The sequence below is a fragment of the Sturnira hondurensis genome, unplaced genomic scaffold (genome assembly GCF_014824575.4).
Source record: "Sturnira hondurensis isolate 20B ecotype Veracruz unplaced genomic scaffold, ASM1482457v3 Scaffold0013994, whole genome shotgun sequence".
In the NCBI taxonomy this organism is placed as follows: Eukaryota; Metazoa; Chordata; class Mammalia; order Chiroptera; family Phyllostomidae; genus Sturnira; species Sturnira hondurensis.
The window spans coordinates 529,870-601,958 of NW_028086625.1; the positions used below are offsets into that span (position 1 = coordinate 529,870).

Consider the following 72,089-nt stretch of genomic DNA (forward strand, 5'->3'; position numbering starts at 1 on the left):
TTCTCTCTCTCTTTCTCCCTCCTTTCACCTGTCTCTAAAAATAGATAGATAGATAGATAGATAGATAGATAGATAGATAGATAGATAAACTATAAGGGATACAAAGTGATATGTGAATGTGAAATATATTTTAATGAACGAAAAAACTAGGGGAAATGGTGAGAAGCAGATGGGAGTGGGTACGTGTTTGGACTTTGGCCCAACTCAGAGGCAACAGGGGGTTCGCTGCGCTCCACCATTTGTAGGCCTGGACCTGCACGGCCTATGCTCTCATTGATGCTCATGGAGAGACTGGAATACTCTTAGCATTGAGCCTATGAGCCAGTGAGCATTGTGCCCCACTTGGGTGTCCAGCAGTCTCATGGATACCAAATCTCAGTGAACAGGTATCAAGGACTCCAAGATCCACCAACTGAAACTCTAGGTCTTGCCTCCAGGTATTTGCAAAAGTCCTTGGCGGTTTTTGTGAATGTTGGTCACTCAAGAGAGGTATGTGTTCGTGTCTAAGAGTGAAAACTCTCATCCCCCAGGGCCCAGCATGTGAGTCACAGCTAAAAAGGTTGGCAAGGTCATGGACTTGTTGGCCTTGCAGGAGAAAGGAGGGATGCCTGGGAGACTGCGAGAGAGAGAGAGAAGAGAAAGGAACATAGAGTCTGAAGGTAGAGGGGGCAGTCTAGAGAGAGGGCTTACCCATATTTGTGTCCTGACCCTTATGTCCCTTGTATTGTCTTTTCTCTCCCCTGAGATGGCCCCTTGCTGCCTCCCCACACCCAGTTCTCTGTCCCTGTGGTACTGTGTATCTTCCTTCAGTATGTACAAAATATCTGGACAGCCTGAAAAAGGAGACCACTTCCTGTGAAAGGGTCAGGCCAGTTTTCCAGCCCTCTGGGCTGCCCATGACTCAGTTATCCTGGCTCGCTAGATAGCTCAAGGCTTAATCAAAACTCTCTCCCACCTCCCACAATAGACACCTCGTGCCAGCCACAGTGGCCAGCGGTCATACTGACATTCCTGTACCTGGGGACATCCGGCCCTTTCCCTAACCCATTGTCCCAACTCTCATCTTGAAGTCTTGAGGCACGCACCCAGAAGAAAGAGACTAATTCCTCCCTTATCTCCCCACAATCCCCTTGTTTTTCTTTGAATAACCCCATTCCTGCCTCTCCCCACTCCTCAGGGCTGCATTTGGTCTAGACTCAACCCTTGTTAGCTCAGCATTGAATAAAGGCATTTGGATCAGATCATCCTCCTCCCACCTCCATCTCTCAAGCATTTCTAACACTTCCTACCTCTCCTCCACCAATACTGCACCACAGGGTTTTCTGAGTCTGACAGCCGTCAGACACAAGGACAGGAGACATGGACTTGGATCTCTTGGAAGCCTTGAGACAAAGTTACTGAGCAGTGGGCAAAGGGCCAGCAGGAAGCAGTCAGAACAGATTCTTTTGTGTCATGCTGCCCTACTCTCCACATCAGAATAGTGCCAGGTGTCCACATGGAGACACAGACAGGGTTGAGAGTGCCAGGCTGAGACTAATTTTTACCACTTAAGGAAAGGGTGGGTCTGAGAATGGAATCATATTCTTTGCAGAAGAATGAAATAAATAAATGCAGCAAGTTAAAATATCAATACTTTGCAACTCCTAATGAAGTAAAAGATCTAAATAGTTATTATCAGATGTGTTCAAACTATGGGAAAAAGCTGATGAGCAATTTTAATGGTTGGATCAGGCTGCCACCACTTAAATTCACTGATCAATCTTAGCATAACAAAAAGTAAGACAATCAGACATTATGTACTTCCCAATGTAATGTAATAAGAAATGCATGGCACAACTTATTAAATTCTCTTACCAAACAACTCAAAACTGAATCTTATCAAGCCTTTACATCCAACTATGGTACTAGTTTAAAGCAAATGTAGAAATCAGAGAAGATTGGTGATAACACTATGGTGATACAATCAGAAAATCCAGAACTGAAGACATTTAAGGTAAAACAATCTGGATTCTTCAACAAATGAATTGCCAGGGAAAAAAAGAGGAAAGAGAACTTAGAGATTCAGAGTTTTAAGAATCAGCCCTGTCTGGTGTGGCTCAGTGGTTGAGTGCTGGCCTACGAACCAAAGGTTGCTGGTTCAATTCCCAGTCAGGGCATAAATAAATAAAATATTTTTAAAAAGAGTCTTAAGAGTCATATTAACCACATGAAATTTGTGGATCTTGTTTGGATCTCAATTTGAACAAACTAAATGTAAGAATAAAACTGGGAGACACTGGGAGAAACCTGAGAACCGAAATGAATATGTGATGATATTAAGTAAGTATTCCTAATTTTTCAGGTGTGCTATGGTGTTTTGTTTTTATTCAAGTCCTTATTTTTCAAATATTTAAAAATGTTTGACATCACATATAACTTCCCCTGTATTATTTTTTAAAATACGATGCTTTTTTAAATTCCTAAACTTATAATTTCTTCCAAGAGTAAAATCTCTGATGTTTAGTACATCTAGAGCCACAGTTAAGAGCATTCCCACTTGCAGGACATATATAAGAGTTCTATAGTATATGATGAGATATTACTTTGTGCTAAAAAACTTTTCCACATTCAATACATACATAAGGTTTCTTCTCTGTGTGAATTCTGGAGTGTACAATTAGTTATGACTTCCAGAAGAGGGCTTTACCATATTCAGTTATTCAGTACATTCATAGTGTTTCTGCCCAGTGTGAGTTCTTTGGTGGTTAATAAAGGATGCTTTACGGAAAAACTTTTCCTTGCATTCATTACATTCATAGGGCTTCTCACATGCGTGAATCCTCTGATGAAGGATGAGTTCTGATTTCCTGCATTCATTATATTTATGGGGTTTCTTCCAAGTATGGTTTATGTAATGCCTAATGAGGTATAATTTCTGAGATAAGTCCTTCCAATATTTAGTGAATTCATAGAGTCTCTCTCCAGTCTGAGAGTTCTGATGTCAAATAAGATATGATACTGTTTGAAGGCCTTTCCATATTTTGTGCATGCGTAGAGCTTTTCTCCAGTATGTATTATCTGATATCTAGTAAGGTGTTTTTCTGTTGAAGTTTTACCCCCATTCACTGCATTCATAGGACTTTTGTCCTATGTGAATTCTCTGATGATTAATGATGTCTGACTTCAGAGAAAACGCTTTTCCACACTGAGTATAATCATGGGGTTTCTCTCCAGTGTGACTTACATGATGCCTAATGAGGTAGGATCTCTGGGAGAAGACTTTCCAACATTCAGGGCACTTTTAGGGCTTCTCTTCTCTTTGGTGTGAATTCTTTTATTTCTAATGAGTTGTGATGTAATAAAGAAGGGTTTCCAACATTTACTACACTTATAGCATTTCTCTCTAGTATGTGTTATCTCAAGCTTAATGAGGTCTGAATTCCAGGAAAAAGCTTTATCACACTCAGGGCAAGCATAAGGTTTTGACTTCATATGAATTCTCTGATGCTTTTTTGAGATATGACTTCAGGAGGAGGTTTCCCCATATTCAAAGGGTGTTGCCCCAGTGTTGTTCCCCAGGCAAGCTACCCCCACCTTTAGATGTGTTTCAAAAGTCACCTCATTAACAACTCAAGAGAACTTATTGCTCTTACCACTTAAGAACTCTTAAGGGTTTTAGGAGCTCTGTGACAGAGAGTGGGATAAGGACCAAATATATATTTCTTTTTAAAAAAAAATATCTTTTATTTATTTATTTTTAGAGAGAGGGGAAGGGAAGGAGAATGAGTGGGAGAGAAACATCAATGTGTGGTTGCCTCTCATGTGTCCCCTACTGGGGACCTGGCTTGCAACCCAGGCATGTGCCCTGACTGGGAATCGAACAACAACCCTCTACTTCACAAGCCCGTGCTCAATCCACTGAGCTACACCAGCCAGGGCTATATTTCTTTTTTAAATTTTATTTATTTAATTGTTGTTCAAGTACAGTTTTCTGTCTTTTACTCCCACCCCAGCCCCCCCTGGTGCTTCCCACCTCCCTCCCATTTCCACCCCCTTAGTTTTTGTCCATGTGTATTTGTTATTGTAAATCACAATATCACAGTCCACCCCCTGGCCTTGTAACACTGATCCTTAATAGCAAAACAATCACAAAAGTCAAAGGATACTCGCACATTACTAGAATCTCATTCAGTCATTAATAAGTACCCAGTCCAGCTTCATCTCATATAAAAAATATTTCCCAGGGTGAGGCCACCCAGGTTTGCAGGTTTCTGTTTGATCTTGTCAGGTTCCAAAAGCAGGAGTGGTCTCCACAATGTATGGCTTAACCTTTTCAGGCATCTGGTATAATCCAGTTATGAGACAATATTATCTCCTGCTCTGAATCTCTTTTAAGATGTTAATATAATATTGGATTTCTCCCATTACATACCCCATTTATTCATCCCCTACCCTCAGCTACTATTTTTCCCCCTCTCCACTTATGCCCAAGCTTTTCCACCTCTGGAAGGGACATTAGGTTTGGCCACTCTACTGGCCTAGATTGCAGGCTGCAATACTAGTCTAGCAAGTGCTTCCTCCTTAGTGCACTCCTGTTCATATTAGAGTAAGGTCACACAGGTGCAAAATCAATGAGTGGGCTGTCTTTACCACCAGGCAATAGAGCTGCATTCACTGTTAGCCCCAATTTATCTAGATGAGGTAAGGCACATCCTTCCTGCCCCATCAGACCCTCGGAATTCTGACATAAAGGTTAAAAACACAGTTACAGTGTATCTTCCTTAGAAATCATCACTGTTTCCGGCCCTTGCAGTCACAGCTCTGGTCCTGCTACTATTGCATCAAGTAAAGGGGAAAAGTTGATGTGGATAAGAAAGAATACCAGCACCTTTCCTACCCTCACTTCCCCAGATCCACCAAATAAAAGAAAAATGTATCCAGTACAAACATTCCTTTAGCCTCAACTCATGTTCATGTTGAGTGTGAACACACACTCATGAAGGTGTGTAAGCCAGGCCTTCATGCTTTTATCTCCTAGTTTTAGACAACCACTGTTTTGTATGTGTGTGTGTGTGTAATTCAAATTTTATTGCTTATAATATGTCCTTCTACTCAATTTTAAGTAAGCAGAGTTTGAGAAAATATATTTGGGGGTGTTAAATGGTGATGGCAATATTAATGAGAGAATATTTCAGTGTTTTACTGAAAGTAGCAAGAGGCACCACTGCTACATCACCCCCTGGAATTTGTACATTTCACACAAAAAGAGTAAAAATAGTTCATTGTCATTTTATTAGCATTATTCTTTGTAATCTATGAATCATGATAAGCTTGAACAATTTTGGAATCTTCAGAGCAAAACGAAGTATTTTCTTCCACTAGCAGATGTAGCAGTTTGTTTCTTTAAAAAACAAGCAAATCAATGTAACAAAACATACACATACAACCCCAAACCAAAAGTCAACATATTTCAGTGGCCCTGAATTTTAATGTTTCTCTCTGTCATATTATTTCAAGAAATAAAGTGCCACTTGGCTTTTAAAAATGAGATTAAACTTCTTGCCATAATTACTTTATAATTCCAATGATTCAATTGAAGCCAATATTAACCCAGTAAAAATCATGAGTACAACCCAAACTGCTCTTATGCTGAGAAAACCTCTTGAAAATTTAATTGTTCTTTGAAAAGTCAGACCCAAGCTTTACAGGTAGAACTGAGGAACCAACAACCTCCCCTTCCAGATACCACTGCAGTAGTCCTAAGTATTTTAAAGCTGGGGAGCAGGTACAGAATCACTGTAAATCTCACAAAGACATCAATAACTTCATGATAAAACTGCACTAATGGTTTCTTCCATTAATGATTTGTTTTAAAAAATCAAGTGTGTAGTACAGTTTAGCATTTCAAATACTTCTTTCTAATTATAAAGATGCTTGGGTTTAGAAACACATTTGAATACTTGAAAAGAAACAAACCTTGAAATGTGGTTTTACATGAAATCATTTAGAAGACCTCAGCCCTGGCTGGTGTAGCTCAGTGGATTCACCCTTTGCTTCACAGGCCTGCGCTCAATCCACTGAGCTACACCAGCCAGGGCTAAACAAATATTTTCTTGTTAAAGAGAAGTAGTTCACCCTTGAAAAATAAAAAGGCACTACAAAGAATATTATGTGTAAAGCTCAAATGCCAGTATTTAAATGTCTCTGAAGCAATTCATGCTTCAGTAATTAAGAGAAAGAAGAAATGAAAATTTTATTAAGACAGGAAGCCTGTTAATATGGATCATGCTGCTGAATAATTGTTTATGCATGTTCTGTTCTACTGGGACAAGAGTTTTTGAAAAGGGCTTCATGCTGCTTTAAAAGTTTATCACAAAACTCATCTAGTTATCTCTAGAATAAGATCATACAAATTAGCATTGGTTATTTATTATCTTCTGTATTTGTCCATTGACAAAGCATAAAAAGCTTTGAAAGTACACTAAACAGCAATATTTTCACCTTTTATTAAGGCAAGTTTCTGAAAATAATTTAATACAACCAAATCTGTTTATGAACTTTCACCCTAAAACACTTTTATGTAAAAAAACATACAAAAATTGTTTTATGAAAACCCACTTCAAGACCAAAAAAGAGTAATAAAATACTTTGAACCCAGTTTATTTTTTAACATTTATTTATTTACTTACTTATATTTGAGAGAGAGAGAGAGGAAGAGACAGAGAAAGAAACATCAATTTGTTGTTCCACTTATTTATGCATTCGCTGGTTGGTTCTTGTATGTTCCCTGCAACCTTGGTATATCAGGATGATACTCTAACCAATTGAGCTATGTGGCCAGGGCCCCAGTTTATTTTTTATTATTTTTAAGCAGTTTAAAAAGATTTTTGTATTTATTTTTAGAGTAAGGGGAAGGGAGGGAGAAAGAGAGGGAGAAATAGAGGGAGAAAAACATCAATGTGTGGTTGCCTCTTGCATGCCCCCAGCTGGGGACCTGGCCCACAACCCAGGCATGTGCCCTGACTGGGAAATGAATGAGTGACCCTTTGGTTTGTGGGCTGGTACTCAATCTACTGAGTCACACCAGCCCGGGCCCCAGTATATTTTTAAAGGATGCTCTTCCCTTGCTTCAAATGCTGAAAGCCACTCATCACCTTTAGAGCCAGTTTTGCTTAAATACTTTACCACCTCAACCCAGTTCCAACCTTGAGGAAGTTCCTCTTTGTAATCTGTTTTATCTTCCAGTTCACATTTTTGAACTTTTTTTTTTTAAAGAAAGGCACATATTTTTCTTTTTTAGATTTTATTTATTTATCTTTAGAGGGGAAGGGAAGGAGAGAAGGAGAGAAATATCAATGTATGGTTGCCTCTTGTGAGTCCGCTCATGGGAACTGGCCTGCAATCCAGGCATGTGCCCTGACTGGGAATCGAACTGCAATCGTGTGGTTCGCAGGCCCGCGCTCAATCCACTGAGCTAAACCAGCCAGGGCACATTTCTGAACTTTTGAAAGTTGTTCTCCTTGGCTTTTTTCTTTTTCTTTTCTAAGTATAATGATTCTTTCACTGCAGCTTCTGTACTAAGACTAATGTAAAAATTGATATAAGTAGATGTAACCTTCAATTTTTTACCTTTAATTTCCTGCAAAGTAAGTAAATATTTACACTACTGTGTCCTAAGACATCTGAAAATTTTCTTAAACCACATAAATAAGATGAAATAGTCCAAAAAGTTAAATGGCTTTCCCTTTGTCATTCTCCTTACTTCTAGCATTTGTAAGTTCAATTTTAAAAATTCTCCCCACTAGTGTTTTTACAATAATTTTTGTCCACCTATCATATTCATTGTCAACAATTAAAACTTAATGCAAGTTCTTTCTCAATTACTAAAGTAATTCTTCCAAAGCATTTTTCAAGATTTTATTTATTTATTTTTAGGGAGAGGGGAAGAGAGGGAAAAAGAGGAAGGGAAACATCAATGTGTGGTTGCCTCTCACATAACCTCTACTGGGACCTGGCCCACAATGCAGGCATGTGCCGTGAGTGGGAATTGAACCGGCAACCCTTTGGTTCACAGGTCAGCGCTCAATCCACTGAGCCACACCAGCCAGGGCCAAAGCATTTATATAGAAACTTTCATTTGTTAAAAATTAATAACTGTAATCAATGATTCAGTCACTTACCAGTTATTACCTGCATAGTGTGTGTACCAGACATGATCTAGTTGCTGGAGATAGGAGATGCAGCAATGAACAAGAATAAGTCCCAGATCTTGGGAATCTTGATTTTAGTACTTTTATTACCTGAGCTATTTGACATAAATCAACATTCCTAGGCCATAAAGTTAAAAAATAATAAAAATAGCCCTGGCCAGGTAGCTCTGATAGTTAGAGCATTATCTTGCTACACCAGAGTTGCAGGTTCAATCCCCAGTCAGGGCACATACAAGAGTCAACCAATGAATGGATAAATAAGTAGAACAACAAATTGATGTTTCTTTCACCCTTCCTCTCTCTCTAAAAATCAATAAGATAAAAAATTAAAAAGTAATAAAAACAAACAATCCAATTAAAAAATCAGCCAAGGGCACTGACTGGTTTAGCTCAGTGGATTGAGTACCAACCTGTGAGCCAAAAGGTCCCCAGTTGGGGGGTGTGAGAGGCAACAGATCAACGTATCTCAAACATCCATGTTTTTCTCCCTCCCCCTCTCTCTAAAGACAAATAAAAAATAAAATAAATACCTCTTTCTTTAAAAAATTTTTAGTCCTGGCTGGTGTGGCTCAGTGGATTGAGCACCGGACTGCAAACCAAAGGGTTGCCAGTTTGATTCCCAGTCAGGACACATGCCTGGGTTGTGGGCCAGGTCCCCAGCATGGGGTGTGCAAGAGGCAACCACACATTAATGTTTCTCTCCCTCTTTCTCCTTCCTTTCCCCCTTCTCTCTAAAAATAAATTTTAAAAAAATTGTGATTTTTTAAAAAGATTTTATTTATTTATCTTTAGAGGGGAGGGGAAGGAGAGAGGGAGAGAAATATCAATGTATGGTTGCCTCTTATGTGTCCCCTGTTGGGAACTGGCCTGCAACCCAGGCATGTGCCCTGACTGGGAATCGAACCGTGATCGTCCGGTTCGCATGCCCATGCTCAATCCACTGAGCTACACCAGCCGGGGCAAATTTTTTTTTAATTTAAAAATATCAGCAAAGGATCTGAGTAGACATTTTTCCAAAAACAAACAAACAATCATACAGATTACTAACAAGTAGTTGAAAAGGTGCTCAACACCACTAATTATCAGAGAAATGCAAATCAAAACCACAATGAGATATCGCCTTACTCCTGCTAGAATGGCTATCATAAAAAAGATAAGACCTAACAAGTGCTGGTGAAGATGTATAGAAAAGGGAATCTTTCTTTGAATTTTTGACAGTATGTTTATTAAAGCTGTGAACAGTAAAACAAAGGAAAGGCTTAGTGTAGAACAAGCAACAGGAGAGAGCATAGGCAGTGCTCTGCTTTGGCTCTCTAGAATCATTATAGGAAATAGTGAGCCACGGTGGAACTGCTGTTAGTTTCACTGGAAAGCCAGAGAAAAGGGGGCCTTGGAGACAGGATCTGGGGGAAGCCCAAACAACTGCAGCTGTACAAACCTGGGGAAGAAAGGTGTGGGCATGCTCCAAAAGAGACCCCTTGTCCTTTTTTTTAATGTTTAAAAAATCCTCACCCTAGACATGTTTATTAATTTTACACTGACAAGAAGGAAGAGAGAGAAAGGGAGAAAAGAAGAGAAACATTGATGTTAGATAAAAACAGCAATCAGTTGCCCCATTGATGTGCGCCCCAACTGACTGGGGATCAAACTCACAACCTAGTTATGTGCTTGGACTAAGAATTGAACCTGTAACCTTTTGGTGTACAGAATGACACTACAACCAACTAAACCACCTGGCCAGGGCTGTCTTTTTCTTTACTTGATGGGGCTATTTAGGAGCCTCAACTGAGATGATATTGCTTATATATATTGTAGAATTAACAGGATAATTTTCCATAAAATGTTCTTTATTGTTCTCAGTATATTCGAACAAGGTACAGGTCGTAGCAGTGTCAAGATTAACTTCCACTGCTTCCTGTAATATACTTGGGTAAAATACTCTGCTTTACAGCTCAGGATATGGCATTTTTAAAGCCTTCGTGATGTAATTGGAGGTGTCTGAGTATATTTTCAGTCAGGACATTTCTATTAAGAAAGCTTTGGGATTACCATTTTCATGTATGCTATATTGAAATGAAATTGGGCTTAATTCCCAGAAAGTGTCATCTCCTTCTATATACAATGTAATGCTTCCAGTTCCACCTCTGGTCTTCGTTGGCCCCATGAGTGTGGGTCATGGGGCACCTCCTGGGCTGAGGGCATTCAAATCTATGAAGAGAAAATGAGAACAGTGTCCTCAAGGCTGGGGGAGTCCCTGTTCCATGCCCTTGGCTACAGAAGGCATACCCTTCATACCACAGACAACAGTCACACTGACCCCTGGCCCTTGGGCAGTAGAAAGTCCCTGGCTGAAGAGGTGTGGACCTCAGCAGGTAGGGTCCAGTAAGACAAACACTGTTTTAACTGCATGTTCTAATTCTCTATGAAAATAATACTCTGCAGATGATATCTCTGCCCATTGTTGGACATTATCAGCTATAAAGTGTGTTCCTTGGTTTGAAGAGATGATGCTCAGGTATCCAAATTGATGCACCATCTCCTGTCCTGGTTCTTTTATATTGTAATACTCTGAATATTTGCATTTATCACTCGGGTAAACCAAGCCCAGTCTAGAGTCAGTGTCTATTGTTAGGGTGGTTGGTGACATAGGCTGTGAAAGAATTCACAAAGAGAAGAAAGTGCAGATAGTAAGGTCTTTATATCCTCAAGGGAGGGAAGAGCTTTGTATAGAGAAATGTACCAGCCCGGAGGGCTTAGGGCTTTGGACTATTATCAGGTAATAGGGTAGTTATAGGGCAGGATGTTTCAGTTGGGCTATAACTTGTTTCAATGTTATCTTTGGGTGCAGGCTCCAGTCAGGATTTTTGTGGTCTGGTACATGCTGTTCTGTAAGTTCTCTAGGTGCTCTGAGCCTTCAGGGTGCTTTCAGTAATTTTCTAGTCCTCAGGATTAAGGCTCACAAAACAATTAGGGTCAGTCATGCTTTATGGGGTCCAGCTACCTTTGGGAAAGAGGGCCCAAGAAAGTGGCTTTTGTCCTATTATCTATTCCTGTCAGGATCCATTTGTACCCCCCAGGGGTACTGGCATCAGTTTGACTTGCCAGCTATATTCTGGGCCTTCTCCTCAGGGAGTGTACCACATAGCAGCCTGTACTGTCTTCTTCTCTTCTTGGCAGACAGAACAGTTGTTATTGGCATTTTGTGCCTCAGAGAGTGTAAGAGGACTATGTCTATACTCAACCAATCTCTGCATTGCTGCAGACTCCCATGTCTACACACCTTATGGACCCAAGGTGGCCACCTTAAATGAGTACATGGGGATACCTGCTTGTTAGTTCCAGCTACCTTCCAAACCTGGAAAGGTGTTCATCTGATGAGCATCGACATGTCCTACTTTAATGCGCCCCTCAAATTTCCATAGGATCATGCCTTGCACAGGCATCCCTTTAATAGGCCAGGTTTCCATTGTCATTCTGCTTGACCATAGGGCCAGACCACTGGCTACAGTCCAAGACTCGGTAAAATCATAAACATGTGGGCTTTTACCACTATCCAGGTATTCCATAACTGCTGGGCAAACAACATGCACTGCAAACCACTGGGCTGATTTGTTTTTATCTTCAATCAGAGTGGTGGCCATCCAAACAGAATGTTGTCCATTTACCGTGGAACAGCTATCCAATCAGTCACTTGAGAGCTGTTTATAGGGCACTGACCAAATGAAAACAGAATTTTCACTCTGACAGTTTCAGAGTCAGTCCTAGGGGAAAAGAGGCTCCCTGCTTGCGAGTACCTCCTCCTTGCATTCCCCAAGCAGCACCATCCTGTATAAACCATTTCCACATCATGATGGCGCTCTTCTGGGCACTGCCATTCACTTCTCCAACGTCATCCTAGACATTATGGCTATTTCAGGTTTTAAGATCACATTATGTCCTTCAGTTACAGAGATAGCTTCAATTAATAATTCCCAATAGCACACTGCCTAGCTAGGTCAGTTGGTTACAACATTGTTTTGATGTGCCTAGGTTGCAGGTTCGACCCTTGATCAGGGCACAGACAAAAATCATCAATAAGTAAAACAACAAATCAATGTTTCTCTCTCTACCCCTTCTTCTCTTTCTCTCTGTCTCTCTAACTCAATAGATAAATATTTAAAAATCACAAGATTGCTTTTTAAAAAACATAAATTCCAGTAAATGCCATTCAAATGGCCATTCTAAAAAATTAAGGGTTTGGTCCCACAAGGCTGCCTCTCCCCTACCACTTCAGATACCAGTTGTAACTCCTGATCAACTGGCTATCAACCGGAGGTTCTCATGACTCCCTCCTTGGTTTTGATTAATTTAGATAAATTAGAGTTACTCACAGAACTCAGAGAAACATTTTACATATTAGATTACTGGTTTAATATAAAAGGATATAACCTAGGAACAGCCAGGTGGAAGAGATGCACAGGTCAAGGTATGTAGGAGAGAGTTTGGAGCTTTCTTGTCCTCTCCAGGTGAGCCATTCTTCACAAATCTCCATGTGTTCACCAACCCAGAAGCTTTTTATTTCTTCTTCTTACACACGCATAGTTTCACCAGATATAGAATCTGCATTTGAAAATTATTTTCTCCCAGCACTTTGGAAAATGTTAAGCCACTTCCTTCTGGCATCCAGATGACAGATCTGCTATCATTTTTTAAAAGTCTATTTTACAAATTATTTTGCATTTAAAAAATTGGGATATAGTTGACATATAACATTGTGTAAGTTTAAGGTGTGCAATATGTTGATTTGATGCACTTATTTATTGCAAGATGATTACCATTATAGCATTAGCTACTACCTCCTTCTTGTCACATAGTTATTTCTTTTCTGCAGTGAGAAAATTTAAGGTCTACTTTTCAGGCAATATGGTGGTTCAGAATGAGCCACCTGAAGATGTGCCTCAGTGGTATGTGAATTATTTTGAGCTAAGGCGATTTCAGCTTTAGGATCAAGAGAAACTTCTGGCCCTTCCTTTAACTATAGAAGAACTTGAATTAGGGGCCTTGCCCATAGTAAAAGATTATCTCTCTTTAACCCACCTATATGGCAGGGCAAATCCTTGTTTACCAAACATCTACTGTTTTTGTCATTCTGCAATGACCCTTTGAAGTCCCCAAGGCACCTTACCTCTCATCGCTTGCTCAGAATGTCTTATATACCCCATGTTTCCTTTCTGTGAACCTCTTGTGCATGTGGAGGTCTCTGACTTTCTTATGTATGAGAAGTTACCATACATATGTATACAGGGTGAGGCAAAAAGTAGGTTTACAGTTGTAGATATATGAAACACAGGGTTTATTCTTATATTACTTATTAATTATTGTATTATTTTCTGTATGAAAAACCACAAATGTACTTTTGCCCCATTCTGTGTATTAAATTTGGTTATTTTCCCTTTCTGATTTGTCTCTTACTTATTTGATTATTAAATCAGTCAAAAGAACCTTCAGGATAGAGAAGATTCTTCCTTCTCCACAACAACAGTCAAGTATATAATACATTATCATTAACTATATTCACCATGCTGTGCATTAGATCTGCAAGACTTACATATGTAGCATTTGCAAATTTGTACCCTTTAATACCATTTCCCCAATTCCCCCATCCAATCTGCTGTCATTAAAATTACTGTTCCCCTAAAAGTAATGCTTCGTTTCCATCTAACTGCTTTCAAATTATTTTCATTATCTTTAGTTTTCAAAAGTTTATGATATATCTTGACATGAATTTCTTTGGATATACCACGTTGAGATTCCCTCAGCTTCTTGGATCTATAGGTTTGTGTCTTTTGCCAAATTTGGGACATTAATTACTTATTCTGTCAAAGTATTTTAACTTTCGCAGCTTAAGGTCTTTTTAAAGAAAAGAGTTTATTAGGCCATTGCTAGCAAACAAAACAAAACAAAACAAAATAAAATAAAACAAAACAAAACAAAAACAACCAACCAACCAAAAAAAATATCCTGTCTTGGGGCATGGGGTCTAAACTACATGCAAGCTGCATGCTAGGTAGAAAAAACAAATATGGCCTTGATTCCAGAGTTTTGCAAGAGTTTTCTTGTGTCAAGCAGGGGGGTGAGGATGTAAATTATTTTGAAACAGTTTGAAACGATTTACCTTAGCTATAGGCAAAGGGGGTGGGGGGAGGTGAAGCGGCTAGTTCTGGGACAGAAGCAGCAGAATCCCTGAGTCCATAAAGCTCCTGTGTAAACAAGAAGCAGAGGCTCCTGGGGTTCCATGGCCCTGAGTTTTCTCTTTTTAGATAATCTCAGAAATATCCACTGAGTTAAGCAGTATTTTGTTGGTTTTGCACTGCAGTTGTTAACTATTAACCCCTTTTTGTCTCTTCCTTCCACCCTTTGGCCTGCTGTAATTGTTTTAGGAAATCAGATTTTTCTTCCTGTCAATTCAGTCTTTGACCTCACTGCTTTTCAAGAGACTTCTGGGCTTCCATCATATGAACGCTGGACCTTTTGTTAGTGTCTCTCAGATCTATGAATCTCTGTTCAATAGTTTCAGTCAACTTTCTCTCTGTTGTGCAGATTGGATGAATTCTACCAATCTGTCTTTCATCTGCTGCCATCTCCACTCTTACTGAGCCCATACAGTGAAGTTTATATTCGTTTTACTGTATGTTTAAGTTGTATAATTTCCAGTTGTTTAAAAAAATTCTATTTTTTGCTGAGATTTTTCTTCTTTTTCATTTGTCCCATGATAATTTGTAGAACTTGTAATTGATTGTTGGAACATTTTTATGATGGCTGCTTTAAAATCCTTGTCAGATAATTTGAATATCCGAGTCATCTTAGTGTTGGCATCAGTTAATTATCTTTTTTCATTCAAGCTGTGACTTTTTCCTGGTTCTTGGAATAATGGATAATTTTCTATTGTATCCTAGGGATTTCTATTGTATCTTAGGGATGTTAGGAGACTCTGGGTCCCATTAAAATCTTTTATTGCAGCAGCCAGTCACCCTATTTAGGTTTAGCATGCAGATTTTGGCCTAGTTTTCATGATGTTACAATAACAGTTGAATTTTCAAAGCCTTTGTGGTGTTATTTTTCATCTGCTTGGTCTAAATGGTTCCTCTGGGCTCCCACTTGTCTTTGCCGGTGTTGCCTTACAGTTTGGGACCGATTTCTACAAGACAGGCCTTCAGTGTTTCTCAGTGGTAGAGGGATGTAACGGGCTGCCCTGTCTAGTGACTTCTGGTTGCCCAGATGTCTCTGTGCGGGGAATGAGTATCTCAGACTTACAAGGGCAAAGTAGGCATGCTGGGCCAGGATGTTTGCTGTGGCTGGTACCTGTTGCTGATTCTCCCTGCCTGCCACAGTGCCTTTGGGCAGAGGATGGGTATTACAAGTATGGCCATTTTGCTGGGTCCTTACTGCAACTTTTTCACCCACCAGTCCCAGACATCTAATTGGGAGAAGGGAATCTTAGATCTTTGGGATGAAGAGACAAAACCTTTCCCACCCTGTAGCTGTCTTTTGGGGATAGTGATTTTCAGCTGTTTATTAAGAAACCTTTGACCCTCCCCTCTTTCCTGCTCAGGAAATTCAGACAAAGAAACCTGCTTTACAGAGGGAGCCTTGGCTTAATCACTTTAAGAATCTTACCCTAGCATTAGCTGGGAAGACTCCAAGCCCTTTAGATAGTTACTCACTGTGTCCCATAGTTTCTGAGTTGCCTAGAAAAAATGTCCTTCTTTAAAACAAATATATACATTTTAGTGATTATGCTACTACAGTTGTCTCATTTTTTTCTCCTCTTTGTTCATCTCCACCCTGTACCCCCTCCCACCTGCATTCTCCCCCTTAGTTCATATTCATGGGTTGTACATATAAGTTCTTTGACTTCTCCATTCCCTATACTATTCTTAACCTCCCCTTGTCTATTTTGCACCTACCATTTATGCTTCTTATTCCCTGTACCTTTTCTCCCTCTCTCTCCTTCCCACTCCTCTGCTGATAACCCTCCATGTGATCTCCACTTCTATGGTTCTATTCCTGTTCTAGTTGTTTGCTTAATTTGTTTTTGTTTTTTAGGTTCAGTTGTTCATAGCTGTGAGTTTGTTGTCCTTTTACTGTACATGGTTTTTATCTTCTTTTTCTGAGATAAGTCCCTTTAACATTTCATATAATAAGGGCTTGGTGATGATGACCTCCTTGAACTTGACCTTATCTGAGAAGCACTTTGTCTTCCCTTCCATTCTAAATGAAAGCTTTGCTGGATAGAGCAATCTTGGCTGTAGGTCTTTGGATTTCATGACTTGGAATACTTCTTTCTGGCTTCTTCCTGCCTGCAAGGTTTCTTTTGAGAAATCAGCTGATAGTCTTATGGGCACTCCTGTGTAGCTAACTCTCTCATTTTCTCTTGCTGCTTTTAGGATTCCCTCATTATCTTAAGGTTGGGTAATGTAATTATGATGTGCCTTAGTGTGTGCGTCTTTGGGTTTGACTTCTTGGGGACTCCCTGAGCTTCCTGGACTTGCCTAGGAAGAATTTTTCTGCCATGTATGTTCTGGTCTTCCACAACTACCTATAAATTGCCCATTCTTACTCCTGAAATCTAATACCCTACTAAAACTTTGATTTTTCTCCTGTTAACCTGTTTCTATTAATTTGATTATTGGCCACAGTAGAAGAATTTAGAAGGTAGAAGAAAAAGTATATATTTTTGTACCCCCACAGGGAACTTCAAGGTAAGAGAATTTTCCAGGCCTGGCCTCTTGCTGTGGCTGCATCCCTCCTACAGGTTCCTGCTGCCTGCTCCAGGGGTGCTCATGGGGGAGAGTAGTCTCAGGCCCAGTGGAGAAGTGGTCTTCTCATGACCACTTATTACAAGTGAACTTCCTTCCCTTGCGGAGTGAGGCTTGTCTTATGTTCTTAGAGGGACTTCCATTGATCCAGGGAGGCTACTTGAGCTGCATTATGTTGCTAGGTTGGGCATTGGTAAACGCTGGGCCTGAGTTGCCTTTTTCTGTTGGGTAGGGGGACATAAGATGCCCTACAGTTGTGCTGTACCTACAGTCCTGGGATCCTAAATGAGCTCACCTTCTCTTGACCACCTTTCATAGTTTTCCTTTGTCTTTGTTTTATTTCCAGGGTTGATGGTTGTGCATAGCAGGAATGAACGGGGAGAAATGTGTCTATGCTATCTTTTTGGACTGGGAACCTCTATTTCAAACTATTATAGGGGAGCAGAACTTTCCACCCCAAAAGGTCTCTTTGGCATAAGTATTATTTTAGGCTGGTTGTTTTTAAGAAAAAGCATTCAGGGGAGGAGCTCAGAAAACCAATAAGTTATCCTTTGTAAGGAGACATTTACATTTGTAAGGGAAATCTCCATTTGTCAGGGTGTCTGCAGGAAGGGGGGAGTGACTCAATCTTTAGAAACCCCTATCAATGGAAAAAGCTATGACTTAAATCTGCATAACAGCCTTACACTTGTTTACTGTGCTTTTCCTGAGAGCCTCCCATAACTGGCTCCCCCACCCCAACACCTTTTGTTTTCAGCTGAAGATCTTATTTAAGGTGATGGTTTCCACCGTTTCTGAGAGTTTCTGTTTTCCTGGGTCTTTTTCGTGTTTACAGGAGGTATACAGTGACAAGGAGAAAATTCTGAAGTCCCAAATTAAATTACTTCAGAGCAGAGGGTGGAAGGGAAAGACAAAAAGGGGTTAATCAATTAACAACTGCAGTGCAAAACCAACAAAAGACTGCTTAAGCTTGGTGGCTATTTCCAAGATTATCTAAAAAAAAAAAAAGAAAAGAAAAGAAAAAGAAAAAGAAAATAGCCAGGCGCCATGGAACCCCAGGAGCCTCCGCTTCTTGTTTACACAGGAGCTTTATGGACTCTACAGTGGATTCTGCTGCTTCTCTCCCAGAACTAGCCGCTTCACCTTCCCCCACCCCTTTTGTCTGTAGCTAAGGTAAATCCTTTCAGAATGGCTTACATTTTCACTGCACTGCTTGACGTATGAAAACTCACAAAACTCTGGGATGAAGGCCATGCTTGTTTTTTGTACCTACCATGCAGCTGGCAGGTGGTTTAGACTCCGTGCCCCAAGACTGGGTTTTTTTTCTTTCTTTCTCTCTTTTTCTTTTTTTTTTTTTTTTTTTGGTTAGCAATGACCAAATAAGCTCTTTTAATTTTTTATATTAAAATTTTGCTTAATATGTTATTGAGCTTTTTTTGGCCTTGTTAACTTGTCTTATGTTAATTTAACTATTACACCAAAGGTCCTAGAGGGTAGAAGGCAAATTTTTCCAACCCTACAGTATCAATGCCTCTGGACCCTGACCTCAAACCCAAATGTCTGTTAACTCTTCCATGGCCAGTGCAATCCTGGTCTGGCCTTGCATGTAGGCTTCTGTCAACAATTCACCACCAGTGCCTATTAATAGGATAAAAGCCACTTTCTCAGGCCCTTTTTCCCAGAGCTAGCTGGACTCCATAAAGCACGACTCACCCTAATTGTTTTATGAGCCCTTATCCTCAGGACTAGAAAATTACTGGAAGCACCCTGAAGGCACTGAGGCTCCTGGAACTTACAGGACAGGACATACCAGACCACAATGACCACCAGACCCTGCACCCAAAGATAACATCGAAACAAGTTGCAGCCCAAGTGAAACATCCTGCTCTGCAACTGCTTCATTATCTGGCAAATTCTCAAAGCCCCCACCCCTCAGGGCTGGTGCTGGTGTACATCTCTGCACATAGCCCTTTCCCTCCTTTGGGAAACTAAAATAAAAACTTTACTCTCTGCACTTTCTTCTCTTTGTGAATTTCTCCTCTTTCACAGCCTGTAACACCAACCACCCAAACACCTGTCTCATATATCTTTATCCTTGGTCTCTATGAACTCTTCTTCCACCCATGCTACTCTGGTTTACAACTCAAAACCATGGCTCTTTCAACTGTATCCATCAATGACATGTTGTCTAGTACTGTGACCTATGACATGACAGAAACTAACCACATGTTGCTACTGAGCACTTGGAATGAGGCTTTTGAAGCTGAGAATTAAATTTTTAATTGTATTTATTTTAACTAATAACACTTAAAATAGATACTCAGTTTAGTTACTGGAAAACTTCTGAAGTATGTTTGGAATGACTTGTGAATATTAATCTATTTTCAACTAAATTTTATGAACTCTGACTACAAATCAAATATTTTAATGAGTATTTAGCATTCCAATTGAGATGTAAGTGTAAAATATATATCTGATTTCACAGACTTATTACAACAAAAACAATGCCAAATATCTTTTTTTAAACATATTGCTTTTTTTAAATTTTTTTCCCTAGATTTTATTTATTTATCTTTAGAGGGGAAAGGAAGGAGAGAGAGAGAGAGAAATATCAATGTATGGTTGCCTCTGGTGTGTCCCCTGCTGGGAACTGGCCCGCAACCCAGGCATGTGCCCTGACTGGGAATCAACCGCAATTGTGTGGTTCGCAGGCCCGCGCTCAATCCACTGAGCTACGCCAGCCAGGGCACCAAATATCTTATTGATAACTTAAAAAAATTGACTACATGTTGAAATGACAATGTTTTATACATGTAGTTTATATAAAATGTATTATTATATTTAATTTGTTTTTTTCTTTTTAATGTGTCATCTGTCTGGAGACCCTCATGCTAAGTTCCCCTCTCCTTTTCCACCTGCATGGGAAATTGAGGCTGCTTTTCTGAGTCAAAGTGATTCAGATTCTCCAGGAAAGAGTGAGAGGTTTCATTCTTACTCATATAATTTGGAACAGTAAAGGTATTGTTGCATAGCAACAGGGATGTTCGCATTTCAGTAGCCATGGAGAGTAAAACCTGTCTCCCACACAGAGCCATTGGTCAGCTGTACCATGTGAAAGCAACCTCAGGCCTTGCCCTACCCATTTCCACTTTCTGCACAGAGCTGTGTCATCTGTCTGTACTCCCTCAGTCTATGCCCTGCCCTCTACCTGCAGTGGACAATGGGGACCTCTGCTGATTTACAGACCCCTGCTGGAGCCTGATTCTTACTCTCAGCCATTTGCTAACTGTGCCTCTCCAGAGCCACTTTGGCTGCTTCATTTCATGTGGCAGTGGGGGTTACTACCTGGTAACATTTTACCATAGGCTGAAAAGACTAAAGCCAACTTCTCCTTCAGGCATTGGGTAATTATATTTCTGTAGCAACTCTGGCTAGACTCTGTCTCTCTCACTGAGCAAATAGCAACAGAGGCTTCTTCCTAGTAACAGGCTGCTGTTTCATCCTATTGGCCACCAGAAGCCAGATTCCATCTCTCATACACAGCTACTGGCTGGCTGTACCATGTATCTACATCCCTCAGACTTGGTCTAGACCAGAGAGCTCAAATTGTTGTCATCTATTAACTCTTCCACCACCATGGCCTATCTGGCCGGCTCTTGAATTTGGTCATTTGTTATCCAATTTACCATCAATGGCTCTCTCATCAAAATTTAAAATCCAGGCCCTTATTAACATTTTCACCAACTCTGGACCAATTTTTAATGTTATTAGTAAAGGTCTAGTATGACCTCTAATCTAGAGCTCTGATAACTCTTCTACTGTCAATGCTTATCTGGTATGGTTTGGCATTAAGCCTTCAACTAAGTGTTACTCCATCAATATCCCTCTGATCAGGACCTTGAGCCCAAGCCTGTTGATTTTTCCACCATCAAGGTATAATAGGACTGACCTCAAAGTCAATCTCTGTGAGACTTCAACATTAATGACCTTGATAAAGCCTATCTAATAAAGACCACCAGGGTCACATCCATAGTCCCAAAGAAATGGGTTCAATAACTTGCTGCAGCAGGGGAAACCACAGACCATAAGAACCATGGGGGAATCTTATCTACAGTAGCCAACTTGCCCCAGTTTTCCCAGGACTTCCCTAATTTTAGCAGTGAATGTCCATTGCTTCAGTAAAACCTTTAGTCCTGAGTAAACAGAGATGGTTGATCACCCAAATCTCACCAAACAGAGAAAAAAATAGAATTACTATAGGGTTTTGGGGAAGCACTGAGCTTAGTTAAAATTTAAATGAAGTGTTTTGATTAACCCAAAGTAAAGCATATTGGTATGTAAAAGAGTCAATGTTACCTCTGGACTGTGAATTAGATCCAAGGATATTTTTATTTGGAAACACTGAAGCAAAAATAGATGTGACATGTTTGCTCCAGATGCTCCTTATTTGAAGCTCAGAGCCTGGCTTAGAAATGGAGGCTGCTTCTCTGTGTGGCTTGGATACGCCAAACAAGAGTGGTATGTTTTATTCTTACTGATACAATTTCAAATGGCAAAATTTCTGATTGTCTATGAGTTTAGAGAACAAGGTTTCTCAGCAGGGCTCAGACTAAGGTGAGGCAGGTAAGGCACTCACCTCAAAGTGCAAAATTTAGGAGGAGGACAAAAAACTCAGTAATAAAGATAAATAATGATTTAGTACAATATTTCCAAAAGTCAAAATTAATGTAAAAATCCATGATGAATGAAATACCAAGCCTTTAAATGCCCGCATTAGTTATCTATTTCTATGTAACAAATTACTCTTAAACATAGAAGCTTAAAACAACAAACATTTATTATCTCACAGTGTCTGTAGGATCGAGACTTGGGAGTGGCTTGGCTGAGTGGTTTTATCGCAGTGGTTTTATCCTAACATTGCAGTTAAATTATTAACTTGGATTGCAGTCAGCTGGGGCTGAAGGTTTTACTTTCAAGATGGCTCATTTACATGGGTACAGACTGGAGGCCTCAGTTCCTTACCGGCTATTGGCAAGAGTCCTTGGAATGTGGGCTTCTCCAAAGTCTGACCGAGTGCCATTGTGACATAGCAGGTAGCTTCTCCCAGAGTGAGACATAAGAGGAATGGAGGGATGGAGGGAGGGAGGGATGGAGAGGGAGAAAGAATGCACACACAAAATGGCAGCCAAGGTCTTTTATAATCTAATCTCTGAAATGACAAACCATCGCTTCTGACCTTGAACCCTCCATTAACTATTCCATGTCTATATCCTAGAAAAATATTAATGTATCCATTATCATTCTCCTTGGTTTGATCTAAAAATGTCAGTTAATGATTTTGCCAGAAATCAGCATCTCGTTTTTATAGGCCATAAGCCCAGGCCTATAAGCAGACTTTTTCTATGAATAAATGTCTACCTTCAATGGTCTTTAAGTCCAGTTCTTGAACTTGGGTCTCTGTTACTTTACGAACATCATTACTTCTTTGGTTTGAACTTGAAACCAGACATCTATAACAGAGGACTGTTTTGGAGGAATCTAAAAGACACTGATAGTTGAAAAGTTAACCAGGGTCTGACAGTTGAGATCTAGGCCTGAGAGACATTGATAGTGGAAAATTAACATATGCCTAGTCTCTCAAGCTATAAAGGGCATATATTGTGGAAGGGTTAGCAGCAGTTTAAATTCAGGGTCCAAATAAAGGAAAATTGATAATGGAATCACTAATATAGGACATGAATCCAGATCAGAAGAGTATAATATAGGTGTTGGTAGAGTTTTTTTTAAAAGGCCATATAGAGTACACATGATGTGTTTTGGAGTTGTGAACCTGTAACTTGTATTAATATTGTTAACCAATGCCACCCAATAAATTCAATAAAATGGGGGCCAAGATGGAGGTGTAGGTGGAAACCCTGTGCCTCCTCGCACAACCAAAATTAAGGACAACAAAGATTTAGAAACAAAAACACAACCAGAACAGACAGAAAATTGAACTGTATGGAAGTCCAACAACCATTCAACCAGACAGGTAAGAGGGGCAGTCGGAGGCCAGCAGAGACGGGTTGCAGAAGGAAAAGGCAGTGGCTGCCCGACTGGGGAATGCAGGTGGTGCAGGACTGACCATGGTCACACAACCACGCGCAGATAAACTAGGCAAAAAGGGGCAGTGAGACAGACCACACAACCCAGGGCTCCAGCACCAGGAAATAAAGCCTAAAACCACCGATGGAAAAGGTGCCAGGAGAGAATCCCAGCCTCACAGGAGAATTCATTGGAGAGACCCACAGGGTCCTAGAATATACACAAGACCACCCACCCAGGGAACCAGCATCAGAAGGGCCCAATTTGCTTGTGGGAAGTGGTAGAGCAGACTGAAATCCGACAGAGAGCGGAAAAAACGCCATTGTTCCCTCTCTAACCCTGCCCCGACATGCAGTATCACAACCAAGCCACTGGGTTGCCCCACCCTAGTGAACACCTAAGGCTCTGCCCCTCATATATAACAGGCGCACCCTGACCAAAAATTTTTGGCTCAAACAGAAGAACAAATCAAAGCCCCAGAGACAATACTTTTAAGCGACCAAGAGATAGCTAACCTATCAGATGCACAGTTCAAAATACTGATGATCAGGATGCTCACAGAATTGGTTGATTTTGGCCTCAAATTAGATGAAGAAATGAAGGCTACACAAAGTGAAATGAAGGAAAATGCACAGGGAACCAATAGTGATAGGAAGGAAACTGGGACTCAAACCAATGGAGTGGACCAGAAGGAAGAAACAAACAACCAAACAGAAAAGAATGAAGAAACAAGAATTCAAAAAAAAATGAGGAGAGGCTTACGAACCTCCAGGACATCTTTAAATGTTCCAACATCTGAATTATAGGGGTACCAGAAGAGGAAGAGCAACAAGTGGAAAAGTTATTTGAACAAATAATAAAGAAGAACTTCCCCAATCTGGCAAAGGAAATAGACTTCCAGGAAGTCCACAAAGCTCAGAGAGCCCCAAAGAAGGTGGACCCAAGGAGGAACACACCAAGGCACATCATAATTACATTGGCCAAGATGAAAATGAAGGAGAGAATTCTAGAAGCAGCAAGAGATAAGGGTACAGTCCCCTACAAAGGACTTCCCATCAGACTGTCAGCTGATTTCTCAAGAGATCTTACAGGCAAGAAGGGGCTGGAAAGAAGTATTCCAAGTCTTGAAATGCAAGGACCTACATCCAAGATTGCTCTATCCATCAAAGCTTTCATTTAGGATGGAAGGGCAGACAAAGTGCTTCTCAGATAAGGTCAAGTTCAAGGAGTTCATCATCACCAAGCCTTTATTATATGAAATGTAAAAGAGACGTACCTAAGAAAAAGGTGTTAAAAAATATGAACAGTGAAAGGACAGCAAACTCACAGTTATTAACAGCCACACCTAAAACAAAAGCAAACTAAGTGGACAGCTATATCAGGAGTGGAACCATAGAAATGGAGATCACGTGGAGGGTTAGCAACAGGGGAGTGGGAGGAGGAGAGGGGGAGAAGGTACGGAGAATAAGTAGCATAGATGGTAGGCAGAAAATAGGGGGAGGGCAAGAATAGTATGGGAAATGTAAAAGCTAAAGAACTTAAGACATATGGATATGAACTAAAGGAGGGGAATGTGGGTGGGAGGGGGGTGCAGGGTGGAGGGGAATTAAGAGGGGGAAAGGGGACAACTGTAATGGCATAATCAATAAAATACGTTATTTTAAAAAATTCAATAAAAAGTCCCAAGTTTGAGATCAGCCAAGGAGGCATTGATGATGGAAGTTAACGGAGTCCAGGATTTGAAATGTTGAGAAGTCATGACAATAATAAGTTTTGATAATTTCTGTAGAAGCGTGTGTGTTACAGCAATATTCTCACATTTGCCATTCTATCTCCTATTCAATTCACAATACTGTAGGAGAGACAAAAAAATGGAATACTCTGTGAGGCTGACAATCTAACGCTCTTGATTTTTGAGCTGAGGCCCAGAGAGATCTGAATATCATTAGGGTACCCAGCAATCCATACTCAAGTTTAGCCAGGGCCTAAACTTGAAATGTGTTGGGTTCAAAATGCATTCAGCAGGGAAGGAGCCCTCTACCTCTTGTCAGAGAAGGCTTTCTGCAGGAGGATATACTGAAAAACATTATTTGTCCATATTGAAGATTAGTATTATAATTATTATTCCCAGCTACTATTTTAGTGGGAAAATGCAGGAAATCGATATTGAGGGGAATTCAAGTCTCTTCCATACTAATCCCCCCCCCCCCCGCCCCCCGCCATCAAGAGAAGATTGCACCACCCTGACACCTCACTCCTCTCCTCCACCATTATACTCCAGGAGGGGACCTTCATTACTCTTTTGCCCAGTTTCCTGGCGTCACCTCCATCCCTCTCTTGCCCAATAGTATTGGCCTGAAGGGAGGACTGTACCATCCTAACTTCTTTCCTCCTAGTGACATCTCCTAGGAAGAAACTAATCCTTTCCCCCTCTCCCCAGTAGTATCTCCACCGAATATCTGGAAACTTCTCCTCTCTCCTCAGGGATGGGAGTTTGCCACCTCTGCTTCTGTAAACTTTGCACAGACCATTAGAATCCAGTTCCAAAGACTAGGTGCTGCCAAAGCTCGCACTCACAAGGTTTCTATCCATGAATAACGGCACCCCCGCCCCCACCTTCTGTGGAACAGCCCATTGTACGGAATAGGTCCTAAGATGGCGCCCCTTATGTAGGGACGCCTGGGAGTAGCCATGTTCCTTGCCCGATGACGTCACCCACAGATAATGTCTGGGCGGATTCATAACTGCACTTGATTCAGAGTGAGTAGGTCACAGCCTCACAGCCTTTACGATCATGTGCGAAACTAATAGCCCTGAAAGGGGCAGTGGTAGGGGTGATGGCAGGAAATGATAGTGCCCTCAGAGGCCGTTTAAGTCTTGGTGGCGCGCAGCGCTAAAGCGAATGCACGAAGGTTTCTTGACAGCCACTGTGGTGATTTTTGAGGTGATGGCTTTGTTGGCTTTTGGGAAAGATACACTATCAGTGAGTTCAACTGATGGGAAATTAAAGAATCTAGTGAATATCCAGGAGCAACTACAAAGGACAAATGGACAAAACCAAAGGGGATGGAATCAGGGGAGGGAGGTGGGCATGGACGGGGTGGGGGGAGTAGTGGAGGGTAAATGCAGACAACTGTACTTGAACAACAATAAAATAATTCTTAAAAAGAATCTAGTGAATGGGAGTCTATGCAGGAGTCTCCAGGGATGGAAGTTTCTCTGGCTGTTAGGTTTTAGACTCCCTGCTGTGTCTTGTTGTCAAGTTTTTTAAAAAATATATATTCTATTGATTATACCATTACAGTTGTTCTATTACCCCCTTCATTCCCCTGCACCCGCACACTCCTTCCCCCACCATTCTCCCCCCCTTAGTTTATAACCACGTGTCTCAAGTTCTTTAGATTCTATATTTCCCCCACTATTCTCGCCCTCCCCATATCTATTTTCTACCTACCATCTATGCTATTTTCTGTGCCTTCTCCCCCCTTCTCCTCCTCCCACTCCCGTTGCTAACCCTCCATGTGTTCTTCATTTCTATGGTTCCACTCCTGATCTAGCTGTCCTCTTGCTTTGCTTTTGTTTTAGGTGTGGTTGTTAATAACTGTGTATTTGCTGTCCTTTCACTGTTCATATTTTCATCTTCTTTTTCTTAGATAAGTCCCTTTAGCATTTCATGTAATAAAGGCTTAGTGATGATGAACTCCTTGAACTTGACCTTATCTGAGAAGCACTTTATCTGTCCTTCCATCCTAAATGAAAGTTTTGCTGGATAAAGCAATCTTGGCTGTAGGTCTTTGGGTTTCATGACTTGGAATACTTCTTTCCAGCCCCTTCTTGCCTGTAAGGTCTCTTTTGAGAAATCCGCTGACAGTCTGATGGGTACTCCTTTATAGGTGACTGTCCCCTTATCTCTTGCTGCTTCTAGGAGTCTCTCCTTCATTTTAGTCTTGGCCAATGTAATTATGATGTGCCTTGGTGTGTTCCTTCTTGGGTCCAACTTCTTCGGGACTCTCTGAGCGTCCTGGACTTCCTGGAAGTCTATGTCCTTTGCCAGACTGGGGAAGTTCTCCTTTATTATTTGTTCAAATAAGTTTTCCACTCGTGGCTGTTTCTTTCCCCCTTCTGGTACCCCTATAATCCGGATGTTGGAATGTTTCAAGATGTCCTGGAGGTTCCTAAGCCTCTTCTCACTTTTTTGAATTCTCATTTCTTCATTCCTTTCTGGTCAGATGTTTTGTTCTTCCTTCTGGTCCATTCCATTGATCTGAGTCCCAGTCTCCTTTCCATCGCTATTGGTTTCCTGTGTATCTCCCTTCATTTCAATTAGTTTAGCCTTCATATGTTCCTCTAATTTGTGATTATAATCAACCAGTTCTGGTAGCATCCTGATAAACAGTGTTTTGAATTGTGCTTCTGAGAGGCTGGCAATTTGTTGGTCGCTGAGAGTTATTGGCTCTGGGACTTTGAGTTCTTCTTGCGCCATCTTTCGGGCAGTTCGTGCCTGTTCCTTAGCAGGATCGGAGCCCTAAGGTGTTCACTAGAGCAGGGCAACTAAGTCGCTGGGTTGTGACGTTGTATGTGGGGGCGGGGTCAACAAGGAATTATGGCATCCCGTCTGCCGTCTCCTGCCACAGCCCCCACAGGTGCGGCAGCTGCCACCGTCACCAGGCCCACACGTTTTGTCCCACTGCACGCAAGTGTGCCACCGCCATCAGCCCTCGCCCCCTGGGGCCTGCGTGGTCCGTCTCACTGTGTGCAAATGTGTGACCACAGTCAGTCTGCCCCACACCCCGACTGGTTCCGGGCTGCCTGTGTGCCTAGGTCTGGGGATCTTTCCTGCCTGACCCTGCTCCGCTGCTGGCTCCGCCCCTCTTACCGTCCCGTTGAAGGATTAGTGGTTGTCGGACTTCCGTATAACTCAATTTTCTGTTTTTTGGCTGTATCTTTTTTCTCCAAACCTTTGTTGTATTCAAACTTGGTTGTGGGAGAAGGCATAGTGTTTCCACCTATGCCTCCATCTTGGCGGAAGTTTGTTGTCAAGTCTTAATAATTAATAGTATGTATGTTTAGATTTGTCATTTGTCCTTCATCAGTCCCCCCAGAGGTTTGATAATTTTATTAGTCTTTCCAAAGAACCAACGTTTGGCCTTGTTGATCCTCTCTAGTATATCTTTGTTTTCTATTTCCTCTAACCTGTACTATTTTCTCTTTATCTAACTTCTGAAATTACATGTTAATTCATTAATATTCAGCCTTCCTTTGTGAAAAATCATTTAAGAACATGAACATCCTCCTAAGAGGCTCATTAGCTAAAATTTTCTATGCATGATCTTATTATTGAGCATTGTGTTTATGTTTTTTCTGTAATTTATTCTTTACGTTACCTTAATATAGTGCTATTAAATCTACTAAATCTTCTTATCCAGGGATATGGTATGTCTGTGTGACTGTTTTATATTTGTCAATTTTTAAAATTTAATTGTATAGGTCCAGTTTTTTAAACAAGTTTGTTATGTATATTTCTTTTTATCATTACTAATGGGTCTTTTTTCCATTTTCCCTTCATCACTGCTGTTATAGAGGAACTACTATCTGCTTTTATAAATTTATCTTGTGTCTAGCCCCTTATGAAATTATCCAGTGAATTATATTTTTTACATATGACATCATATCTGTGGCAAAGAGTTACATTTTTATTTCTTTGCAATATTTATTCTGATTGTTTCATCTTCTGTTGTGTGAGCCAAAGCCAGGAAAACAATTTTCAATTGTGTCAGACATCCCTATCTTCTTGCTAATTTTAACAGCAATAGCTTCATCATTTGACTTTTTAAAGTATATTATATTGATTATGCTATTATAGTTTTCCCAACTTTTCTCTCTTTATCCACCCTCTGCCCTACATCCCTCAATCCTCCAGCATCCCCCCCCTTAGTTCATGTCCATGGATTATACATATAAATTCTTTGCCTTCTCCATTTCCTATAGTATTTGTAACCTCCCCCTGTTTTGTACCTACCAATTGTGCTTCTTCCCTGCACCTTTTCCTCCATTTTCCCCCCTCCCCACTGAAATCCCTCCATGTGATCTCCATTTCTGTGATTCTATTCCTGTTCTAGTTGTTTGCTTAGTTTTTTTAAAGTTTTTTTATTTATCTTTAGAGGGGAAGGGAAAGAGAAAGAGAGAGAAATATCAATGTATGGTTGCCACTCGTGTGTCCCCTGCTTGGAACTGGCCTGCAACCCAGGCATGTGCCCTGACTGGGAATCGAACCATGATCGTGTGGTTCACAGGCCCGCACTCAATCCACTGAGCTACACCAGCCAGGGCTGTTTGCTTAGTTTTTGTTTTCATTTTTAAGTTTCTATTCTACTGTGTTCTATTTCACTGATTCTTTCCTCTCTGTTCTGTTGTTGAGGCCATCCATTGAATTTTTTATTTTCGTTATTGTATTTTTCAGGTCTAAAATTTCCATCTTCTATGTTTTTTTGCTGAGACCTGCTTGTTGAAGCATTTTTGTTTTTTTAAATTATATTTTATTGATTACTCTATTATAGTTATCCCAATTTTTCTCCTTTGTCCCCCTCCACCCAGCACTCCCTCGGTCAATCCCCACACCACTGTTCATGTCCATGGGTCATACATATAAGTTTTCTGGCTACTCTATTTACTATACTGTACTTTACATCCCCATGGCTATTCTGTAACTACCAACTTGTATGTCGAAGCATTTTTGTCATGGTTGATTAGAAATCTTTGTTAGATAATTATCTCTGTTATCTCATTCTTGGTACTTCCTTTTTTATTCAGTTTGAGATTTTTGTGGTCCTTGTTATGAGTGATTCTGAACTGAAACCTAGACTCTTTTGGTATTATGTTATTAGAATTTGATTCTTAAGTTTTTAAAATTTTTTAAATTTATTTTTAGATAGAGGGGAAGGGAGGGAGAGAGGGAGAGAAACGTCAGTGTGTGGTTGCGCGTCTTGTGTGCCTCCTACTAGGGACCTGGCCTGCAACCCAGGCATGTGCCCTGACTGGGAATCAAATTGGCGACCCTTTGGTTCCCAGGCTGGTGCTCAATCCATTGAGCCACACCAGCCAAGGCTGATTCTTCAGGAGTTTTTTAAAATTATATTTATTTAGGACTTCTGCCAAGATGGAGGCATAGGTGGAAACACTGTGCCTTCTCCCACAACCAAGTTTGAATACAACAAAGGTTTGGAGAAAAAAGACACAGCCAAAAAACAGAAAATTGAGTTATACGGAAGTCCAACAGCCACTAATCCTTCAACAGGACGGTAAGAGGGGCGGAGCCAGCAGTGGAGCAGGGTCGGGCAGGAAAGATCCCCAGACCTAGGCGCGCAAGTGGCCCTGACCCAGTCAGGGTGTGGGGCAGACTGACTGTGGTCACACATTTGCACACAGTGAGACGGACCACGCAGGCCCCAGGGGGCAAGGGCTGACGGCGGTGGCACACTTGCGTGCAGTGGGACAAAACGTGTGGGCCTGGTGACGGTGGCAGCTGCCACACCTGTGGGGGCTGTGGCAGGAGACGGCAGACGGGATGCCATTGCTTCTCTTTGATCCCGCCCCCACATACAACGTCACAACCCAGCGACTTAGTTGCCCTGCTCTAGTGAACACCTTAGGGCTCCGATCCTGCTAAGGAACAGGCACGAACTGCCCGAAAGATGGCGCAAGAAGAACTCAAAGTCCCAGAGCCAATAACTCTCAGCGACCAACAAATTGCCAGCCTCTCAGAAGCACAATTCAAAACACTGTTTATCAGGATGCTAACAGAACTGGTTGATTATAATCACAAATTAGAGGAACATATGAAGGCTAAACTAATTGAAATGAAGGGAGATACACAGGAAACCAATAGCGATGGAAAGGAAACTGGGACTCAAATCAATGGAATGGACCAGAAGGAAGAACAAAACATCTGACCAGAAAGGAATGAAGAAATGAGAATTCAAAAAAATGAGTAGAGGCTTAGGAACCTCCAGGACATCTTGAAACATTCCAACATCCGGATTATAGGGGTACCAGAAGGGGGAAAGAAACAGCCACGAGTGGAAAACTTATTTGAACAAATAATAAAGGAGAACTTCCCCAGTCTGGCAAAGGACATAGACTTCCAGGAAGTCCAGGACGCTCAGAGAGTCCCGAAGAAGTTGGACCCAAGAAGGAANGCTGGAAAGAAGTATTCCAACTCATGAAATGCAAGGACCTACATCCAAGATTGCTCTATCCAGCAAAGCTTTCATTTAGAATGGAAGGGCAGATAAAGTGCTTCTCAGATAAGGTCAAGTTCAAGGAGTTCATCATCAGCAAGCCCTTACTATATGAAATGCTAAAGGGACTTATCTAAGAAAGAGATGATGAAAAATATGAACAGTGAAAGGACAGCAAACCCACAGTTATTAACAACCACACCTAAAACAAAAGCAAAGCAAGAGGACAGCTATATCAGGAGTGGAACCATAGAAATGAAGAACACATGGAGGGTTAGCAACAGGGGAGTGGGAGGAGGAGAAGGGGGGAGAAGGCACAGAAAATAGCATAGATGGTAGGTAGAAAATAGATAAGGGGGAGGGCAAGAATAGTGGGGGAAATATAGAATCTAAAGAACTTGAGACATGGTTATAAACTAAGGGGGGGAGAATGGTGGGGGAGGGAGTGTGCGGGTGGAGGGAAATGAAGGGGGGTAATAGAACAACTGTAATGGTATAATCAATAGAATATATTTTTAAAAAAACAAAAAAATAAAAATATATTTAGCCCTGGCTGGTGTAATTCAGTGGATTGAGCACGGGCCTGTGAACCAAAGAACAGTGGTTTGATTTCCAGTCAGGGCACGTGTCTGGGTTGCAGGCCAGATCCCAGCAGGGGATGCACAAGAGGCAAACATACATTGATATTTCTCTCCCTCTCTCCTTCCCTTCCCCTCTAAAGATAAATAAATACAATCTTTAAAAATATATATTTATTTATTTTTACAGATAGGGGGAGGGAGAAAGAGAGGGAGAGAAACACCAATGTGTGAGAGAAGTATCTTTATCAGTTGCCTCTCACGTACCCCCAACTGGGCACCTGGCCTGCAACCCAGTCACGTGCCCTGTATTGGGGTTCAAACCAGCAACCTTTTGGTTTACAGGCCAGCACTTAGTCCACTGAGTCACACCAGCCAGAGCTGAAGTTGGTTCTTATTTAAACCTATTTTATCTGGTCTCCAACTGAGGAAGGTGAGACACTATTTCATTATAGCCATGTAGGGAAGGTCCAGGTTTTTCATTTAGCTTCCCTTGACACCCAAGGGGGAGAGCTACTTCTGGGTGAGGGTGGAATTCTAGCCTTACACTGTCTCACCTGATTTCTCCCTGGGTGGAAGGAGTAGTAGTGCCTAATTGCTGCTTCCCATTACTCCACTGATACCATGTGAGGGTGGGGGCTTGGGCTTGCTGCTCCTTGGCAGTGATGAAAGCCCTGACCAGCAGGCCTTCCCTGACACTACTCCAATGAGATGGAGGATGGATGTCTCATTACTGCTGATTTGGGGTAGAAGTCCAGGCTCCCCATGGTTTCTCTACTGCCAGCACTGAATGAGGAGCATCATTACTGCCCAGAACAGATGAGCCTTATTTCCCTCACTTGATTTTTTTCTTGTATCACACCAGTGTTGTAGCAGGTGCAGCACCTTACTATAGCCAGATAAGAGTGGAAATAATATGCTCCCAATTTGGCTTTTGCTGATGAGATGGTGTTATGGCCCATCATTTTTTCCATGATGCTTGGCTGGAGTAAGGTACTTGTTATTTAAATTTTTTTCTGTCTTGCTAGGTTGTTCATTTGCTTGTCCTTGGACTTGAGAAAACAGGCTTTCTTAGAGCTATATTTGTTTGTGTCCACTGGCATTTTGGGGTTTCCACCTTCTCCAGCACCTAGTCTGGGATATATGAGATAAAAAGCAAACTCAAAGGAATGACTGCTATGTTTTTTAACTTTATTTATTTATTTTTAGAGAGAAGGGAAGGGAGGGAGAAGAGGAACATCAATATGAGGTAGAAACTTCAATGTGAGTGAGAAACATCGATTGGTTACTTCTTGTATGTGCCCCAACCAGGGCCAAACTCACAACCTAGACATGTGCCCTGGCTAGAAATTGAACCAGGGACTTTCAGTTTGCAGGGTGATGCCCAACCAACTGAACCACACTGGCCAGGGTGGGAATCACTGCTATGTTGTTTCTCAGGTTCTGAGGTCTGTGGCTGGTCTGCTTTCTCTTCAGCTGTCAGAGTCTTCCCTTCTTTGTTTTATATATAGTGTCAGGGTTTTAGTTGTACTTAGCAGGAAGAATAGGGAAAAGTACATTTACATTTTTTTCTGGAAGCAGAGGTAAACTTACCTCTTCTTAAGAGAAAGGAATACAGAGCTCTTTTCCAATTCAGATTAAAATTACAGAAATTTTACTTCTTTGATATATTTTATAATTTTTGGTAGAGGGGTCGTAATGACATTAACATAATTATTTTCTTGGTTTGTCGTATAATTTACAAAGTAATGGAAGAATAAAGTAAAAGTAATAAAAACGGTTGCCTTCTTTTAAAAACAAGAAACACTGGGAGTGTTACACAAATATTTTCCATGTCTAGATCTCTACATAATTTTAATGGTTACACAGCATTCCATCTTTTGAGCATGTGCAATGGCAGTAGGTTTTCATTATAAATGACAATTTGGTGTTGAAATTCCTTGATGGATTTTTTATGCTCATCCATGATTATCTGCTAAAGATATTTCTCCAGAAATAAAATTTTTGTGTCACAGGAGAGGGATCACTAAAGTGTAAGGAATTCAGTGGATGACAGTGAAAAGTCTTCCTCTTCACATTGCGTGGTGATAATGTTTGGAGAGTGATGATCCTGAACCATGCATGGCAACTTTCTCCTTATCATCAGTACTCTACCCTCCCCAACTATTGCTTCCTAGAGCTTCCAAAGATGAGTTGGAAATGCTTACATTCCCAGCTAAGTTTTATTGCCATTTATTTATTTGCTGCCTTTGTTTTCCTGTGGTTTTAAGGAGCTTATAAGTAGATAAATAGTAGATAAAGGAAGTGAAAAGAAGAAAATATCAACACAAGTTTTAGAAGGTAAGCATGCTGGTTGACAGACTTAACAGCTAGAAACTTTGAAGTCTAGATTTATTGCAATGAGACACACTAATTACAATGCCCCAGAGAAATCAATAATTCTTCTATAGTAAAGATTTCCTTTACCTGAAGGTCAAGAAATCTTTTCATAGATCTTTTTTTAAAAGATTTTATTTATTTATCTTTAGAGGGAAAGGGAAGGAGAGAAGGAGAGAAACATCAATGTATGGTTGCCTCTCATGAGTCCCCTGCTGGGAACTGGCCCGCAACCCAGGCATGTGCCCTGACTGGAAATCGAACCGCGATCATGTGGTTCGCAGGTCCACGCTCAATCTATTGAGCCACATCAGCCAGGGACGTAGATCTTAATATGGATGATAAAAACATTATTTTCAATTACAATCTTTTCATAAAGGTTATTACTGGTCTCTAGGTATTTTTCCCTTTGAAAAGATTTTTAATTTGGTGTTTAAGTAAGATTAAATACTACAAGATTTTGTTTGCAGTTGATGAGCCATAAGAGAAAGGCTAAACATAAATTATCATCTGATTGGTTAATTAAAATGTGTCTGGCCCAGACTCAAATTATATACTCTGAAAAGCCAGTTACTTTGTGTGGGTTTAAGAGTTTTAGAGCAAAATATCTCTAAACAAAACATGTCATCTGAGAGCATAGGGGTAATGGGTACATGAAACACTGCATAAGAAAGGTGATAGAGGAAAGTCCTTCAGACCTTTAGATTCTTTAGACTTCTAATAGTTGGTTGCCATTTGCAGGGACTTTGCAGCCATTTAGTAGTTTTATCTCTTGGCTTTCCTAAATTAGACCAGTTTAACCTACACACAGTAAGTAGGATTAAAGAAACACTTGAAAATATAGATTAGTTCAAAAACTTAAAGCAGTCCTACCTCCCCAATAGAATTTTAGTTGAATTAAATCGTAAGACAATGATTACTGTACATCTTGTACTAGTCTCATTACATTTGTTGAGTAGAATATGTATTCCAAGTATTTTCATCTTCACCATCATCCTGAGAACTTCATCTACCTTTCCCTTCCTTTTGAAGTTTTTCCCATGCTTTTCTAGCACTCTTCTGGCTGGTTCACTTCACTTTTGAGTTGCTGAGTGGTGTACAATTTGAGTGTTCTGATGATGTTATCAGAGAACTTTGTGCAGGAAGAGCATTATGAAATAAGAAATTGCTAATCAGTGCTTGCTTCAGCAGCACATATACTAAAATTGGAACAATACAGAGAAGATTAGCATGGCCTCTGAGCAAGGATGACATGCAAATTCCTGAAGCATTCCATATTTTTTCATCTTCAGTATTTTGTTTCTTTTTTTATCAACCAAAGTCTGAATATCTCCAAGTATACTGTAGTTTTATAATACAGTATTATATAAAAGGTATGGCAGGAGGAGAAGATGGCGGCAGAGTAGGACGAAGAGGATTACGCTTTCTCCCACGCATGGGAGAAAAACCTGGCCGATCTGTGGAGGAACACAGCAAATAGCCAACAGTGACCCAGCATATAGGAAAATAGGAGTCCAGAAATTGTAGCAGACATTGAAAGACTAGATGGTGAGGAGACGGCTGCAGGTCAATAAGGTCCAAGGGACCAGCACAGAGGCCACAGGCCGAGGCAACAATGAAGTGGGAAATGCGGAATCTAAACAACTTGAGACACATGGACATAAACTAAAGGGAGAGAACAGTGGGGGAGGGGGTGTTCAGGGTGGAGGGGAGTGAAGGGGGGAAACAGGACAACTGTAATGGCATAATCAATAAACTATATTAAAAAAAGAAGCAGAAAGCCTGAATAGGCCAATAACAGCAAATGAATTTGAAGCAGTAATAAAAAATCTCCATTCGCACAAAAGCCCTGGACCACCTGGTTTCACAGGAGAATTCTACAAAGCATTTAAGGAAGAGCTAACCCCTATTTTTCACAGACTATTCCAAAAAATCTAAAATGATGGAATACTCCCAAACTCTTTTTATGAAGCCCACATCATCCTAATCCCAAAACCAGATAAAGATACAGCAAAGAAAGGAAACTTCAGGCCAATATCGCTGATGAATGTAGACGCTAAAATCCTCAACAAAAACCGCATCCAGCAATGCATTAAAAAGATCATACACCATGACCAAGTGGGATTCATCCCATGGATGCAAGGATGGGTTAATATTCGCAAATCAGTAAATGTAACACATCATATAAAGAAAAGCAAAGACAAAAATCACATGATCATATCAATAGATGTGGCAAAAGCTTTTGATAAGGTACAACACCCATTTATGATAAAAACACTCAGAAAAGTGGTAATAGAGGGAGCATTCCTCAATATAATAAAGGCCATATATGAGAGACCTACAGCCAACATCATACTCAATGGGCAAAAACTAAACTCTTTTCCAGTAAGATCAGGAACAAGACAGGGTTGTCCACTTTCATTACTTCTATTCAATATAGTATTGGAAGTTTTAGCCACAGCAATCAGACAAGAAAAGGAAATATACGGCATCCAAATTGGAAAGGAGGAAACAAAACTGTCACTGTTTGCAGATGACATGATAGTGTACATGGGAAATCCTATAGACTACACCCAAAAACTGCTTGATCTAGTAAATGAATTTGGCAAAACAGCGGGATACAAAGTCAATATCCAGAAATCAAAGGCTTCCTGGAAGCCTATTTCCTTCGCCAAAAATATGGAAGTTCTCCATTATTTGTTCAAATAAGTTTTCAATTTCTTGCTCTTCCTTTTCTCCTGCCACCCCTATGATTTTAGTGTTGGCACGTTTGAAATTGTCTCAGAGGCTCCTTAGCTATCTTGGTTTTTTTAAAATTCTTTTTTGTTCTTGCTGTTCTGATTGAATGTATTTTTCTTCCTTATGTACCACATCATTGATTTGATTCTCGGCTTCATCCACTCTACTGTTGGTTCCCTTTAAAGTTTTTAAAATTTCACTTAGTATAACCTTCATTTCTGCCTGGGTATTTTTTGCATGATTTTGAAGTACCCAATGAGTTCCTTGAGCATCCTAATAACCAGTGTTTTGAACTCTGCATCTGATAGATTGCTTATCTGCATTTTGTTTAGTTCTTTTTCTGGAATTTTGCTCTGTTCTTTCATTTGGGCAGTATTTCTTTGTCTCCTCATTTTGGCACCTACCTGTGTTTTTTTCTATGTATCAGGTAGGGCTGCTTTGACTCCTTGTTTTAGTAGCATGGCCTATTGTAGAAGAGTGTACCAGTAAGTTGGATGGGGTGGAGCCTTAAGTAATCACTAGGGCAGGACAACCCATGTGAACCAAGTCGATGGAGTCTTGGGTATGGTATTACCGGTCTGTGGTTCTGTGTCAAGGAGGGCTCAGAAAGGGGACAATGGCCGCTGCCTGACCTCTGGAGTTTTCTCTGGGAGGAAGCTGTCTCTCAGCACTCACTCTCATGCCAGACACTTTGATTTCTTCCTGTATGCCACTGATGCCCTTCCTGCTGCTACTCCAGTGCTGGAACCCAGAGGGAGTGAATCTGTGTAAGTCCAAAGTACATTGTGGGCCCTTTGAAAGGAGACTCCTGAGAATTCTGCAGTTTATTCCTCTGCCCTAAGCCCCACTAGTTTTTACAGCCAGAAGTTACAGAGATTTATCTTCCTGGCAGTGGAACTCTGGGTTGGGTAGTAGATGTGGGGCTAGCATCCCTTGCTCCTGAGGTATCCTTCCTGATTTTCATCTACCACATATGGGTGTGGGACCACCTGTTCAGCATCTCTGTGTCTCCACCTCTCTTACTGATCTGGATGATATGACTTCTTTAATTCCTTGGTTGTTGGACTTCATATAGTTTGATTTTCTGATGATTCTGGGTGATAGTTGGTTTTTAGTCTAGGAAAAAATACAGCTTGCCTAGCAAAGAGGCAAGTTGTGTTTACATACATCTCCATCTTGACTGGATGTCTCTCTCAATTTCCTTCTTAATCTCCCTTTGTTCTTTCACTTTTCTTTCTTCAAATGTTTTGGTTAGTTTTTTCACTCTGACAGTGAGGTTATCGGTAGGTCTCTCTTTTGAAAAATATATTTTGTTGATGATGCCATTCAGTTGCCCCATTTTTTTCTCCCCTTTATTCCCCTCCCACCAGCATCCCCCTGCCCCGCTTAGGTCATGTCCATGGGTCCTACATATACGTTCTTTGGCTTCTCCATTTCCTATACTATTCTTAACCTCCCCCTGCCTATTTTGTACCTACCAGTTCTGCTTCTTATTCCCTATACCTTTTCCCCATTCTCCCCCTCGCCACTGATAAGCCCCATGTGATCTTCGTTTCTGTGATTCTGTTTCTGTTCTTATTGTTTGCTTAGTTTGTTTTTGTTTCTGTTTTTTTAGGTTCAGTTGTTGACATTTGTGAGTTTGATGTCATTTTACTGCTCATAGTTTTTGTCTTCTTTTTCTTAGATTAGTCTTTTTAACTGGATAGGTTTCTTATTTAAACATCTAGTAGACTTCTCAGAGGGAGTAGCATGTCCTGAACTTTCTACTTCTATTTAAATATATGATTTTGTATTAAGAGAGGAGGGTGGTGTATCACAAAATTTGGACTGAGAGTTTTTAGAAGTGTTATAGGATTCAAATGAGGAGTGAAAACAGAGTAAACACTCTTTTTTAAAAAAGATTAATTAATTTATTTTTTGAGAAAGGGTGAGGGAGAGAGAGAAAGAAACATTAATTGGCTGCCTCTCACATACCCACAGGTGTGGGCTTCGGGGACCTGGCCTGCAGCCAACACATGTGCCCTGAATGAAAATTGAACCAGAGCTCTTTCAGTATGCAGAGTGATGCCCAACCCACTGAGCCACACCAGTAGGGGCCGCTTTAAATTTTCTGGCTGGTTCCCATTTGCAATGCAGCCATCTGTGTAGACTGCTCCTTATTACCTGTCACAAACACCACGAAGACCATGCTGCTCATCTTGGCCAATGTGATGGCGACCTGAATGGTGCCTAGGAACCACAGCATCACTCCTCTCTCCTCTGCTGTTCTAAGGACATTTGTCATTGGATTTAGGGTCCACTCAGGTAATTCAGGATGATCTCAATTTAAGATCCTTAACAACATATGCAAAGATCATTTTTCCAAAATAAGGTAATGTTCACAGAATCTGGGTGTTAGCATGTGGACATATTTGGGGGGGCCATCATTGAACCCATTACAGTCCATCCTCTAATCCCCAAATTCACATTTGTCACACGTACAAAATAAATGCACCACATCCCAACATTCTTAAATCTTAACCCATTATAGCATCAAATCTAAGTCCAGAACCTCATCTAAGTATCATCAGATCAAAAAGCCCTAGATCTTACTATTTAAATCATCTAAGTCAGGTATGGATGGGTTGAGACTCTGGGTATGATTCATTCTGGGGCAAACTTTCTTTCCATATGTGAATCTGTGAAATGAGAGAACAGGTTATCCAAGATACAATGGTATATCAGGCATAAAATAGACATTCCCATTCCAAAAAGGAGAAATTGGAAGGAATAAAGCAAATACACAATTCACTATGGCAATTCCATTAGGTTTCCTTTTTAAAGATTTATTGATTGATTGATTGATTGATTTTTAGAGAGGGGAAGGGGGGAGAAAGAGAGGGAGAGAAACATCAATGTGTGGTTCCCTCTCATGCACCCCCTACTGGGGACCTGGCCCGCAACCCAGGCATGTGCCCCAGACCAGAGATTGAACCGCAACCCTTTGATTCACAGGCCAGTGCTCAATCCACAGAACCACATCAGCCAGGGCTCCATTAGGTTTTGAGGTGCCTGAGGGTAGAATACCAGTGTAGTGGCCACTGTAATGAGAGGGTTTTTTCCGACCAAAAATATGATGCAGCCAATTCCACAGACCATAAAAGAATTTATTATAAGGTAAGTTCCTTACAGGGATAGAATTGGAGTAGAGAGGTGACACAGCATTATGAGCAGATACTCTTTGCTATCAGACTGCTGTTACAGTATATTTCTTATAGTGTACCTTAGGTATTAATGATTGACAAGACAAAGGGACTAAGAATGCAGTATGTGCCAGGAACCATACCTCCTGGTGGTTTTGTGATAGATGACTACTTAGAATGGACACTAACGCTGGTTTGATATTTATCTCAGTTGTCATGCCATCCAGGCCATTACTGACAAGAATATTTACAGCCACATTGTATAGGTTTAAGAAACAGATAATGATTAACTGTAAGGCTTTGGCATGCTGGTTGAGAATAGTGAGGTTGGTCAAAGTTCACAGCATGAAAAATGTGAATAGAAAAGAAATCAGGGACACAAAGATGGAGTTAGTTTTGTTCACAACCACATCCATACACAAGGCCTGAAACTAGTTCTTTGTGGCATAATTCTCTGCCCTCTGGGGCTGTGGTGGCTCCATCTATTGGATCTGTGGCAACACTTTCAACCCCTGCCCTTCCTACTATTCCACTGGCCTCCACCTCTGGGCCTGCATCTCCACCCTCTGACTGCACCCAAAGCTTTTCTCTTGAAGTAATTCTTCCTTTTTTGCAAAGCAGCATATGTTTACAGCTAAGTGGTTCCACCAGAAGTTTTCCTACCTACAAAATTTTGGAAGCCTGACAGCCTTCTCTCATTTTGGCCTGTGTCTGTCCCTTTCAGTTCAAGTGTGAAGTGTTTCTCAAAAGCCTTGTAGCTATCTTGTGTGTGTTCCCATGAGACAAGAGATCTTTACTAGATAATCCCATCTCTATTCCTAGATGGTTCAGTAGGTCCAGGAGTCGCATACCTAATCTCTTCAGGAAAAGATTCTCTAGCCACACTCTTGACTTTTTCTCCGTAACACTAGTTCCCAACGCTGAATTTTCTAATTTTAGCATTCTTTACAATATGGGTTGGCCAAGAATATCCCAAATCATCAAGTGTTGGTTCCTTTTTCCTTAATAGCTTCTTCTTCAATATGGTTCTTTTGTCTCACCTTTTACTATAAGCAGCAAGACAAAACCAGGCTATACCTTCAATACTTTGCTTGAAAATCTCTCAGCTAAATATCCAAGTTAATCCCTTATAAATTCTATTTACCACACAACCATAGAACATAATCTGTCATATTTTCTGCCACTATATAACAAGGGTAGCCTTTCCTCCAGTTCCTAATAACATGTTCCTTATTTTCATCTGAAATCTCACTGTAGAAGCACTTTTAATAGTCATATTTCTATTAACATTCTGCTCATGATGATACACATATTCTCTAGGATGATAGAGGCTTCCTCTACTGCCTTTCTCACTTCCTTCTGAGGCCTTTGCAGTAGTGCCTTTAATGTCCATATTTCTTCCAATAGTCTCTTCAAGGCAATCCAGGCTTTTTCTGTCACACACCTCAAAATTCTTCCAGATTCTACAAATTATCCCAAGCCCAAATCACTTCCACATTTTAGATATTTATTATAGTACCTCATGTCACAATACAATTTGTATTAGTTTCCAGGGATGCCATAACTAATGACCAAAAACTTAGCTTTAAACAACAAATATTTATTATTTCATAGTTCTGGAGGCCAGAAGTCTGAAATCAAGGTGTTGGCAGAGCCATGGTCCTTCTGACGGCTCTAGAGGAGAATCCTTCCTTGCTTCTTCTAGCTTCCAGCAGTTCAAGTTGTTCTTTGGCTTGTGGCTATATCACTATCTGTGGTTTCAGGCATCCACGGGGGGGGGGGGATGTCCCAGAACATGTATCCCGTGGATAAGGAGAGAGAAATACTGTATATATAACACATTGGTGACAACCAAACAACTGCTTGTTATCTTCATAGTATTCATTTTCATTTTTGTCTTCCCCCACTAATGTACCAACAGGATTTGCCCTGAAGAAAGTTTGCATATAGCTGAAGAAGCTACTGTGGCCACTGACTTCTACAGTTCGTGCTTCAGGACCTGCAGGAATTCCATGTTGTTTCACAGGCCTGCTTGAGTCTTCACAAGGCCATTCCACCATTCTATCAAGCCAACTGCTTTGGGATGGTGGGGAACATGGTAAGACAAGTGAATTCCATGAGATTGGATCCATTGCTGCACTTCATTTGCCATGGTGTGAGTTTCTTGATCAGAAGTAATGCTGTGTGGAATACCGTGATGGTGGATAAGGCATTCTGTAAGGCCATAGATGGCAGTTTTGGCAGAAGCGTTGTATGCAGGGAAGGCAAATCCATATCCAGAGTAACTGTCAATTGTAATAAGAATAATGTGCTGCTCCTTCCATGATGGAAGTGATCCAGTGGAATCAACCTGCCACCAGATAGCTGGCTGATCACCCTGGGGAATGGTACCATATCAGGGATTCAGTGTTGTTCTTTGCTGTTGGCAAATTAGGCTCTCTGCTGTAGCCAGGTCACACTTGGTGACTGGAAGTCTATGTTGTTAAATCCATGCATAACCTCCATCCTTGTCATTGTGGTCATTTTGGTTATGAGCCTACTGGGCTTCCATCTTCGTTAATCCAACTTGCACACCCTTCAAGAATCATGTCTAAGTGTGGATCATGCATGAGTGTCCAAAGGCATCAAAAGAACTATTGCTTTTTTTAATCCTCACCTGAGGACATTTTTTCATTGCTTTTAGAGAGAAAGATAGAAGGTGAGGGAGAGAGAGGGGGAGAGAGGGAGAGAGAAACTGGTTGACTTCTTGTACACGCCCTGACTTGGGATTGAATCTGCGACCTTTTGGTCTATGGGACAAAGCTCCAATCAACTGAGCCACACCAGCTAGGGTGAGCTGTTGTGGATTGTTGTTCAGACATAGGTTATATTTTTTCAGGGCCTTATTCAAATATGACCTCTTTTATGTAGTTTTTTGGAGAGGAGCTAGTGATATTCATAGACGTGGAATGTGTATCCTGTGAAATTCAAGTAACTGATTAGGTGTTGTTTCTTGCTTCATACCAGAGGTAGGCAACAAGAGCAGTTTATGTTTGGTTGTCTGTGGAGTGTCATAGGCAGCTCCTACCCAGGGTATTATTCCTAAGAATTTCACTTCTTCACTCCCTGGGCCCTTGGATTTTTATTGCATTTATCAACAAGCTTCTGTTGATAAATATGTGTCACTATTGCATTTAAGTCTAGCTCGAGCTTCAGTTTCTGATATTATCATGATGTCATCAATGAAATCTGTTACTATACTTCAGACCTGCATCACGTTCAAATCTTTTCTAACCAAATTATGGCAGTTGAATTATGACAACTATTGAATTCAAATACTACTTTGGCAGTACAATAAATGTAAATTGAGATCCTTCCCATGTGGGAGCAAATGGCAGTTGACTGTTTTCCAATATTGTGGTAGAGAAAAAAGTATTTGCAGGATCAGTCACTGAGAACCAGTCTCCTTTAGCTTCCTGTATTTTCACTGTTGAACCATATCAGGAACTACTGATGCTGTGTGCAGTACTAACTTATTTAAGTCTTGTTAGTCTCCCTGAGCCATCCATCTTTTTCATGGGCCACACAGGTCTATTCTAAAGAGAATTCTAAAGAGAATTTGTTGGACCAGCACTCCAGCTTCTGACATGTCATTAATTAAAGTGGGAATCTGGCCTGGCTGGTGTAGCTCAGTGGATTGAGCGCGGGCCTGCGAACCACACCATTGCGGTTCGATTCCCAGTCAGGCCACATGCCTGGGTTGCAGGCCAGTTCCCAGCAGGGGGCTCACAAGAAGCAACCATACATTGATATTTCTCTCCTTTCCTTCCCCTCTAAAGATAAATAAATAAAATATTTTAAAAAATAAAGTGGGAATCTCTTTTTGTCCATCATGTATTCTATACTGCTTCAAAATAAAAACTTGTATGGATGGAATTGGACAGTTCTAAAGATTCTCGTTTATCATGTGCAAGTAATATGGGCCAAAGGGTAAACTTACATTGCTTCTGTTTTGCAATACTAGATAGAAGTGTTTCCCAGTCAGACATAGTATCCAAATCAATAATACATCTAGATGAAGGATATGTAACTACTTCACATAAAATTCATTCAAACATTCCCATTTTCACCCTAATTTTCACCTTAATCCCATCAACTGTTGTATCTTAATACATCAACTGGTGTATTGTTCTTCTGTGTCAAAGAGTCACAGAACAGTTTCTTTTCTACTCCCTGTCCATTTTACACACACATGACCTCGGATCCCCGGCTGGAGACCAAGATAAACCATGAATCCATACTCAGAATAAATGAATGAACGACAGAGAAAGGAAAGCTCTTCCTTAATGCCTAATGACAATTACTAATGTGGAAAGAATGATAGAGTTTGAAAAATAGCCCTGTTTGGTGTGGCTTAGTGGATTGAGCTCAGGACTGTGAACCAAAGGGTCACTGGTTTGATCCCCAGTTGGGGCACATGCCTGGGTCCAGGTCACCAGTGGGGGTGTGTGTGAGAGAAACACATTAATGTTTCTGAAACACATTAATGTCCAGGTCACCAGTGGGGGTGTGTGTGAGAGAAACACATTAAAGTTTTTCTCCCTTCCTTCCCCTCTCTAAAAAAAAATAAAATCTTATTTTAAAAAATAACCATTTTGCAACCATTGAGCCAAGCAAAAATCATAGGTGGATGCCAAAGTTATTGGTTGAAAGTTTAATGAGAGACAAATTATTTATGTAATCTTAAGGTGTGTCCCCACAGATTGCTCATTAATTACATAGGGCAAATTGGAGATTTTACAATGGAGTGACCTGATAGATACTACCTTGTCTAAACAATGAGAAAAATAGAAGTTTTCATTTGAAAATTCCTCATAATATTATCTTTTGGAGTTCATTTTATACTTAACAGTTCAGTAAATATACTTGAGAACAATGAATTTTTTTAGTATGACTGTCCAATTGTTCCAGAGACATTTGTTGAAAAGAGTAGTCTTTCCCCACTGAATATCCTTGACACCTTTCTCAGACATCAATTGACCATATATGTATGGGTCATTTCTAGACTCTGTTTTGTCTCATATGTGTGTGTGTGTGTGTGTGTGTATCTCTATAAAAATCTCTGTCTTGAAAATTGTAACTTTATAAGTCTTGAAATTAGCTAATGCATATCTTGTCCCTTTTTTTTAAATTGCTTTGTCTATTCTAGGCCTTTTTAATTTTCATATGAAATTTATGATCAGTTTGCCAATTTTTATTTCTTACATTTCTTTATTGGTTGTGATCAGTTGTTTGTAATATTTTTATTTTAAGAAACCTACTGAGATTGTTGTTTTTATGCACTAGCATATGTTCAGTTTTTGTGAATGTTCCATAGGTACTTGAGAAAAAGTACCCAGTATATTCTGTATGATCCGGATGTAGAGTTTTATTAATTTTATGTTAATTTTTATTGTTGTTTAATTACATTTGTCCCCTTTTTCACCCATTACTTTCACTTTTTTTCTCCCCTGCCCTACCCACCCCCACCTCCCATATTCAATCCTCCACCCTCTGTTTTCTTTGTACATGGGTCCTTTATACATGTTCCTTGATGACCCTTCCTCCTCTTTGCTCTGTTATCCTCCTCCCCATTCTGCTCTGGTTACTGTCAGTGTGTTCTTTATTTCCATGTCTCTGGTTATATTTTGCTTGCTTTTTTCTTTTGTTGATTATGTTTCAGTTAAAAGTGAGATCATATGCTATTTGTCTTTTACCGCCTGGCTTATTTCACTTAGCATAATGCTCTCCAGTTCCATCCATGCTGTCATGAAGGCTGGGAGTTCCTTTTTTCTCTCTGCTACATAGTATCCCATTCTGTAAATGTGCCACAGTTTTTTGATGTTTAAACATAGATTTTAATCAAGTTCACTATTATGCATACATAAAAAAAACAAATTAAAAACATTGATTTAATTCCTAGAGATTTTTCAAAATCAATATCTAACTCTAACATTTAAATAATTTCTATTTTTTAAATTATAGTTGACATGCAATATTATACAGGGGTGGACAAAACTAGGTTTATAGTTGTAAGTAAATGAAACAGTTCATTATATTATTATTTATTAATTATTGTACTATTTTTCATACAAATAACTGTAAACCTACTTTTGCCCACCCCTGTATTAGTTTCAGGTGTACAACTCAGTGAGTAGATATTTATGTAGTGTTTTATATGTAAATGGGGGGACTCCCCCCCAAAAAAACAGAATTACATTCTATAGGGCAGGCCCCTTGTAGTACAGGCTTCCCCCACTAGGTAAATGTTCTAGGAACCCATCTGTATCAGTTTACTAGCTGGTGTTGTTGTGAGAGGCTGCATTCAGCTTCAGTGATTTTTTTCGAAAACTCTTTCAATGTGTTCATTTCAATATGGGTGATTAATGGGCACACCTGCCCACACTGCAATGACTGTTCAGCAGTTTTCAACCAAAAACGGCATGCCTCACCATGCCCCAACCTCCTTACTCATCCCATCTTTCCTCCAGCAACTTTTTTTTTGTTTCCCTGGATAAAAAAAAGTCTTCAAAGGGAAACATTTTGTCAATGTGAAAGAAGTGAAATAAAAAATGGAAGAAGCACTAAAAGGCATCAAATTGATGAGTTCAAAAACTATTTTAAACAGTGAGAAAAATGTCTTGATAGGTGTATTGCATCAAATGGAGAGTACTTTGAAGGTGACCTAAGTTTAAACATGTAAGAATAAAAAAACAATTTTTAATAAATAAATTCCATTTTTGGGCCCCCCCCATATACACACATCTAAAAGTTGTACATTATTGCCCTGGCCAGTATGGTTCAGGTGGTTGGAGCATTCTCCCATATACCACAAGGCTGTGGATTCAATTATCAGTCAGGGCACATACCTAGATTGTGGGTATGTATGTTCATACTTGGTTGGGACATGTATGGGAGGCAACCAGTTGATGTTTTTCTCTCATATAGATGTCTGTCTGTCTCCCTCCCCTCTTTTTCCTCTCTAAAATCAATAAATATATTATGAAAATAGAAGTTCCACATTATTGATTATGTTGTTTAGGTCTTTTATAGCATTACTTATTTTTTGTCCACTTAATCTAGTATGTTGAAAGTCTCCCTTTAGAGAATGTTTCTATTTCTTCTTGCATTCCTGTAGGTTTTGGTTAATATAGGCTATTGCTGTGTTACTTTGTACATAGGTATTCACAAATGTCATTATTGTTATATCTTCATTGTGGACAAGATTTTTTTTTAGATTTTTAAAAATTTATTTATCTTTAGAGGGAAAGTGAAGGAGAGAAATATCAATGTATGGTTGCCTCTCGTGAGTTCCCTGCTGGGAACTGGCCTGCAACCCAGGCGTGTACCCTGACTGGGAATCGAACTGTGATCATGTGGTTCGCAGGCCCACACTCGATCCACTGAACTACACCAGCCAGGGCTGGACAAAGTTTTTAACATTACAAAGTATCCTACTTTGTCTGATATAATTACTTTTGGGTATTACTTTGTCTGTTACCAGGATTTTAATCCCAGCTTTTATATTGTCTTAATTTGGTAAATCTTTGTCCATTTCTTTAATTTTAGCCTTTTTGAATGACCGGGTTTTAAGCTTGTTTCTTGTATATATAGCATGGTGTTGGGTTCTGCTTTATGAGGCAATGGGAAAACCTTTTTTCTTTTAATAGGTGAGGTAAGCCCATACACATTTATTTGTATTACTGTTTCATAATATAAATAATACAAATATGTTTGCTCTCAATCTTCTCATTTTAAATATTTTGTAATTACTATGTATATTTGTTATAAGAGGTCTGTCCAGAAGGTATCCAGCCATGTAATATGAAAAATAGAGACATTTATTGAAGAAGATACAAGATACAAGAAGCATTATACATAGGACAATGACACCTCAGTTCCCTTCAAAGTAGGCACCTTTGACCTCACACAGTTCTCCCAATTGACATCAGTTGCTCTATCATATTTTCCTGAATCTCATCAATGGTCTGAAATCTCTTCCCTTTCAAAGGTGATTTTGGTTTTGGGAAAAGCCAGAAATCACAGAACATTGAATCTGGGCTGTAGTGGGGCTGAGTTACTTGGGTGATTTGATGTTGTACCAAAAAAGTCTGCACAAGACTTGATGCATGAGTGTGTTGTTGTGATGAAGCTGCCAGTCACCAGTTGCCCATAGCAGTGGCCTTCTGAATCATCTGAATAGTTTTTTCAGAACAATGTTCAAGCTTGACATAAAATCTGATGCAGATTCATTGATTTACTTGCTCATTTTGAATGCAACGGCCACATAGTACACATGCTCACTCAATAGCATCTACTTCTCCCACTGACTAGTTCAGTGAAGTTGTCATTCTTCACACATGCACATTCCAGTCCACTGTCCTTGGCTGCCAGGTTACATCGATGTCATGCAAACTATTTTCATTATATTAACAATGGCTAGACTTTTCCCAGACAGATCTCATCATATTTACTGTGTTTCTTTTTCTCTTGAGTGTTTCCTCTAAATTTATTTTGGTAATTAAGGAGGTTTATATTTATATGCTGAGGGTTGCCTTTGAGTTAATACTTTTAAAAAAGATTTTATTTATTTATTTTTAGAAAGAGGGGAAGGGAAGGAGAAAGAGTTAGAGAAATATCAGGGTGTGATTGCCTCTCATGTGGCCCCCACTGGGGGGACCTGGCCTGCAACCTAGGCATGTGCCCTGACTGGGAATCGAACCAGCGACCCTTTGGTTCACAGCCGGAGCTCAATCCACTGAGCTACACCAGCCAGGGCTGAGTTAATACTTTTTCATAGTACACTTAATTAACCCCTTTTTCTTTCTTCTTATTACTTATTTATTTATAAAAATTGTATATATTTACTGATTACCCTATTTCCCTCAAGACTAAGTAATGAACAAAAAAGAGGGGGGAATTGTAACAGAGTGAAAGCTTAGTCTCTCTCTGATTCCATCTTATTTAAGCTTGCTTTCTTCCCATGGCCCTCAGGCTGATAGTTTCTGCTTAGTCTTGCATGTAGACAGGTTAATCATTAGAGGAATTTTACCTGTGGCTTGAATTCTACAAAAGCAGCTCCTCCCATTTTTCCTTTCCTTGACATAAGTGAAGCCTGAAGTCTGTGTTTTCATTTCTTTTTTTTTTTTAGTAGAGAAAAATACTAGAAAAAAATTGAAGTCTGTAGTTTCTGAAGATGGATTTGAGGTACCACTAGGGCTCCTATCTTCTCAGTTGGTGCCTTCTTGATCAATAAACCTTTAATAAACCTTTCCTTAGTCCCCACCCCAGATTGTATATATTTAAAGTATGCAACATGATGACTTGATATGCATATATTAACATAGTGAAATGGGTACTGTTGTTAAGCTAATTCACATATCTTCTCACATAGTTATCCTTTTTTGTATGCTGAGTGCACCTGAAATCTACTCTTAGCATATTTCAGTACTAGCATGCCTTCTTCAGTATTTGCAATTATTGGTCTAAGCATTCTCTTCTGAGCTCCAGAATCACCTGCCAGCTGGACATCTCTATTAGTATGTAGCACAAACACTCTAGCTCAGGTCCAAGATCTATCTCAATTTCTCCTTTTGCCAACACTTGTTCTTTCCTGTTTTGCTAATCTCAATATATGGCACCAGCCTCAACTCAGCTGCTCATGCCATTATCCTGGGAATAATATGGTCTCCCTTTCTCCCACTTGATACTATTCTGTGTAACATATAAATATAAATATATTGTGGGAAGGTCAGAAAATATTCTGATAGTATAGGGAGACAAGTATTTTGGAGACTGATGATCTATAGAAAAAAAGTTGATAATCCCTCCACTGTCTGACCCCTGAATGTCTCTATAGCCCAGCAGTTTTCAACCTTTTTCATCTCACAACACACATGAACTAATAACTAAAATTCTGCAGCACACCAAAAAAATTTTTTGCCAATCTGAGAAAAATATGTATAATTTTGACTCATTCACACTGGATGGCTATTGTGTTGGCTGTTTTCATTTTTTATCTGATAGTCTAAGGGGAAAGAGGTCAGTGCTCCTGACTAAATAGTTAGGTATTGCATGTTTTAAAAATACTTGTATCACACCATTTGAAATTGCTGCTGTAGCCTTTTATCTCACCACAGCTTGAAGCACTGTTTTCCTGTCATACTGTGCTATGTAATTCTATAACACACTACCTGTGTTTTGTGTCTTCCTGCCTTTTCTTATGCTATTGCCCCATATTCATGAGAGAAATGATATTCTTATTTAAGGATTCAAAGTGCTACCTCCCCAAGTGAAGTTCAGTCTCATAACACAAAATGCAATCTGGTTCTTTCCCTTGTAAAAGCCCATTGCACCCTGTATATATGTCCAGTATAGCTCCTGTAATAGCTCACCACAGGGATGTGTTCATATACAAGTATCCTTACTGGGAGATGAGCTCCTTGAGGGCAGGCATTCCTCCTTTTTCCTTTTTCTTTTCCCAGGAACTGGGGCAGGTCAAAGTACATAGTGTTAACTCAGTATTATGTAGTCTTTTCTTAATGAATTGATAAAGTAACATAGAAGCAAGGCTGTTTTGGGTCCCTCTGCCCCCAAAAAGTATAATATCAAGCAAGATAGGGAGATGTATCCTGTGTAGTTTTCCTAGTCAATTCTCAATAGCACTACTGACAGAATTAATTCCAAAACATCTTTTCCATGTGTCCCATTCTGATCATTGCAAATTGTTGTTACAGGGATCTGTGTCTTTCGAGGATGTGGCTGTGGATTTTACTCGACAGGAGTGGCAGCAGCTGGACCCTGCTCAGAGGACTATGTACAAGGATGTGATGCTGGAGAACTACAGCAACTTGGCATCTGTGGGTGAGGATTATTGTCCATGTAACTCCTTGTATCATGTGTTTCCTTTTTTGGTTGCTGTATGTTTACAGCCTTTGTAGAGTTTAATGATACTTTAGCTTTAGATTCAAGGATCACAGATGATTGATCAGTTTGGGGCACCAGGAAGAGTGTGTATGTTCTTACTTCCCCTGCTGAAAGGTTTAAATGGGCCCCCTTCCTTGCGCAGCTCATGAAGATGCACCTTCCTCCTCCATCAGAGGCCCTAAAGCTCAGACAAGTTGGCCCATGTCCTGTGCCATTTCCCATTAACAGGCCTCTGCGTGGCCAAACCAGAGATGATCTGCAAGTTGGAGTGAGGAGAAGATCTATGGGTATTAGAGGAGGAATCCTCAGGCCATGGTTACCAAGGTGAGTGAGCAAGAACTGGACATATGGATAATAGGGAAGATAGGAGCCCAGGAATTCAGGTCTAAGGTTACCTCTTGGCAGTATTTTTCAGCAATCTTTCTTTAGAGGCCCTCGTTCTTTGAAAATGACTGGAGGACAGAAAGTCTGTATGCTTCAGATGTCTAAATCACATATCCCAATATCATGCTCACACTTAAGTGATCTTTCCTATTTTATCTTGATTTTTGTGGTTATTTATTACTTATTAATCTCTGCCTGCCTCATCTTAGACATTTATCCTTAACTAGTCTCTCTTTAGTATTCTCAATGCCTTCCTTCTTTCTGTTGCCTGGGATGCCTTCCGTTGTGGGCATTCATTCATACATTCATGAGTGTCAGATATATGCTGGTCATGTTCCCGGTATGGGGGTCCAGCATGAATAAATTAATATCTCTTCTCCTGGAGCTTGTAATTCTACATGAGGACAATACACCAGTAGTAAACAAATACATAATGTTTGGTAGTGAGAGGAAAATCAATGTAAGGTAAGAAAGATAGTCAATGACAAGTTATGAACTTTTAAAGAATGTGGTCAGGGAAGACTTTCTGGTAAGGGTAACATCATTGCACCAATATCAGTGAAGTGAGAGAGATGTAGCCATGTAGATTTTGAATATTCTGGGCACAGAAATCAGGAAGTGCCAAGCCTAGTCTGAGTGATATATCCTAGCAATAGCAAAGAGGGCAGTGTAGCTTGAGTGTGGGTGGTGAGAGTGTTAAGAGGTGATATCAGAACATAAGCTGGAGGCCAAATTATGTAGAGTTTTATAGACTGTGTTAAGCAATTTAATTTTATACTGTGACAAGGAAAGCCATGTTGGGTTTTGAGTGAGTGATATGATCCAATTTGTTTTAAAAGGATCTCTCTCGCTGCTGTGTGGTAACAATTCTGTTGGGGGTAATGCCCCCAGGCATGATAATGACCTTCTTCAGCATCAGAAGATTCAAACTTTGGATCAAACTCTTGAATATAATGGATATGGGAAAGTCTTCTACAAGAAAATGGGCTTTGTTGGGCATAAAAGAACACATACAAGATATAAAACCTTTGACTGTTATGAATGTGGGAAAACTTACTGTAGGAAACCAAACCTTATTGAACATCTGAGAGTACATACAGGGGAGAGACCCTATAAATGTAATGACTGTGAAAAAACCTTTAGTGCAAGATCATACCTCATTGCTCATCATAGAACTCACACAGGGGAGAAGCCCTTTGAATGTAATGAATGTGGGAAATCTTTTGGTAGGAAGTCACAACTTATTCTACATCAGAGAACACACAAAGGAGAGAGACCATATGAATGTACTGAATGTAAGAAAACCTTTTCTGAGAAGGCAACCCTCATGATACATCAGAGAACTCACACAGGGGAGAAACCCTATGAATGTGATGACTGTGGGAAAAACTTCCGTGCAAAGAAATCCCTAAATCAACACCAGAGAACTCACACAGGTGAGAAACCCTATAAATGTGAGGAATGTGGGAAATTCTTTAGAATGAGGACGACTCTCAATAATCATCAGAGAACTCACACAGGTGAGAAACCCTATAAATGTGAGGAATGTGGAAAATCATTCAGGGTGCACTCATCTCTTGGGATACATCAGCGAATTCACACAGGAGAGAAACCTTATAAATGTAATAAATGTGGTAATGCCTTCTATGTTAAAGCACGCCTCATCGAACATCAGAGAATGCATTCAGGAGAGAAACCTTATGAATGTGGTGAATGTGGAAAGATCTTTAGTATGAAGAAATCCCTTTGTCAACACCAGAAAACTCACACAGGAGAGAAACCTTATGAATGTGATGAATGCGGAAATGCCTTTTATTTGAAAATACGTCTCATTGAACATCAACGAATTCACACAGTAGAGAGGCCCTTTGAATGTCAAGAATGCAGGAAAACCTTTTGTCACAAAGCACACGTCACAGAACATCAGAGAATGCACATAGGCTGGCACTTGCCTTATGCTGTGGAGAAAGTTTCTCTGTGAAGATTCCCCTCACCATTTGATCAAGCCCATTTGGGCCATCTGATCAAGCCCATTTGGACCATCTGATCAAGCCCATTTGGACCATCTGATCACCAGAGCACACAGAATGCACCTGTTACAGTTTGACTCCTACATTGGTGTGAAAATATGTCCTGATCCCCTTAGGGCATAGCTCGTTGTTGTTATTTCATTTGGATTTTCTTAATTAGTGGTGAAGTTGAACATCTTCCTCTCTGTTGATTGGCTATTTGGTTTTTTTTCTGTGCATTGACTGTTCATATTCTCTATTTATATCCTTTTGCTCGTTGCTTTCTTTTTCTTCTTTTAAAGATTTTATTTATTTTTAGACAGAGGGGAAGGGAAGGAGAAAGAGAAGGAGAGAAGCATCAATGTGTGGTTGCCTCTTGTGCACCCCCTACTGGGGATCTGGCCCAAAACCCAGGCATGTATCCTTGCCTGGGAATTGAACTGGCAACCCTTTGGTTCACAGGCCAGCACTCAATCCACTGAGCCACACCAGCTAGGGCTGCTCATTGTTTTCTAATGGGCAGTTTATCTTTGACCTCTTGGGGTTTTTAAAAAATGATTTTATTCATTTTTAGAGAGAGGGGAAGGGAGGGAGAAAAAGAGGGAGAGAAACATTTATATGAGAGAGAGACATCAATTTGTTGCCTCTCACATGCACCCCAGCGAGGGACCTGGCCTGCAACCCAGGCATGTGCCCTAATGGGGAAGCGAACCAGTGACCTTTCGCTTTGTGGAATGATGCCCAACCACCTGATCCACTCCAGTCAGGCTTATCTCTTGTTTTAAATGTTATTTGTTGTTGTTTTTTAATATATGAGACTATAAAAATTCTTTTTTAGTCATGTGTGTTGCAAAGATCTCCCAGACTATGAGTGGTTCTTTAATTTTGTTAACTCTTTTCTTCTGCTCAAGTTTTATGTTTTAATATTGTCAGTTTCAAGGTGATAGTATTTCTCTTATACTTTCCTCCAAAGTTAAAATTTTTCTTGCAATGTTTAGAGTTTTAATATACCCTGAGTTTTTTAAATATAGTATGAATTCTGCAATATATAATGATATATTGGTTTTTTAAAGTTTATTTATAGATGTATTGGTTTTTTATTTTATTAAATTTATGGGGGTGACATTGGTTAAGAAGCTCATATAGATTTCAAATGTACATTTCTATGATACATGATCTGTATATTGTGTTGTATGGCCACTACCCAAAGTCAAATCATCTTCCATCACCATGTTTGATCCCCTCTACCCTTTACTCCCCCCACTCTCCTTCCCTCTGGTAACCACCACACTGTTGTCCTTCTGTGTCTGTGTGTAAAAACTTTAATTATGATATCACACTATGTTTAAACTTCCACAGCTTGCTTTTTTTCATAAAATGTTTCCTTTCTAAGATACATCCATATTGATAAATATAGTTCTGGTTTATTCATTTGTCTTCATTCCCCCAGTGAAAGGCATTTGTGTTGTTTCTGTGTTTAGTGTCTAAATCTAGAAGTGGAACTGATGGGTCATAGGGTGTAGGGAGTATGCCAGTTATTAAGCTATTGCGTACCAGCTCCAAACCTATCCTTCTGTACTGTGCTTTGTGATGTGGGGCCGTGACTCTACAAAACACATTTCTGTCTTGTCAGCTGCTCCCTGTTGGGCCTCCCTGTTTATCTGAGTGTCAGGCTGGCATTACGTCTTCACTGGGGCAGTAAGCAGTTCCTCAGAGTAGCAGCAGTTTAATCCAGTTTGCAGTTTTCCACCATTCACACAACAGCCTTATGGTCCCCCAATCCTCTAGAGGCATTAGCAGCATCTGGCTGGTGCCACTAGAGATATGAGTCCTAGCCACATGAGACCCCCTCCTCCAACCTTCTAATTTTTAATAGATTCATTTCTTCCCTTATTACTCTAGCCTGGCTTCTTTGTGAAGTTGCTACCTCTATGATAACTTTAATGCTCCCTTTTTTGTCTTTTCATTTATATGATTAATAACTTCATTACCAGTTAAGAATTCTTCATAGTAAGGGCTTTCTTTTAAAATAACTGATAAGGCTTCTGTCTCCTAGCTGGGTTCTGGTTAACATAAAAGTTTTTCAACTTTATTAAATAATTGAGCCCTGAATGGGTAGCTCAGTTGGTTAGAGCATCATCCCAATATGCCAAAGTTGCAGGTTCAATCCCTGATCAGGGCATGTACAAGAATCAACCAATGAATGTATAAATCAGTGGAGTAACAAATCAATGTTTTTTTTCCTTTCTCTCTCAGATCAGTGAATTAAAAGATAATAATTGAATTTCCCTCCAAATTGTACTAATTTACAATCTAATGAGAAGTTGGAGAAAAAGTTTACATTTTCCCACATATTCACCAAGACTTACTATCAGTCTTTCAAATTGTTGCCAATCTGAAAAGTATAAAATGGCTTTAAACCTTTCCATTCATGAATGAAACTGGTTTGTCTTTTTTATTTTTAATGTATCTATTTGGACCTTCAATAATATTTTATGGTTTTCTCCAATTATTATCTTTGAAAGCTAATCTGTTAATAGAAACATTGCTCACATGAGCATAATGTATGTATTATAATTCAAAATATAATGATGTATTATGGGGTTTATACATATTCTTATATGCAATATGTGTGTGTGTATAAACACACATACATGCAAATCTCCACAGAAAACATTTTTGCTTTATACATTCATTTTGTTTTACTCCCATATTCATCGCCTTGATTGCTCTTTATTCCTTTCTGCATTTTTTCCAGAATCATTTTCTGAAAAATACCCATTAGAGTTTTCTGTAGTAGAGGTCTGTTAACAGCAAACCTCAACTTTGTCTGAGAATGTTTTCTATTGTACCTTATTTGATAAGCAAAAGCAAATATTTTACCTTTAGTATTTGGTGACTATGCCATAGTAAATTGATGCTAAATTATATGCCTTTTTTTTGCTTTTTTCCCTGAATGTCCTATAATGATTATGATAATCCAGGATATTTGAATTAATTATCAGATGGCCCCCCAATCTAGCATACACTTGAATATATATATATTACTTTCTGCATTTCATATACAGAATGCCTCACCTCCATTTACTAAATATTAATTTATGAAGATGTTATCTCATCAATTCTTCTAATCTCCAACTTATCCATTTAAAACATAAAGTTTGATTTTTTTTCATAAAAAGTTCAGAAAACATTTAACAGTCAGGTGGAAGAGATGAATAGGGCAAGGTATGGGGAAAGGATGTGCAGCTTTCACGCTCTCTGAGTCATGAAAGGAAATACGTATCACTCTTCCCAAATTTCTTTTAAATATATTTTATTGATTATACCATTACAGTTGTTCTATTACCCCCTTCATTCCCCTCCACCTGCACACTCCCTCCCCCACCATTCTCCCCCCTTAGTTTATAACCACGTGTCTCAAGTTCTTTAGATTCTGTATTTCCCCCACTATTCTCGCCCTCCCCCCTATCTATTTTCTACCTACCATCTATGCTATTTTCTGTGCCTTCTCCCCCCTTCTCCTCCTCCCACCCCCCTGTTGCTAACCCTCCATGTGTTCTTCATTTCTATGGTTCCACTCCTGATCTAGCTGTCCTCTTGGTTTGCTTTTGTTTTAGGTGTGGTTGTTAATAACTGTGTATTTGCTGTCCTTTCACTGTTCATATTTTTCATCTTCTTTTTCTTATATAAGTCCCTTTAGCATTTCATATAGGAAGGGCTTGCTGATGATGAACTCCTTGAACTTGACCTTATCTGAGAAGCACTTTATCTGTCCTTCCATTCTAAATGAAAGTTTTGCTGGATAAAGCAATCTTGGCTGTAGGTCTTCGGATTTCGTGACTTGGAATACTTCTTTCCAGCCCCTTCTTGCCTGTAAGGTCTCTTTTGAGAAATCCACTGACAGTCTGATGGGTACTCCTTTGTAGGCGACTGTCCCCTTATCTCTTGCTGCTTCTAGGATTCTCTCGTTCATTTTAGTCTTGGCTAATGTAATTATGATGTGCCTTGGTGTGTTCCTTCTTGGGTCCAACTTCTTTGGGACGTTCTGAGCTTCCTGGATTTCCTGGAAGTCTATGTCCTTTGCCAGACTGGGGAAGTTCTCCTTTATTATTTGTTCAAATAAGTTTTCCATTCGTGGCTGTTTCTTTCCCCCTTCTGGTACCCCTATAATCCGGATGTTGGAATGTTTCAAGATGTCCTGGAGGTTCCTAAGCCTCTCCTCATTTTTTTGAATTCTCATTTCTTCATTCTTTTCTGATCGGATGTTTTGTTCTTCCTTCTGGTCCATTCCATTGATCTGAGTCCCAGTCTCCTTTCCATCGCTATTGGTTTCCTGTGCATCTCCCTTCATTTCAATTAGTTTAGCCTTCATATGTTCCTCTAATTTGTGATTATAATCAACCAGTTCTGTTAGCATCCTGATAAACAGTGTTTTGAATTGTGCTTCTGAGAGGATGGCAATTTCTCAGTCACTTAGAGTTATTGGCTCTGGGACTTTGAGTTCTTCTTGCGCCATCTTTTGGGCTGTTCGTGCCTGTTCCTTAGCAGGATCGGAGCCCTAAGGTGTTCACTAGAGCAGGGCAACTAAGTCGCTGGGTTGTGACGTTGCATGTGGGGGCGGGGTCAAAGAGGAACTATGGCGTCATCTCGGCCGCCTGCCGCCGCGGCCCCCACCGGCGCCTCAGCCACCACCGTCACCGGGCCCACGCATTTTGTTCCACTGCACTCAAGTGTGCCACCGCTGTCAGCCCTCCACCACAGGGTTCGCCCCCTGGGGCCTGCGTGGTCCGTCTCACTGTGCGCGAATGTGCGACCGCGGTCAGTCTGCCCCACACCCCAACTGGTTCCGGGCTGCCTGCTCACCTAGGTCAGGGGATCTGTCCTGCCCGACCCTGCTCCGCTGTTGGCTCTGTCCCTCTTACCGTCCCTGTTGAACGGTTTGTAGTTGTCGGACTTCCGTATAATTCAATTTTCTGGTCTTTGGGTGTGTCTTTGTTCTCCAAACCTTTGTTGTATTCAAACTTGGCTGTGGGAGAAGGCACAGTGTTTCCACCTATGCCTCCATCTTGGCGGAAGTCCCCAAATTTCTATATGTTCACTCGCTTTGAAGTTCTCTAAAACCCATCGTTTTGGGTTTTTGTGGAGGTTTTATTACATAGATACAGCTGATTAAATCATTAGTGGCTAGACTTAGTAACTTAATCTCCAGTCCCACTCCCCTCCCAAGAGTTCTTTCTTTAACTTTTTAATTGAATTTATTGGGGTGACATTGGTTAATAAAGTTATATAGGTTTCAGGTATACAGCTCTATAACATATCATCTGTATATTGTATTGTGTGTTCACCACCCAAAGTCAAGTATCCCTCCATCACCATTTAACCCATTATACTCTCTACTACCACCCTCCAACCCCTTTCCCTCTGGTAACCACCATACTGTTGTCTGTGTCTATGAGTTGTTTTTCTTTTGTTTCGTTTTAGCTTGACCCCTTCACCTTTTTCATCCAGCCCTGCAATCCTCCTCCCCTCCGATAGCTGTCAGTCTGTTCTCTATCTATGAGTCTGTCTGTATTTTGGTTGTTAGTTTATTTTTGTTCATTTGATTTCACATATCAGATCATATGGTATTTGTTTTTCTCTGACTGGCTTATTTCACTTAGCACAATGTTCTCCAGCTCTATCCATACTGTCACAAAGAGTAAGATTTCCTTCTTTTTTACTGCCAAATTTGATATTTTAAAATTATTATTATGGAAAATGTCAAGCATAAATAAAACAATCTATAATAGACAGCAGATCAGTGGTTATCTCTGGAGTGAGAATTGATTCATAAGTGGTAAGAGGGAACTTTCTGGGATGATGGAACTATTCTGTATATTGATTGGAATGTTTGTTAATGGGTGTATACAATAGTCATCAAAAGAGTAAGCTTGCCCTGGCTGGTGTGGCTCAGTGGATGAGCGTAGGCCTGCGAATCAAACAACTGCAGTTTGATTCCCAGTCAGGGCACATGCCTGGGTTGCAGGCCAGTTCCAAGCAGGGGACACACAAGAGGCAACCATACATTGATGTTTCTCTCCCTCTCTCCTCCTTTTCCCCTCTAAAGATAAATAAATAAAATCTTTGGAAAAAGAGTAAACTTAATATCTGTATATTTTATTGTATGTAAATTATATCTTACTTAAAGTTTAAAAACACTAATAAAAAGTTCCCTCTTCCCACACCAGAAGCTGCCTGGAAGAAAAACAGGAATTTTGACCACTAGCTGAAATGAAAGACATTGACAATGAGAGACCTAGTCCTCCCAAGGCTTTAGAAATGGTCTTACTGCATGGAAATGACCTTTACTGAGGCCCATGATGGATTGCCCTGGTCCTCTTAGCTACCATCACTTACATGTTCATCCCCTTATTATGTGTATTTGACTCCCAATAACCTAAGCACAGTCTCTCCTGATCCTCCATTAGCTACCACACAGTAGGTTTTACCCACATGATATGGTAGCACAGTATCTACGAACATCCCATTAGCTAATAGCAGTTCTTATCACCTCTTTTAACCCATAGCATAATGTCTGCTGACCCACCATTAGCTCACAACATCTTATCACTACTTTTTGCTCCATCAAAATCTGCTGACCACCTCCACCATTGCTCATAGCATCACGTCTCACAACCTCTTTTAGCTTCTATGACAGTTTTTGTTTAAAAATTTTTATTGAAAAAAAATTTATTGAGACAAAATTTACATGGGGTTCACAGCTTTATCCATTTTAAAGTGTACATTTACTAGTTTTTAATTTTGAACTTTTCATTTACAGTTGTCATACCATATTAGCTGTACAACATAGTGATTAGACTTTTATATAACTCAGGAATTAATTACCCCAATAGGTCTAGTATCCATTACAATTTTTGTTGATCCCCATTTGCTCATAGCATAGTTTTTTTTTCACCCATTTCACCTTCAGCTTGGTGACTGATAAGCCTTCATTAACCCATTATCATGTCTTTTTACCCTCCTTTAGACTCAGCATGGTGAATGCTGACCTCCCATTAGCTCACAGGGATGTTTTATCACCTTTCTTTAGATCTCATGTAGTGTCTGCTTGACCCCATGTTTGTCCTCACCATTTTGTCTATTGATCTTCCATTGATTACCATGCAAGATATTTATTTATTTTAAAAGATTTTATTTTTAGAGAGAAAGGAAGGGAAGGAGAAAGAGAGGGAGAGAAACATCAATGTGTGGTTGCCTCTCACATACCCCCCACTGGTGACCTGGCCTGCAACCCAGGCATGTGCGCTGCCTGGGAATTGAACCAGTGACTATTTGGTTCGCAGGTCGGCACTCAATCCACTGAGGTACACCAGCCAGGGCCATATAAGATATTTAATCCTATGTGTTCTAATCATGGTGTCTGCTCATCCTACATTAGTTCTCATTACTATGTCTACTGATTTTCCACTAGCTACCAGTACAGTGTTTTGACCCCCATAAACCCACAGTATAGCACAATTGCAGTAATATTTATCTACTGTCCCACAATTTGCCACCAGTATGGTGACTTTGATCCTCTTGAGCCCTAGCACAATGTCTGCGGAACTCACATGATCTTGTCACATTGTCTTCTGATTCCCTATTTACTAATTTTCAAGTTTTTTTAAACTTGAGGACCCAGTGCTGTTTTCTTTAAAATGGTGATCATCACTGTGTCTTCTGACCCTACATTATAGTCTTTCAATGTACTGTCAGTGTATTTGCTGACCATACATTAATGTCTTCTGATTTATTAGTCAGCAACACAGAGTACAACCTTGAGGGCCCAGCACCATGTTTTTAGTCATCTCCATAGTTGAATTACTATATCTGCTGAATCCCACCCTTTTTAGCCACTAGTATTGTGTCTTTGACCCATTCAAACCTGAGTAGTCTGCTAACCCCATATTAGCTCCCATCATGGTGTCTGTCGATCCTCCATTAGCCAACAGTACAATTTCTTTGACACCCCTGAGACTCTAGCATGTATTTGCTGAAGCCACATTGGCTGCCATCATTCTGGTGATCCCCACTTAGCCACAACAGCAGAGACTAACCTATGTGAGCTTCTAGCACAGTCTCTGCTGATTCCACACTAGTCTCACTTTACTGACCACCCATTAGCCGTGACTACAGTGTCTTTGATTCTCGTAAGTCCTAATCACAGTGTTGCTGACCATGCATTAACTCTCCTCACTGTGCCTATTGATCCCCACTAGCCACTAATAGTGTCTAAATACACCCTGACTGGTGTGGCTCAGTGGGTTGGAGTATTGTCTCTCAAACTAGAAGGTCACAGATTTGTTCCCAGCTAGGGCACATGCTTGGGGTGCAGCTTTAGACTCACATGAAATAGCATGGGGGAGACAACTGATTGATATTTCTCTCTCACATTGGTGTTTCTCTCCCTCTGTTTCTCCCTTCCTTCCCCTCTCTCTAAAAATAAACATTTAAAAAAATAAATAAATGCAATGATGCCCCAGTACAGTGCATGCTGGCCATACATTTGAGCACACCACTGTGTATGCTAACTCTATATTAGTCTCGACACTGACTGCTGATGATTAGCCACTAGTTTAGTTTTTGCCTCATGTTTCTTAATCATGGTATGTGCTGTGGACCTTATATTAATTACTATCATCACTGTGTCTGCTAATCTTGGTTGCAAGTATTGTCTTTGATCTTCACAAAAAATCAACTCAGTGTCCCCTGACCCCATTTTAGCCCTGTATCACTCTATAAGCCATTAGCCACCACTAAAGTGATTTTGTCTCCATCAGCCTATTCACTATCCCCATCCCTACAGATGGCGGTCTTATCTACTAGTACAATGTATTGACCTCAAGAGTGGCAGCATAAGGCACTATGCTGGGACTCATTAGAGCCTATCCTACATTAGAACCCTTCATGGTTTCAGATGATCTTGTATTAGTCACTAGTACAGTGTCTTTGACCCTCATGAGTCCCCAGAGCCATGTCTGCTGGTACTATATTAGCTCTCATGTCTGTTGAATTCCCTCTAGTCATCAGTATATTGTTTTTTGTCTTTGTGGGGGTTTTTTGAATTGTGAAATTTTAAAAAAAAATTCTTATTCAAGTACAGTTTTCTGTTTTATATTCCCTGCCATGCCCCCCATTATCTTTGTGTTTTTTATTACTCCCCACATTTTGTGATTACCCTATAATAGGATCAATCATTGCTCCTTAATCTTTGTGTGTTGGTTTGTTGGTTTGTTTTTTTTAATCCCTGCAGTTGTTCCTTGGACTCTAGTGGTTCCTCAGTCTTTCAGAATGCTTTCTTTTGTTTTTATTGGGGAAGGAGGGAGAAAAGAAGGGAGAGAAACATCAATGTGTGGTTGCCCCTCACATGTCCCCAACTGGAGACCTGGCCTGCAACCCAGGCATGTGCCCTGACTGGGAATGGAACTGGCAACCATTTGGTTTATAGTCCGGTACTCAATCCACTGCGCCACACCAGCCAGGGCCAGGTTGCTTTCTTATTTTTCTATTTTCTGCTCTTTAGAGACTGGTCTTTGGGCTATGGTTTGATCCTGAGGGTTTATCTCCTGTTGCTCTGGCTGTTTTGTAGAACCTCTCTCTGACTATCCTCTAAATACAAGGCTGTCTATGGTCTCTCCATATGTTTGATAATTTCTCTGTTCCTCAAGTCCAGGCACTGTTCCCTTGTCCCTTCAGCTGTTTTCTTGTTTCTCTGGCTATTCCCTGAGCCCAAGATTGTTCCCTTATCTCTCTGGCTGTCTCTAGTTTTAATTGTTCCATGACATTTAGGGATGATCTCCACTTCTGTTTGTTGTTCTAGAGCTTCTCTGGCTGTTGTCTAACTATAAGGACTATTCTCTGGCACTCTGGCTGTTTAATAGTCTCTCTGACCATTCACATCACTGCAGTGAGTGTTCCCTGGTTCCTCTGACTCTTCTGTAGTGTTCTGGGATGTTTCCCCAGCTCTGGCCTATTGTCTGGAATCACAGACTGTTCCTGCTGCTTGTAGTTGTTCCTCAATACCTGAAATAGGTTACCTTACCTTCCCAATTGTTACCTCAGTCCTGAATATATTTACATATCTTCCTACCACCTATATTCTGGTTTCTCCAATTATTTCTCATCACCAGCACTGTTACATATACTAGATGTGGCCAGAGACATTAAACAGCAAGTGGGACTCTCAGGCTGCTCAGGTAGTACCTTCCTTCCAGGTAGATCCCTTTAGCTATGGTTGCTATGGAGACATACATAGAGAGGCTGCCTGCTTCAGGCTCCTGGTGTGGCTCCTGGCAGAGTATCTGTAGTCCTGAGGTCACTATATCTCCCCATCACACTTCTAGAAAACCCACTAAAGTGAGTAAAGTAAGTTACTCTCACCCCTACCCCAGCATTCCTTGTATCTGAGAATCTGCTTGGGAGAGACCCTGATGGCTGAGGAGAAGACCCTGATGGCAAATGGGGGTGACAGCCCTGTGTGTGAGGTGTTCAGCATGGGGTCCAGCTCAATGGGTAGCCTGGGGCTTGGCCTTTCCCTCAGGCAAGCCTCAGTACTTCTCCATAAAAAATGGGCTTCATAGTCCCTACCCAGAATCCTTCCAAGGTCTGTGCTAGGGTTGGAGGATGATCCATGGGTGTATTCACCCCTCAGTAATTTTTTCAAGTCAAAACATGAATGTCTCCTAACAGTCACTTCATGTATAATATTACTAACAGTGATTCAATTTTTAGATAGGTTATGTAATATATTAATGAAGAACATGAACAATGGAGCCAAATCTGTATTGATATCCTGCCCCTTAATAGTTTCTTAAGCACAGGACCAAAAGTACACACTGTAAAACAAAAAGGTAAATTTGACTTTATCAAAATTTAAAATTTTTATGCTTCAAATGATACTGTAAATAAAGTAAAAAGTCAGCTCACAGAACTGGAGCAATTGTTTGCTAATCATATATTTGATACACCTAATTTCTGTCCAGAGTATATAAAGAACTCAAACTCAATAATAAAAATTAATAAATAACCTAACTTAAAATGGACAAAGGATCTGTATAAACATTTCTATAAATGAAATATTCAAATGGCTCAAGCACCTGAAAAGCTGCTCAATATCATTAGGCATCAGGAAGATAGAAATCAAACCACAAGATACCACTTCACATCCACCAGTAGGGCTAGGAAAAAAAAGATAATAATAAATGTTAATGAGGATATAGAAAAGTTGGACCCATCTTATATTGCTGGTATAATGTAAAGTGGTATAGCTGTTTTGGAAAACAGTTTGGAAGTTTCTCAAAATGAGTTACCACATGATTCAGGAATTTCATTCCTGGGTACACAGCCAAGAAAAATGAAAACATATGCCCATATAAAAACTTATACAAAAATGCATACAGCAACATTATTCATAGTAGTCAAAAAGTGGAAGCAACCCAAATGTCCATCAGCTGATGAGTGGATAATAAAAATGTAATCTATCCACACAATGGTATATTATTCAGTAATGAAAAGAAATGCACTGATACATGCTGCAACATGAGTGAACTTTGAAAACATGTTAGTTCAGAGAAGCCAGTCATAAAATACCATATATTGTATAATTCCATATATATGAAATGTCTACAATAGTCAAATCTTTGGAGACTATGGTGAAAGTACATTAGTGGTTATACAGGGATGGCGTGGGGAGAGGTGGGAGAAATGTAGAGTGACTGCTTAATGGGTATGGGGTTTCACTTTGGGATGATGAAAATATTCTAAAATTCTATTGTGATTAACACACGATTCTGTTAATATGTTAATTTAATTGTCAGATTAAGTGGATACATTTTACTGTATGTGAATTACATATCAATAAAGTTTTAAAAATATATAAAAATAAAAAGATTTTAAGTAGGTCATAACAAAAAATTTTAATTAGTACCTGCTTGCGTTTTGAAAAAAAATTCTATCTTTTTCTTGTCCTTGTTGTGTGTTACTGGAGAAATCATATTACCTCTCTATGCTTGTTTCTACATCTATAAAGTGGGGATAAAATAATGCTTATTAATTCATAGGGACAAAGTGAGTATTAAATCAAGTTATACATGTAAATGCTCAAAACAGTGCTAGGCACATAGCTGTATGTATTATTACTTGTAGTAGTTGTGGTAAATATAATTTAATTTATAACCTAGTAGTGATAAATGTTAGTAATGATTATTTATAATATTGCAAATAATGTTTATTAAGAATAATCATTTATAATATTGGAAATAATACATCATAGTAATGATTTCATACACTTTGGCACCTTTAATTTAACTCATGATTTTAATAATCTCTCCCAAAGACATTTTGAATATTTAATATGCGTATTATAATATTTTTCTACTGATGATGTTGCTCATACAATAACTTCTAGTGTGCAGATTTCCCCACAGACAAATACTAACATTTTCAAAGACTTCTGAGGACAACCATTCCCCAAGTGATAATTTTCCTGTTTTCTATTTCCAAGTAAGCTCACATCTTGAGGTACTGGGGGTTAGGATTTCAATGTATCTTTTTGGAGGACACAGTTCAACCCCTAACAGTTTGCCATTATGCAGTTCTTGCTATGGTCACATCCTAATGTTTATAAATCTCTACAATTTCCAAGACTACAGATGACAAATCCCCAAGCCTTTTGTAAATCATTCCCTTGAAAAGTCCTCTCTCTTCAGTGTGGCATATTCCCTCTTTCACAAATACCCAATTGGCAAATATTATATTAGTTTTCCATTGCTGTGTAATAAATTACCACAAACTTAGCAGCCTAAAACAACACCCATTTATTACCTCACAGTTCTGTATGTCAGAAGTCCAAGTGAACTTGGCAGAGTTCTCTGCTTAATGGTCTCACAGACCCAAAGTCAAAGTATTTGCCACACTGGACCCTTCTCTGGAGGCTTTCAGAAAGATCTATTTCCAACCTTATTCAGGTTATTGGCAATTCAGTACCTTACAGTTGTAGCACTGAGATTCCCAATTCTTTGCTGGCTGACAGCCAGTGGTTGCTCTCTGCTTCTAGAGGCCAGCTGCATGCCTCACCACATGGGCCTCTTTGTCTTCAAAGCCAATTAGGATGAACCAAATGCTTCTCATACTTCCAGTTCCTCTGATGTCCTCTTCTGCCACCAGGAGGAGAAATCTACATTGACATATATCCCCTTTCTTTTTAAAGAATTTTTAAAAGATTTTATTCATTTATCTTTAGAGGGGAAGAGAAGGGGAGAGGGATAGAAATATCAGTGTATGATTGCCTCTCGTGTGTCCCCTGCTGGGAACTGGCCTGCAACGCAGGCATGTGCCCTGACTGGGAATCAAACCACGATCCCTTAGTTTGCAGACCCATGCTCAATCCACTGAGCTACACCAGCCAGGGCCATACATCCCCTTTCTTAAATACTCTTCACTATACCTCACACTGATGAGCACTTAAGATACAAGTTCCCCATTCATAGACCAAGTTCACTGGCATACTTGTCACAAACCCAGGTTATAATATTCCCTATTCATAAAATTACACCATTTTGAATATATCTTGTATTGATGAGCTACACTGACAATTCTCCACATTTATAAATTCCTGCCTGTGATCTTTTCCTGCCAAGATGGAGTCATAGTAACTGGATTTACCCTCATGCCTGGAATAAACAAAGAAAACAAAAATAGACAAAATACATTGGAAAAAATTGTTTTCAAGTCACTGGATGTCAGGCAATAAAGAACAGTGATCTCTGAGAAAAGGGAAACAAATGAGGTTAGCCCTATGATTGGTCCAGCATTATTTCCTTGAGAGGGATTTCAAGGCATTGGCAAGAGGGGAACCTGAGGAAGATGTTGGTGAATTCCCTAAATTGAGAAAGAACTGAAACTCTAAGGAGAACAATTCCCTAAATTGAGAAAGAACTGAAAGTCTAAGGAGAACAAGAATTTATAGGACAAGCTATCAGAGCGGAGAAAACTTCACAGAGAGAAGACCCAGTTGATTTGCCTAGGTATTCTGTGTCCTTGAGTATTCTGTAGAGTACTGATCAGGACATGTGTATGAGGAAACTAAAGCCAGGGAGAGAATCATCTGAAAGGATAAGAGCAAATAGTATCTATGCTCACACAGGGCTATTCTCACTAGCCAGACTGGAAAAATAGGTCACTGGGTAGAGAATTCAGGAAGCTATTGTCTCAGTAGTGGGGATTAATTAGATAGATCTAAAAGTTATATAAGCAAGACCTGTAAACATTAAACTGTTTCCAAGTAACTTAGCTGTGTCCCAGAACAAAACTCAAGATAATTTATAGGCAAGCATTAAAATAAAAAGACAACCAACTGTATGGGAAAACATATTGGCCAATGATACCTCAGACAAAGGTTTAAGCTCCAAAATATACAAAGAACTCACACCACTTCACTCTAAGAAGACAACTAACCCAATTAAAAAATGGGCAAAGGACTTGAACAGACACTTCTCCAAGGAGGACATACAGAGGATCCAGAGACACATGAAGAGATGTTCAATATCACTTGCTATCAGAGAGATGCAAATTAAAACCACAATGAGATACCACTTTACACTGGTGAGAATGGCTATCATAAACAAAACAATAAACAACAAATGTTGGAGAGGGTGTGGGGAAAAGGGGACTCTGGTCCACTGTTGGTGGGATTGCAGACTGGTACAACCATTATGGAAAACAGTATGGAATTTTCTCAGAAAACTAAAATTGGACCTGCCCTTTGACCCAGCAATTCCACTGCTAGGTTTGTATCCTAAGAACCCTAAAACACCAATGCCAAAGAACATATGCACCCCAATGTTCATAGCAGCACAATTTACAATAGCCAAGAGTTGGAAGCAACCTAGGTGCCCATCAGTAAATAAATGGGTCAAAAAACTATGGTACATATACACAATGGAATTCTGCAGCAGAAAGAAAGAAGGAGCTCCTACCTTTTGCAACATCATGGATGGAACTGGAAAGCATTATGCTGAGTGAAATAAGCCAGGTGTTGAAGGACAAATACCATATTATCTCACCTTTAACAGGAAGCTAAACAACAAAACAAACAAGCAAGCAAAATATAACCAAAGACACTGAAATACACAACAGGCTGACAACCAGAAGGGAGGGAATTTCAGGGGAAATAGGGGAGGGATTTTAGAGGAACATAAATAAAGGATACATGGACAACAACTGAGAAGGGTGGAAATGGGGGGGGAGCACGGGGGGTGGGATGGGATGGGAGTAGTGGACAGAATACTGTACTTAAAAATAATTACATAATTAAAAAAATAAAAGAAACTTTGCAGGCTAGGAGGGAATGGCAAGAAATACTCAAAGTGATGAAAAGCAAAGACCTACAACCAAGAGTACTCTAACCAGCAAACTATCATTTAGAATTGAAGGACAGGTAAAGAGCTTCCCAGACAAGAAAAAGCTAAAGGAGTTCATCACCACCAAACCAGTATTATATGAAATGTTAGAGCAGGGTTGTCCAACCTTTTGGCATCTCTAGGCCACACTGGAGAAAGAAGAGTTGTCTTGGACCACACATTAAATGTACAAATACTAATGAAAACTGATGAGCAAAAAAAAAAGGTCTATGCATAATTTTCATGATGTTTGCCACCACAGATAAGCAAAGAAGCCCTTACATAATAACCTCATTATGCAGCAGCCCTTTCAATAATTGTTTTTTTAACGATTTCAATTTATTTTTAGAGGGGAAGGGAGGGAAAAAAAGAGGAAGAGAAACATCAATGTGTGGTTACCCCTCATGTGTCCCCAACCAGGGACCCCACCTATGACCCAGGCATGTGCCCTGACTAGGAATTGAACCAGTGACCCTTTGGTTCGCAGGCTGGCACTCAATCCACTGAGCCACACGAACCAGGGCTTGATAATCTTTTAAAATCGTCAAGCAGGTCCCAGGTTTGTGATCACTAATATAGAAAATGTACATATCTAGTAAAATGTCATTGTACATACATTTATTTTACACATTATTGTACATATACTTATTTTATGTGACATTGTGACATATAATCAGAAAAAATCTAATAATGTTTAAGTAAGTTTATGATTTTGTATTGGGCTGCATTCATAGCCATTCTGGGCCACATGCAGCCTGTGGGCCATGGGTTGGACACCCCTGTGTTAGAGGGTCTTCTTCATGAAGAAGATAAAAAATATGAACAACAAAATGGCAATATGTACATATTTATCAACAATTGAATCTAAAAAATCAAAATAAATGAACAAGTGGTACAGAAACAGAATAATAGATATAGAGAACATTTTGATGGCTGCCAGATGGGAGGGGGTTAGAGGGATGGGCAAAAAAGGTGAAGGGATTATGAAACACAAATTGGTTGTTACAGAATAAGTCATAGGCATGTAAAATAGAGCATAGGGAAAGTAGTCAATAAGTCTAATAATTATGTATGGTATCAGATGGGTGTGAGACTTATCAGGATGATCACTTAAGTTCTGTAATGTCTAATCAGTGAGGTGTACACCTGAAAGCAATACAATAATGTATGGCAACTGTAATTGAAAATAAAAATGATTAAAAAACCAATTCCAATAAAAACCATAGTAGCTTTTTTGTTGTTGTTGAAATGGACAAACTTATTCTGCAATTCATATGGAAGTGTCAAGAACCTAGAATAGCCAAAATAACTGAAAAAGAGACTTTATTGAGATGTAATTTACATTCCATCTTTAAATTGTACATTTCAATGATTCAAAAAAACAAAAATATATTCTTTTTCATTTTTATTTATTTTTGTGAAGGTTTTATTTGTTTATTTTTAGAGAGAGGGGAAGGGATGGAGAGAGAGAGAGAGAGAGAGAAACATTGATGTGAGAGAGAAAAATCAATCAGTTGCCTCTCATACATGCCCTGACTGGGGACCAAACCCACAACCTAGACATGTGCCCTCAGCAGGAATTGAAACAGTGACCTTTTGCTTTGCGGTGATGCCACAATCCACTGAGCCACACTGGTCAGGGCTGTTCTTTTTTCTTTAAAACAATTTTAAATATATTTTTCAGGCTTTGGTAAATTTTATTGGAGCAAAATTTCAACAAAAGGTGGCTTTTATTTACAGAGTTTAATGTGCATGGGGACTGTCCAACCCAGTTGGACACAAGTGAAGATAACCATTAAATCCGTGTGTGTGTGTGTGTGTGTGTATAATTTTACTCACAAGAGAACATGTTTCCATTGATGAGAGAGGGAAAGAAAGAGAGAGGGGAGGGAGGGAGAGAGAGAGAAAGATAGAGAGAGAAACATCAATGTGAGAGAAAAAACGTTGATGGATTGCCTCTTGCATGTAACCCAGGATATGTCCTGACCAGGAATGGGAAGTGGAACCACCAATCTTTTTGTGTATAGAACAATGCTCAAACCAACTGAACCACACCAACCAGGGTTGTTTATATATTTTCTTATTTTCAATTTGCATACAAAAAGTTGTATTTGCTTCACATTCACAAAAATGGCCATACTGTAAATGACAAACCCTCCCTTACCCAAACTTTAATTAAATATAAAAACAAATTCAAATAACATATAACTTAGCCCTCCCTGGCTGGTGTGGCTCAGTGGATTGAGTGCTGGCCTGCAAACCAAAGGACTGCTGGTTTGATTCCCAGTTAGGGCACATGCCTGGGTTGCAGGCCAGGTCCCCAGTTAGGGATATGTGAGGCAACCAATTGATGTATCTCTCTTGCATATTGATGTTTCTCTCCCTTTCTCCCTCCCTTCCCCTCTCTCTAAAAATAATTAAATAAAATCTTTAAAAAAACATATAACTTAGATTGGTTTAATCTTTTTTAAAGATTTCATTTATTTATCTTTAGAGGGGGAAGGAAAGCAGAGAGGGAGAGAAATATCAATGTATGGTTGCCTCTCATGTGTCCCCTGCTGGGAACTGGCCAGCAACCCAGGCATGTGCCCTGACTGGGAATTGAACCACAATCCTTTGGTTTGCAGGCCCATGCTCAATCTACTGAGCTACACCAGCCAGAGCAGATTGGTTTAATCTTGAAATGTAATCCAGTAAGACTAAAAACTAAACATTTTATATCCTGCACCAAACAGTAAAATACTCAAAGGCCTTCAGAATCCTCTGACTGATTTACATCAATAAGATCACCTATTTTTTATGTAGTAAAAGAAATGTGTTAATCTCCAATTCAAATTTCAAGCTTCTGTTGGCCAACCCTGTCAAGAAGAGGCCACAAAGCATTATCTTCTTTTGTAATTTCACTGTCATCAGTAATTCTCTTCACATGAGTCTTCTGTACATAGTCCTCTTTTCTGATCAGCAAATCATTTTTGTCATTGCTGTTGTGGACATGTCTAAATTTCTGTTCCACCAAAACTCAAATTCTAGAAACTCATGTCCAAATTTGCCTTTGTGTCCTAAATAGTAGTGCAGGTAGAAATTGCTGGCCATAACCATTTTTGTTCCCAGAAAGCCTGCCGAAGGCTC

At 39.9% G+C, this 72,089-nt stretch overlaps 1 protein-coding gene, 1 non-coding gene and 2 pseudogenes across 2 annotated transcripts; 2 read left to right on the top strand and 2 right to left on the bottom strand.

Annotated features, from left to right (window-relative positions):
- Positions 1-2,695: 2,695 nt before the first annotated feature.
- On the bottom strand, positions 2,696-16,157 carry LOC118998352 (RWD domain-containing protein 4-like; annotated as a pseudogene).
- Positions 16,158-35,437: 19,280 nt separating this feature from the next.
- On the top strand, positions 35,438-35,544 carry LOC118998362 (U6 spliceosomal RNA). The gene has a single exon (XR_005068853.1). It is a non-coding gene; the product is annotated as a U6 spliceosomal RNA (small nuclear RNA).
- A 6,563-nt stretch (positions 35,545-42,107) lies between these two features.
- On the top strand, positions 42,108-53,520 carry ZNF157 (zinc finger protein 157). The gene is given in 4 exon segments (XM_037062376.1): positions 42,108-42,281; positions 50,938-51,064; positions 51,356-51,451; positions 52,351-53,520. Coding segments are annotated over 4 exon segments (1,380 nt in total). The 5' UTR covers positions 42,108-42,266; the 3' UTR covers positions 53,493-53,520.
- Positions 53,521-70,243: 16,723 nt separating this feature from the next.
- Positions 70,244-72,089, bottom strand: part of LOC118998353 (protein mago nashi homolog) — a 2,381-nt pseudogene continuing 535 nt past the window's right edge.